At 44.8% G+C, this 72,089-nt stretch overlaps 1 protein-coding gene across 1 annotated transcript; it reads left to right on the plus strand.

Moving 5' to 3' along the window:
• The first annotated feature begins 15,673 nt into the window (after nucleotides 1–15,673).
• Nucleotides 15,674–48,437, plus strand: ADTRP (androgen dependent TFPI regulating protein). Its single transcript, XM_059723531.1, has 5 exons — nucleotides 15,674–15,700; nucleotides 16,514–16,639; nucleotides 18,150–18,251; nucleotides 41,824–41,939; nucleotides 48,245–48,437. The coding sequence occupies exons 1-5, from the start codon at nucleotides 15,674–15,676 to the stop codon at nucleotides 48,435–48,437; spliced, it is 564 nt and encodes a 187-aa protein (XP_059579514.1).
• Nucleotides 48,438–72,089: the final 23,652 nt, after the last annotated feature.

Raw genomic sequence — 72,089 nt, forward strand, 5'->3', positions numbered from 1 at the left:
ACTGCAAACCAAAAGGAAGGATCAATGTACGGATGTCAAAGATATGGCCTGTGGGCCACATTCGGCCAACAGTGCTGCCCATGGGTCTCAGACTTGACCCACACAACACATGCGGTGTATGCCGCACATAGTGCCTACTCTGGGTGATCTAGGATGTGCACTGCACATGGTACCCACTCTGGCCAGTTCAAAATGCAGGTTAATTCAGCTTATGGGGCCAGTTTGTGGGTCTCATCCAGGCTGTGGGTCTGGCCCCACATCATTCATCTGGCTGATGGGGTCAGATCAGTCCGACACCCCATCAGTTAGGCTGCTATCTAGGCCTATTGGTGGCCATTGTTTAATTCCCTGTTCAGTACTCAACTACCGATGTGACCTTGGGCAAGCCATTTAGGAATTGAGGCACAATGCAACTATCTGTAAAATGGAGATAACACTGCTTCCTTAACCCACATGGATACTGGGAAGATAACTACTTTAAAAAGTGCAAAGCGTTTAGCTACTACAGCAATGTGGGCCCTAAGTACCATAGACGCATAAAACGTGTGATCCTGCCCTCCTTGATCCTGCCCTCACTCACTCCATTTGTACAATGGAGCCACTCTTGATCAATATCATTATAAACAAGAGCAGAATTGGTACTGGTCCTGAACCCACCTTTGGGAAATCCTGGATCCACCCCTGGTTATAGTTGCTGGTTGTGGAACCCCTTGCTAGTGACTCCAGCCTGGATCCCTGCCTCCTGGTCTCACTCCCCCTTAGCATCTTGTTCTATCCAGGATGACTGTCTATGTCCTGGTCCCTTGCAGATCACAGCATCCTGACCCCTCTGCTTCTGATTCCCACAATTACATGGGCCCTTTGCTTTCCTTATCTTATCTGTTCCTGGTCCTTTGGGTTGTGACCCTCTAGGGTCAAGCCCTGACCCCCTATGTCCTGGTCACAGCCTTGACAGCCATCAATTCTTACAACTTCATAAGAAGTCCCAGGATACTTGGTGTTCCAGCTCCTGGAGACATGTGGTTATCAGCAAATTTCAGGTTTATTTAAACATTAATTTACCAAGTTAATAAGTCGGTTAAGTTTCTGGCCAAAACTAGTAAAGTTTCTAGACTAGTAGAAAACAGGATACCATAAGAGGAGATAAAACAAGAACAAAGCACTCACGGTTAAGTCTCACTGGCAATTTGGGGTTTTTTTGTTATGTTTAACTTCATGTGCAGACTCAATCTCCTTCATCTCTAAAAATGTTTATCCCAATTTCTATCACTCCGAAACTTGCATAGTCAATTGCAGCAGAACAAAGCATGTATGAAACAGCACTCTTCCTATTTGGGTATGTCTAAGCTGCGAGCGTACCATGCCAGGTTTGAGCTTCCGCACCCAGCAGTAGTGGCAGAAGACTCTACAGAAGACATCTAGATTGGCTCATCTTTTTTCTTTGTTATTTGCCTTCATCTAAACTTCATCTTTTCACTAGACAAAAAAATGTATATTTTGCTTTTTGCACATAGTAAAACAAACAGATGGTCTCAGTCTATGGGACAGGTGTCCACATCACAAAATTGTCACCATATTTGACACCCTTGTTGGAAGTCTTAGCCATACAAGCCAAGATCCTCTCACAGAGAAGAAAAAAATATACTGTTCAAATTTGCACGTATTTACATGTATTTGCATAAATTCAAGCAGCAGAAGCATATGCCATTCCATTTTAAAGTTAAGTTGTAACAAATTCCTGTGTGGAAAAATGCATTTTATGGCACATGGAGTGTTTGGTCCTATATTGCAGCCGTCCCATAAATAAATCAATAATAAATGTCTTTCCATGCCATATTTTAATTCTTATTCTTGTTCTCTTTCACAGTGACAAGCTTGAAAAAGACGCAATAGAGGGAGGAGTTTCTAATAGTTTTGCCCTGAGAGCCAAAAAAAAGTCAGGCAAAGGGAAACACAGAAAGGCAGGCAAATAAAACATTATCAATTGGGCTTCTAAAGAGTACTGCAAGTAACAAAGAGCATCCAAAAACAACAAGTTCTAGTCCTTTTTCCTGCAAAAGAGTCCTGTCCTCTGACATCAGGGCGCCCTAAGAAAGCTTCTTAGAAAATGTTAGTAGAATGTAATGTGAAGCATGGCTTTTTCTGAGAGAGAGAAATAGCTGATCTGAATTGATTGCAAGACTGTCTGGGGACTCTGGATATGGATAGCCTAAATTAGGAGAGAAGTCAGGGCAACAGATGACTTGGAAGCATTTTGGTGCCAGGCTATTTCTTAAAGAGACAAATTGCTCTCTGATTTCATATGAAGTCATGCTATGCTGAGCCTTCAGGCCCACATCAGAATAAATAGCAGATTGTAGAAGGATCCCTAGAGACCAACAGACAAAGCCAAAAAGGAGTGTTCACTTAGTAGAGCCTGCTCAGTAGAGAATCAACCCTATTCCAAAGGGACTGCCTCTACAAATCAGAAGATATTCGATCTCTGTTGAGCTTGCCAATGGTGGTGGTAGCTAGGATGCATGTTAGCAGAAGGTCACCACCCCAATGCCTTGCCTGTAGTACAAGCATTCAGATAGGTAATTACAGGTGACCGGGCCAAAGAAAGAGTGACCAAACCATAGATTCATAGATTGTTAGGTGCTGGAAGGGACCTTGCAGATCATCGGGTCCAACCCCCCAGCTCTAGGCAGGAAGACAACTGGGGTCAAGTGACCCCAGCAAGGTGACTGTCCAGTCTCCTCTTGAAAAAAAAAAGTAAGTTAAAAAAAAATGTACAAGGAACTTGCTAAAAGTCTTAAACCTTTGCACTACAAAAGCTAAATTAGCAGGCTGAGTATCTGTTGGGCAAGCAAATACTTGTAGGACAAGCAACTGATTTTTAACTTACCTTTGTGCACATTCTCTCTCTCTCAAACACACGCACAATTTACTTGAATCCAAGATGAGGTTCCCCTTCAGCCAAACATGGGGGGGGAGCCTTGACTTGAATTTAAGTACTGGCATACACGCACACAGATTCACTTAAAGGCTCCGTATGTTTTTTCTAGTAGCAGTTACAGTTGCTCAGAAATAGCAGGAGGTTGAGAGAAAAGCAATTTTCATGAGAATTTTTTTTCAAACAAAATTTTAATTGGATATTTTAATCCACTCCCCCATTTTCTGTGTCATCTTTTCCTTCCCTCTTTACCTCAGTGTTTCCAATGCTGTAATGTCAGACAACAAGAGTCATTATCTGAAGGTGAATGTGATTAAATAAAGCAGCATCTAACAAGAATCTCAATTAAGACATTGCTCATGTTATGTTACCTACAGCCTTTGCCCCTTCCCATCACAAACATTTTAAATGGCTTGAACTTTGTCAGGCCTGTTGTGACCATCTAGCTATAGTTTCAAGTAATGTGAACTGACTAAACTTCGTTAAGGAACACTTTTTTCTACTGAATTGTCAGGGCCTAGGGTTCTTTGCTTTGAAAAAATACTGTAACATTCACATACCAATTCATCAGTTTTCATCCCACTTGTAGCATATTAACAAATCTGTTTCTCTCCCCCTTAAAATCCATTATGATCCCATTCTTCTTTGTGCAAAGATCTCCAAAACAGGTTTATAGTCATGGCAAAAGCAATATGTAGGAGGAAGACAATCTTTTTTTGCACTTTTACAAAGAGTTCAAACAAGGCACGACGTTCAGCTGTATAAAGTCTGTAACAGCTTCCTCATTGTTTGCAAACCCACCAAAAATGTATGTAACTGCAACTAATCTTCAATAATCTTGAGCAAGACATTTAAGAAAGGGAATAAGCCTATTTCCTGCTCTCCCCCAGCTTATAAAGAGACACAAAAAAAAAAAAGAAACAGAAGCAAAGGCCACCCAGTGTTGCAATAGTCGCCTCATGGGAATAAAGTGCACTAACTTTCCTCTGGTTGCAACTCTACTTCATTCCTATGCATGGCTACTGAACAGCAAAAGAAAAATTGTTTTTAGGGTCTGAATCTCACTTGTTCTCAGCTGAACCATGAAAACATCTACTCTTGCTTTGTACCACTGCTTTGCTTTGCTTTGGTATATGTTTTTAAGCTATTCAATCTTGCTCATAAAAGCAGAAGACCGGCCATCTGAAGTGTTCCTTTATGGTGCGCAATGGAAATATTTGACAGTTCTCAATCTGGTAAGCACGTAGTGTACAGTGGTACCAATATGTCTATTTGTCTGTCTGCCATCTGTGCCTAAAGACATATACAGTTGGTGTATTTGCTGCTGTTATACTGCTTTCTTTAATGGTTTATATCCCAAAGGAACCTAATAGGTATCCATGTTCGTGCTATAAGATTATTTGCAAGCTTATGCATAAAGATTATGCGATCAATTGCAACATTTCTAAGCTTTATGTACTGTTGGAATTGCCTCATCATTGAGACAGAGAGAGAAGTTAGTTGTAAGAAAGCTAAAACAAAGTGTATATATTAAGGATGTAGAATTTTGGTGCATGTTATCCAGGGGGATGGGATGGTTACCGATTAAACCCAAGAAATCCCCAAATATGCCCAATTTCAGCAGCATCCTAGCAGAACTTCTTGTAGTCCTTCACCATATGTGAATAGAATTATCAAAAAGGGGAGTGGTAGTAAAAGTCCACCTGCTCTAGTCTTGAAGCTCATCGGACTACTGAGGTGACAGCCCTGCGTTTTCTCTAGCCAAAGGCACATAGAAGAGCAATGTGTTTGGCATCATGTCTGGTTGCCTTTGACTCCCCAGCCCAAATGAGCAGGTACCCATTTACAACTAGGTCAGATTGTATCTACTACAAAATAAAGAAACATTATGCAAAATCCAGTGAGAAAACTAGGTTTCAGAGAATGTACTTAATTAAAATATAGTTTAGGAATTAAAAAAAAATCTAGGGATATGCACCATATCATTGCATGTTTTTTAAGTCCTACCAGTTGTTTTCTAGGTTTCCTAGAATTCCACTGTGAAATACTGACAATAATATACTTCAGTATCGCACAGTAATACTAACATCGCACACCTTACTACTCAAAATGAAACATAGAAGACTTGCTGTTTAGAGAACAATGCTAGTTCTCAGTACGAGGAGTTAGGCTGTGAGAGGTCTCCAGGAGAAGATGAGGAGACTTATGAAGGAGATTCAAACAGAGCTATTGGTTTGGTAGCACAGTCACTGCCAGCATGCTGGCTCGCTTTAAGGAAAGCAGGAAATGCATCCTCAGTCCTTTCATCATGCCAGTGTTGTAGTAAACGGCATACAGAATTTGCATAGCAGTGGTCCTGGTCCTGCCTATGCTATGCCTTTTTTTAAGAAGTTGGGCCACTGTACGATACTGCATAATGGAGTTCTGTGGCACGTTGTGAAAACAGTCCTTAAACTGCAGGCCCTTCAGGGCAAGGATTGCCTCTTCTATGCCTGTACAACATTGAATTCAGTGGGCCCTGGCCCTAACTGGAATCTTTGGGGACTACCATAATAGAAATAAGTACTGCTACCAGTACCTTGAAGAAGATTAAAGTTGGACCCACCCCATGCTCTTGTAAAATTCTATCCAAGTTTGATTAGAGCCACACAGTCGTGCCATGGGATGACCCTCCCATACTTGCAGAGTGTGGGGCAGAATTTGGGAGAGCTCCGGGATATGCATTGTATGCATCTGGCTGTTTTTATGTATTTTATTCAAAAACAGTTAATGAAAGCAAACTCGACAGAGCTTGGACACAACTGACAACACCATAAATCGCCAAGGACCAAATTCTGTACCATTTTAAAACAAAAAAGGCTTAAGAGAGAGTGGGAATTATAGTCCCTGAAGGTCAAAAAATAAAGTTCAAAGATTGCCCAAGCCCAAGCTCAATCAAAGAATTTTTCATTGGAAAACACTAATTTGATGGAAACACATTGCAGGAGAATGTTTGGATTTCTTTGGACTGTTCAGCAGAAACCAGGCTAATTATCTAGCCAGCTTGCCTACCTCTCCGTTTTCCAGCAGCTATCTGGCTCATTGACTGTTCAGCTGACTGGCCTAGAATTATTTAAAATTCCCTTTTTGTGTTTTTCAAAGCTATAGTTTTTTGAAAATCCAGTCTATGGGAAATTTCATATTTTCAATGTCCTTTGCCAATTCAGAATTAAGGATTTTAAGATGTGAATTTTTCACATGACAGCAATTCCAGTTCACTTGCAGCTCTATCTGGAAGTATGCATTTGTTCTCCTTTTAGCAAGTACTCCACTTTTATTCTTCCTGTGTGACCCACACAAGAAGCACTCCCACTCTCATGTTAGCTCTCATCCACCTAGTTCCTGTTATTTGCAGCCAGAACCTCCTCAAGGAGGTAGAGTTTAATGGGAGAAAAGTAAAAGCCACAAGCATGCTTAGGACCACAGGTTTTCATTGATCAATTACTGAATGCATAGATCAAATAGATCAAGCATATTTTGTATATAAATCTGTAAATTCTGCTAAATACCTTGTCAAAAAGACACAAAAAAGGAAGGAAAGGATTTCTGTGCAGTACAAAAATATACAGAGGCCAGAATCAGTTAATAAAAAGTAGGGCTGAATGGACCTCCCAAGGTCATCTACTTCAACCCCCTGCTCAAAACAGGACCAGCCCTAAGTAAACTATAGGCTCCATCTAACCTGAAAGTTTCCAAGAAGAGAGATTCCATTTATTGCACATAATATTAGGTAAAAGTTGGTTTCCATATAAAGGTAGGTTATTCCATTAAGAACATCATTGAACATCTGAAAATACATTTGCATCCCTCCCATTTGTTTAGTACACTTTAATATTTTATTATTGAAATTACTTTGACCATCCTAAATATTCCAAATTATATTTGTCTAAAGTCAATCCAATACATATTGCACATTTTTCAAAATGTTGTGGTTTGAATATATACAAATGTACTAAAATTTTGATCATTCCACTTAACAGTCTGAGATATTAGATTTATACCTTAAAGAAAAAGTTGTCTTTTTTATGATTCTCAATCTGGGAAGTAAGTATATTCAGTTGGCCAAATGCTGCCTTTGAAAATGAACTGTAGGCAGAGATAAATAGAAATAAATACTCCCAGTCAAAAGATGCAATTTGTCTTTGCCACTGATGCTTTATTTTTCATCCGGTCTATCTGGCCAAACGAGTTAAAAAATACAAAACAGGTCTTCCCTGCTGGTTTATAAGCATATCTAAAACACTTATTATGGCATTAAATATGGCTAGAGAAAGCAGTAGGGTTTGTCTAGAAGACTCAGTCAATGGTTCCTCCTTCTCCCAGGGCTAATCATTAGGTTTCAGAATATGTCCAGTCTTAATTCCATTCTTGAAAGAATACTTTGTGGGATCCTTTAGATCTACAATTAGTGGATTGATATTCTATGAGTAGTTGTGGTATATTCAATGAGCAGCTGTAGTACATTTGCAAGTACCAGGACAGTGCTGCTCAGGGAAGTCATAGGGACATTTGAAATTATATAGCATTTTCTATTATATATACATTTACCTTTAGTAGGGGTGAGTGACAGCTGCAACTTTGGGTATGTTGACCAATTTATGAATGTCCCAGTTTCTGAAGGCTCGCATCTGGAATTGCAAGTCAAGGTACATGTGTGATTACGTTAGAAGCAGCAGGGAAGACTCAGTAATTAGCCTAGGTGCATTCCATTTTCCAGTTTAAAGTAGGGTTTATATACCATTTTACCCCAGAAAATATGAGGAGATTGTACCCAATGGAAACTCCTTTTGCCAGGTCTTTGTATAGCCATGCCCCAGAGGTGCTTCTCTTTTGCAGTCCCCAGGGTATCTGTGGTAGCAGGATGCCACTCCTGTACTCTACCCAAGGGGTGAAATTCAACCCAGTATGCCAATAAAGTTCTGCTTAACCCTTCAAAATAAAGTTAAACTGATTTAAGTAAGGGTGGACCTTGTGAGGGCCTTTAATGCAAAGGCAAGAATCATCCAAGATGAGCAACACTACTAGAATTCTCAATGTGGTAGCTGTTGGCTTTCTAAAACCTACAATGGCTCTCCCAACTTGTAAACAGAGCATACGCATTTATTCCTAGCATAACTCTATTTCTCTTCAGCCACTTCCAATACAAAATGTTATTTCAATGATGTCATTAAGGACCTTAACTGGTCATTTCTTCATTTCTGACTTAAAAGAAAAATAAATGTGTAACTACAGCAGGCGGGCCAAGTTCAATTTTAAAGAACATGAATACAAAGACAATTAATTCAATAGAGGTACTTTGGCTTCACACCAAGTACTAAATTAAATATAAGGGTCAAGAGCCAAGGGCAAAGTTTTGTATGTCTCAAATATGGGATCCTTAGATGAAGTTCATGGAGGGGTGGGGGGGACAGGAGACGACTAGACAGACATATGGATATGCTTATGTACACACACACACACATATTCTTTCCATATGGAAGATATTATTGTTATCTCCTGTGAATGACAGGGAAAATTACTAGACTGAGAATTTGGATGTTTTGGGACCATCTGCTTCTTTTCCATCCAAATGTTTGTTTTAATTGATTTTGAAAAAGGGGGGGGGAACACAAAGTATATCCCTGTCTCATGATTAATGCAGAGCTCATCATAGAAGAGATAATAATAGTCTCATCCTCTGGGAACTATGGCCCTCTTACATGGGGAACGCCTATAAGATGCTTTATTAGTGATTAGTCATCATGCATCACCAGTCTTCCACCAGCCTCATCCGACCATTTCACATTCTTTTTAAAGTAAAGAGAAAATACTTGATTGCTTGCTGTAGCTGACTGTGTAGACTGTAACTACCATAGGCTAAAAGGGCAAAAGCTCTTGTTCAATGCTCATTCTTTTTTAGAGCCTTGACAAATGGCCCCAAACCAGCAAGCAAATGCTTAACTGAGCATGGGGAACAAGCAGGAGGAACTCACACTCCTGCTTGCAAACAAAGACTTCAACCTGGTTGGGTTAACAGAAGTCTGGTGGGACCCTACCCACAATTGGGCAGTAGGCATTGAGGGCCATAGGCTGTACAGATGAGATAGAGTGGGGAAAAATGTGGGAGGCAGACATTGCTCTCTTTGCTAGGGAGCAATACACATCTTCAGTAATTAAGATGGGATTGGAAAAGGGGCAAATTGAGGTACTGTGGGTCAGAATACAAGGGGATCGGGGTGAAAGGGACTTGGTAATGGGGGCCTATTACAGACTGCCAGGAAGATGAGCTAGATCTGGAATTCTCAAAGCAGCTCTCAGAGGCAGTACACTCAAGGGACATAGTTGTCATAGGTGACCTAAACTACCCTGACATCTGCTCTGAGGAGCAATCAGCTAGATCTGCCCATTCATGTAGGTTCCTAACCAGCATACAGGACTTTCATCTAATACAGGAGGTATACGGTCCCACTAGGGGAAATGCCTTACTGGACTTAGTGCTTGCTACAGTGGATGACCTGGTGGGTGATCTGCAGATACAGGGTGACCTAGGGAAAAGTGACCACCAACTGTTAGAATTAACTATCTGGCAAAAGATGGGAAAAAAATAACTAGTAGGGCAGAAGTGCTAGACTTCAGAAAGGCCAACTTCAATGAGCTCAGGAAATTAGTAAGCGAGGCACTAAAGGGCAAAAGCATTGGTGAGATGGGAGTCCAGAAAGGGTAGGCATTCCTCAAGGGAATGATCCTTCAGGCACAAAAAAGGGATCATCCCAGTGCACATAAAGGGAGGCAAAAGAGCCAAGAAACCCTCTTGGCTGAACAGGGAAATCCAGGAGAGCCTAGGGGGCAAAAGGGAGGCATACATAGATTCCTAGATCGTTAGGGGCTGGACGAGACCTAGTAGATTATCGGGTCTAGGTCCCCTGCACTAGGCAGGAAAAGACAACTGGGGTCAAGTGACCCCAGCGAGGTGCCTGTCCAGTCTCCTTTTGAAGATTTCCAGGATAGGTGAGTGTACCACCACTGGACGGGGTTTATTCCTCAGTCTGGACACCCTGACTTTGAAGGAGTTTTTCCTGGAATTGAGCCTGAAATGGCCTTCCAGGAGTTTGTATCCATTGCCCCTGGTCTTCCCCAGGCTTGCCCTGGTGAACAGCTGTTCACCAAGTTCTTGATGTATTCCCCTGATGTAGCGGTAAGTCGCTACCAAGTCCCCTCTCAGCCTTCTCTTCTGTAGGCTGAAGAGGCCCAAGTCCCTCAGCCTCTCCTCGTATGGCTTGTCCTGCAAGTCCCTGATCATACGGGCGACTTCTCTGAACCCTCTCAAGTTTTGCCATGTCCTTGTTGAAGTGCGGCGTCCAGAACTGGATGCAGTACGCCAGCTGTGGTCTAACCAGTGCAGAGTACAGTGAGAGTATCACTTCCTTAGTTTTGCATGAGATGTAACAATTAATGCATGTCAGCATGTTGTTTGCCCTGCTGGCCACAGCATCGCACTGCCAGCTCATGTTCACGCGATGGTTGATCACTACTTCTAGGTCCCTTTCGACCATGGTGCAAGTCAAATTATTGCCACTGAGCCTGTAGGTATGTTGGGGATTGTTTGCCTCCAGATGGAGCACCTTACACTTCTGAGTGTTGAACTTCATCTGGCTCTGATCCGCCCAACTCTCCAGCCTGTTCAGGTCTGCCTGTATCTGCAACCCATCTTCTGGCATGACACACTCCCCCATAACTTGGTGTCATCTGCAAACTTGGCCAGTGAGCTTTTCATGCCCACATCCAAATCATTGATAAAGATGTTGAAAAGCACCGGTCCAAGCACGGACCACTGACAGACACCACTGGCCACTTCTTACCAGGACGACACAGATCCATTCATGAGAACTCTCTGGGTCCTACCATGTGGCCAGTTTTCAACCCACTGAACTGTTGGGCAGTTAAGCCCACAGTCTTCCAATTTTTCCATAAGGATATTGTGCGATACTAGATCAAAAGCCTTTTGGAGATCTAGGTATATAATGTCGACTGTCTCTCCTGTGTCCAGGTGGCGAGAGACCTGTTCGTAGAAGGAGATGAGATTGGTAAAACAAGACCTACCCACGACAAAGCCATGCTGGCTGTTGTTCAGAATCTTACCCTCAATGAGCGTATCGCACATAGATTCTTTAATGAGTTTTTCCAGGATTTGCCCTGGGATGGAGGTTAGGCTGATTGGCCTACAGTTGCCTGGATCCTCCCTCTTCCCCTTCTTGAGGATGGGCACAATGTTGGCCCTCTTCCAATCCTCAGGGATCTCCCCTGTGTGCCACGATTTCTGAAAGAGTTTTGCCAGGGGTCCCACAATGACTCCAGCCAGCTCCTTCAGTACTCTTGGATGGAGTCCATCTGGTCCCGCTGACTTAGAAATGTCTAGCTTTTTTAGATGGTTTTGCACCAGCTCAGCATCTACAGTGGGAAGGCTGTTAGTCCCAGCATGCCCCCTATAAACCTTATCTTGCTTGTTTTTCCCTTTGGTCTGGTGAAATACTGAAGCAAAGTGGGCATTCAGGAGTTCATTTTTTTCCTGAGAGTCCATTACCAGCTGTCCCGAAGTGTTAAGCAGGGGCCCCACGCTTCCATTTGTTTTCCTTCTGCTCCCTACATACCTAAAGATGGGTATACCTAAACCTTCTTATTGTCCTTGACTCCCTTGGCTAACTTAAACTCAGTCACCGCCTTCAACCATTGACCACGTATGTGATCGATTATCACATACAGACTGTGGAAGCAGGGGGTAGCCACCAAGGAGAAGAATACCTGCTTGGCTCACACTTGTAGGGAATCAGTTAGAAAGGCCAAAGCAGAAATGGAACTTAGGCTGGCAAAAAAATTAAAGACAACAAAAAGTCCTTTAGGTACATAGGGAGCAAAAAGAAGGCACATGGTAACATAGGACCCCTACAGTACAGACTAGGGCAACTGGAAACAGATAGGAGGGACAAAGCTAAGCTCCTAAATGAGTTCTTCACATCTGTGTTCCTGAACACAGATAAAGATGTATCTCCCAAAGGAGCTATAGACAGGCACAAGAGGGACTCCAGCCCACCAACAGTTAGCGCTGACCTAGTGAAGGGGCATTTGGAGGGGCTGGATGTGTTTAAGTCAGCAGGCCCGGATGATCTTCATCCAAGGATGCTGAAGGAATTGGCCAGTGTCATAGCAGGACCACTGGCGTGATTGTTTGAGCACTCATGGTTCTCAAGACGGGTCCCAGAGGACTGGAAAAAGGCCAGTGTGGTCCCTATTATCAAGAGGGGGAGAAAGGATGATCTGGGTAACTATAGGCTGGTTAACCTCACCTCTATCCTTGGGAAAACCTTTGAAAAAATTATTAAGGAACACATTTGTGGGAGTCCAGCAGGAAAAGTAATGCTGAAGGGCAACCAGCAAGGATTCATAGCAGGTAGATCCTGCCCGACTAACCTTGTTTCTTTTTATGACTGGGTCACAAAATGCTTAGATGCACGAGTTGAAGTAGATGTCATCTACTTGGATTTTAAAAAGGCCTTTGATACAGTGTTGCATCCCAGTCTTACAAATAAATTAAGCAGTTGTGAAGTAGATTATTACACGGTTAGGTGGGTAGAGAATTGTCTTATGGGATGCACACAGAGGGTGGTAATGGACAGGTCATTTTTGACCTGGAAAAATGTGGGCAGTGGAGTTCCCCAAGGTTCGGTCCTTGGGCCAGTGCTGTTCAATATCTCAATCAGTGACTAGGATGAGGGTGTGAAAAGCACTCTGTCCAAATTTGCAGATGACACCAAATTACGGGACAAAGTAAACATACTAGAGGGCAGGGAGTGGATTCAGGTGGATTTGGAAAGTGGGCAGAACAGAATAGGATGCAGTTTAACAAAGATAAGTGCAAAGTGCTGCATCTAGGGAGAAAGAATCACCAACACACCTACAGACCGGGAGATGACTTTCTAAGCAGCAAAGCAGCAGAGAGGGATCCTGGACTCATAGCTGACTCCAAAATGAACATGAGTCGTCAGTGTAACAAAGTGATAAGTAAAGCCAACCACACTCTTTCATGCATTAGAAGGGGCATCACAAACAGGTCTAAGGAGGTGATACTTCCCTTATATGCGGCATTGATAAGACTGCAGCAGGAGTACTGCATTCAGTTCTGCGCGCTGCACTTCAACAGGGATGTGGATAACCTTGAGAGGGTCCAGAGGAGGGCTACTTGTATGGTTAAGGGCCTGCAGGTAAGATCCTACATGGAGAGATTGAGGGACCTGAGTCTCTTCAGCCTCTGCAAAACAAGGTTGAGAGGGGATCTTGTGGCCATCTACAAATTCATTGGGGGTGGGGAGGGGAGCAAGGAATAGGAGATACTCTGTTTACCAGGGTGCCCCTTGGGATTATTTGGAACAATAGCCATAAACTGACAGGAGCAGATTTAAATTAGATAGAAAAATTTCTTTACGGTGAGGGTTGTCAAAATATGGAATGGGCTTCCAAGGGAAGTGGTGCTCTCCCCTACCTTAGAGATCTTTAAAAGGAGACTAGATAAGCACTTAGCTAGGGTCACCTGACCCCAGCACTCTTTCCGGTCCAGGGTGGGGGGTAGATCACTCAGATCCAGAGGTCCCTAAAAATCTATTAAATCTATGAACTATGGGCATGTGCATAATCCATTGAAATAAAGCCCAGGGTTAAGTGCTTCACTGGATTTACTTAAGTTAAGGTTTGCTAACCAGGGGTACATGTACCCCCAGGGGTACTTGGGATGGCCCTAGGGGGTACGCACAGGCAGGCAGGGACAAAGCACTGCCACCCACCACCCCATGCTGCTGCCTCCCAGGAGCAGGGCCTGGGGGTGGGGGAAGGAGGATGCCAGGGCAGCGATGCCTTTCTGCAGGCCACACAGGTACCCCCCAGCCAGTCAGATGTGGGGTGGGTAGCTCACATGTGGCAGCCACCGCCGCCACCCACCACCCCATGCTGCCACCACTCTGCATCCAGCCATGCCCACCCCAGCCCATGCTCCTCATCCAGCTGCCAGGGGTACACTTATTTATAAAATGTTGAAAACCCCTGACTTAAGTGCTTTATTGCTCTACTGCACCACCTTGCAGCATTGAATTTTGAGACACAGCTCCTTTCCCAACCCAAGTACTTGAAAAATCACTAATGTAAAAAGGGAACTGGGAAGTGGGGTTCATTGCCTCCTCCTGTTTTGTTTTGGTTTTTTGGGGGTTTTTTTTTGGGGAGGGGGGGGGTTGTTGGGGTTTTTTTGTGCCTTAAGGCTAAGGTAAAAGGCAACTACAAAAAGAGATGTTTTAATGATTTTTCAGGGACATAAGCCCCGTGGAATAAGAGTGCACTCAAGGGATGTCTACACTGGTGTGGTGCCACTGCCAAGAAAGCACCAAAAAGAAGCCCCTGCTAACCTGCATCTGCTCCACATATTCCCAAGCTGAACCTGAGAGGGGGAGGGTGCTTCCGGCACTCTTTAGATCCTAACACACAAAAACCCCCAAGAGCAACCTCTGGGGGCACCCACAGAAGACACTTCTATTAGACACCTAACAGGTCTTTGGATTCTGTCTCAGTGGCCTAAACGGGGTCTTGGGCAGCCTTCACCCCTCCATACTCTTGCCTAGGCATATACATTGAAGGTCTCAGTGTGAAAGTCACTGTACAAGTGTATTTATCAGGCACCTGACCAGACCTCTTATGCATAGACCATGATCCAGAGGATCAACAGTTTCCGATTAAGTGAAATAGCTTCTGGCTCTTATTTAAAGTGGCCAACTTCTATAATGCAGACCTTAAAATCTATGGGGAAAGACTTAACACATTGAAATAATTTTTTGAGCGCCTTGAACTTGAAGACTGCCTTTTGTGTAATGGTAGGGCTGTTAATTTTTAATGAAATGGTATCGATAACCCTCTTGCCCTCTCTGGGAAGCAGGATAACTTTGTAATTGAGCAAATGTGCCAGGTGTCAGCTGACTTGGGTTCCATTTCTATATCTGCCATATACTTTGTGTGACCCTGAATAAAGCATTTTAAGGAAACTGAGTCACACATAAGCTGTAAAATAAGAACAACAATTATTCCCTACCTCCTAGGAGGGTTGCAAGGATGTATTCAATAACATCTAACATGTTTTCATGCCATCAGGTACAAAGGTATTGAGAGTCTAATATATCTATTCTTCATCTCTTATTTTCAGTCTCTAGAGCTTTCTCAAAAGCAAAAGTGAAAGTGCCTGAGCTGATGTCCTATCCTCCTTTCTTTCTCAGTTTTTTTGATAATGTAGCATTTTCTAACACTAAAGTACTATCCTAATTCTGTCCCCTCCCAAACACCAACCCCCAAGATTTCCTGGGAACAATCTGAAGTAACTAGTCTAACCTTAGCCATCTCTCACACACAACTCAAAATAAATAGCTATTTCAGACAGATCATGGCAAAAGAAGTCATTCTGAAAGTTATACAATATCTTTCCATTTCAACTGTGCCAGCCGGTTCAGCATTTGCAAAACACTAAATTTCCCAGCATCACGTGGGGACAAACTCAACTTAAAAACCTCCCATGGCTGGCATACTGGTACCTTAAGAGAGTTGCATTCTGATTGAATAGTGAATACAAGCTAGAAGACAAAGGGCAGAAAGCTTCTGACAGGCTCAATCTGTATTCTCTGGCATATCCAAATTAGTATGGTGAACCAGGCAACACTAGCAGAGGTGACTGAATGATGAGAAAAGTTATTTTAGAAATGCAATTATTTGATGACCTGTGTAAGAGTATTCACAAATGCTGTTGTTTTTAATCAACTATATGATTTGAGAACATTCTGCAAATAACTGATTAGATGAATTATGTATTCCAAAAAGAAAAAAAAAAGTAATTAATTACATTATTTGCCACAAGCAATTCACCATTGAGTCCTCACACAAAGAAGGGTTCTACCAAGTCAGCAAACACTTGCTCCTTCATCCTCTTGAATTCCACAGAAACAGGTTCAAAGCAGAACAGTTCTTTTTATAGTGGCCTCGCTGCCTTAACAGCCTTTTTATTCAGGGTGCTTTGAACTGGCTACAGCCCTGAGATGAATTCTAACAAGTGCCCTCACCCAGGATGTACCAGGTTGTCTAACCCCTGTGAGAAGCCTTACAGTGTGGCTATGCAGGAAACAAATCTGGCTATTTTCAATGTTGCCTCCTTCCATCACTCCACTGTGATGTTGAGGTTAATAATCAAGAGCCAAAAGGCCCATCTTCCAACGTGTCCTTCTTCCACTCCCAGTCTGAATCCTATCACACTTTCCTCCACAGTCCATTAAATGAGACATTGTTAAAATTCTCCCCTGAACTACTTTATTTAATCAATTTCAGTTAGCAAGGAAGATTTAGCCAAAAGCTATTTCCCTCATGCTGACTTGTAGTTCACCAACAAAACAGCTCCCTGAAGAGCAAGAATTGAGTTCATTGAAGAACATGCTAATTAAAACTGGATGAAGATTCCCTCATTAGCTGTAATTAATTTAGGTTTTTCAGGCTATTTTCTATGGGGTCTCCTTCCTGGCTGATGTGCTGAAACTAATTAAGAAACTGCGAACTGTTAAGTACGTAATTTCCTGCAGAGACCTTCTCTTCAGTGTTGGGGCTTTCCCTGTGGCCACAGTAAGTAACTAATGTATATAATCATAATTGTGCGCACACACACATGCACACGAACCAGATAAATGAATCCATTTAAACAGGACTCATGCTAATGGTTGAATACTGACAATATTCAGACATGTCAGTCCACAAGTCCCTTCCACAACTTGGACAATGTCAAAACAGATCCACCACATTCAGAGTCAGGCACGGGCATTGTATTACTCTTATTTCCTACAGACCCGTTGACATTTTCTACGGAAGCATTCTTTTCTAAAGGGCAGTGCAGGCCTTAAAAGCATGGGAAGGGCCTTAAAAGACATCAAGTCTTCACATTCCCTTCCCCAGTTGGCAAATTAACATCCAGTCAGTTATGTCTACCAAAAGATTCTGCATGTTATAGGCCGGATCGTAATCAATGACATGCTCACAGGAGTAAGTACTACATAGCATGAGTGACGGGTGCAGAACCTGACCCTATCACAGCTGAGCTCAGAGACCATTCCTGTGACTCTGACACTGGAACATTGCTGAGCTTCTCAGTTACTAGCCAGTCTCTTGAGTACTGGCACCTTACCACGCTGCTGTCACATCTTCCATACACCTTTCTGGGTTTGTTGGCACAAAGGGGCTGCACACAAGTATACATGTAGGTTATAAATAAACACGTGCTCAAAATTGACGACCACTTCCCCAACCTTTTGTGCCCATGGTTCCACAATATGGACAGCTTGTATTCAAACCTAAACCCAAGCCAAGAAAGCACAAATGAGCTTTCAGGTATTATTAGCTGATATTGCAGTTTGTTTCCTCAGTAAATCCTCCTATTGTAAATCCTACCATATTGATGAGATGGGATGCCAAAGATGCAGCTTCCTTGTGTAGCAGCAGCTTAGGAATGAATCTTTTGGACTTTAAAGACAGAGCAAGATTTAAATAATCAACCCATCTTGCTCGTATCTGCTTTTACTTTGTATTGAGCAGAGTATGTTGCTTAGCTTAATAGCCTAGAGACTTGAGATCAGACAAAACTCCATGGGCAAAATATTATAGTTACGTATTCCTGAGAAATTCCAGTGTTAGCAAGTTATACCTTAAAGGAAAGGTTTCTTATATAGATGCCAAAGCAGACTGTGTTCTGGCAAGTCTTGTTGCTTACAGTTTTGTAGGAGTTATGCCAGGGGTGGCCAACCTAAATCACATATGCCACAAATGGCATGGGCAGCCTCTGTGTGTGGCACATAGCTGACCAGACAGGGGACAGGCAGCATCACGGCAGATAAGGCAGTGGGCAGAAAGAGCAGCAGCAGATCATGCAGGGAGCAGAAAACAGAACAGCAGATCAGACAGAGGAAGGGGAGCAGAATGGCACTCATGGAGGGTACAGGGCTTAATTCATGGCACACCTGCCAAAAAGGTTGGCCCCTACTAATCTATTCTAACTGACAGTCTCACATTTTTTACATATGAGCTATTTTTCCATTTCTTCTGAAAAACAAGCAAAACAAAAAAAAGTGTTCTTTTGTTCCAGTTTGTGTTTGTATCCTTCTGGACGTTGTATATTTACAACAGGGAGCTGGTTTACCCCAAGAGCCTCGATGGGATCATACCAATGTGGTTAAATCATGCAGTGGTGAGTGCAAAACCTGACTATCGCATAGAACAGACAGACTTTGCAATGAATGTTCCACTGCTGCATTATTTGTCTTTCCAAAAGGGTTTCACAACTTTCTTTTTGTGTGCATGTGCATGTGTGTCGCTATTTAAAATCCACGTTGAGTTATATGGATGCATTAGCTAATCTTGGCTAAAGATGCCTGTTAGCCCGGAGGGAATGTCAGTGAATCATTACTTGTCAAACCTCTTAGGTCAATGAAAAGGTGTAAGCATAAAAACAAAAAACAAAAACAAACACACACACACACACACACACACTTTTCTCCATTACTGCAATTCAAGACAGAAATTGTTCTGTAAACAAAATGTTATGAAATACAAAATGGTGGAGAATACAGCTGGTGCCTGGTAATTTTTAAAAGAGGTGAAAAAAACCAAAGAATATCTGACAGCTCAACAGCTAATAAGCTAATGTGTGCATGGCATTGAATAACTGAATTGAAATGACTGTTTACAGATTTCTATAAATATATTCCAGATTTCTCCTTCAATTGCCCTAGCTGTTTTCATGATGTGTTGAATAATCACATACTTCTCATCAGTCAAGTGTAAGGATGCTGACAGTAACATGGAAACCGTGGGTGGGTAGTAAGGTCATGGTAGCCTCCTGGGGCTGAGGAGGAAGGGGGAGGAAGGGGAGAGGTTCAATGCTAGATGGAAATCAGAGGAGCCAAAAAGTATGAAATAATCATACAGAAGTCTCAGCCTTGTTTCTCTCAAGACTTCAGTTTCTTAACATTTTTCCAGCTCAATATTTTGTAACACACTGCAGTGCTTTTGAAGCTACAGGGGGGGAAAAAAATCACAGACTTTCTAACTGAGAACACTTGTTACGTTTTTTAAGCAGCTGCTTTATGCACATGTATCTTTACAGAAACACGTACATCTGCAGGACACACATATAAACCATGTACACACTAGTGAGCTCCGTGTCGTAAACATGATAGATCCCAGTCAGTGTGTACTTCTGACTGTATCACCTGCTCTCCGACCACTAATCCATCCCGGGGGGGGCTGTTTCTAACATTCCAAACCTCTGAGCAGATGCAAACAATCATCATTAAAGAAAGTCAACCTCATCTACAGGTGGAAAAAAAAGGATTCCTTTTCTCCACAACATTGCATTGGTCTCAAGTTCAAGATTCTGGATCAGCAACAGGTCTAGTTTAATATTTACATCAGTGCTACAGGCTATTTTGCGGGGGGAATCCCAGTGCACTGCTGAAAATCTGCCAGTGGAACTCCCTTGTTTATGGCCTTGACAGAATGAGACACTAGTACAATAAACGGGGGAAAAAAAACTTTTGCAGAAATGTCTAAGATTTACTCATTAACATTTCTTCTGTCTTCTTGCCATAAACTAACTTTAATTTAAAAAAAAAGAAAAAAAGTAACTCTCCCCACTCCCACCCCCATAAACATTGCTGACTACTTTTAAAGTGGAAAATAGGATGGTTCCAAAATTTCCTAACCTTTTTTCCTGGTGAAGAATGCTATGCATATGAAAGCTTCTCTGACTTTATCCCAACTATCCAGTTGGTCCAATAAAAGATAATCACCTGCAGAAATCATTGCTGCTCGCAAAACTTTTTCCAGAATTATTTTGAAATGAGACCTGTTTCAATTGGCCCTTTCCTGCAAACAGTTGCTGGGTTTGCTGAATCAGCATTTTGCAAGGAAAGCATACTGTCAACCAACAACATTATGAACAGCCACTTCAGAAGATGCTCATATTTCAGGAAGCATTTTCCACTTACATCACTGTGACTGACCAACTTCTCAGCAACAGACTATAACAGTAGTCTGTATATATCAGATGCATTTTGTTTTGTAGTGTCCTGGGACATTTGTAAGACTAAGGTCATACCTTCAGCCCAGCGTGAATGGCCATGCTCAGCTTTTAGCATTGCATAAATGATTAACACTGCTATTATATCCTTCAGTGTGTGGGGTGAGTGGGTGGGGGAAGGTTTCCTTCCAGTAAATGTAGGATGTAAAATGTCTGCTACTGGTGAAATAAGAGCCAAAAGCAAAACAAAGCAGTGTCACTGAAGGAAAACATTTAATCATTCTACATGCTGTCAGCATGTATATAACATTTTTAGGCTTTAAATACTGACAAAAACATTTCTTTCTTCTGATCTGAGATACCCAGTGTCATTGCTAGGGGAGTCAGGTGACAGCACTTTAAAGCCACATGCAGACATTCCTGGGACCCGATCTACAATCTCACACTTGCTTTAAGTAGCTTTATTGTAGACCAGGTCCCACTTCTGCACATGTTAACTAGTGCCAGGAGCCATTCTAGAAACACAATCCAAGCAAGTCAGGATGGGGGGAGAGGTGGGTGGGACTAGCAGCAGGGGCTAGTGGGTTGGGGTGGTTTGTCCTGGGGTGGAGGGGGGAGGGAGGAGTCAGAGGACTAAAGATGAGGGTAAGGCGGGAATAAGAAAAGTGCAGTCCCGGTGCTGGTCTCCAAAATGGTGCACACATGTTTGGTGGGCCACATGCAGATATTCCCAGGACCTGATCTACAATCATGCATCTTACCATAAGCCACTTAATTATAGATTGTGTCTCTCTTGTGCACATGTTTGTTGGTGCTGGGAGCTGCACGGGGAATGCAGTGCAACTCAGTTATGATGGGGTGGGGTGGGGTGGGAGAGGTTAAGTCTGAGAGGGGTATCTGTTCAGGAGTGGCAGGCCAGGGGCTTAAAAATAGCCTGGTCAGGGTGAGGGCAGGGGATAGGAAAAGTGGAGCCCTGGGGCTGGGGCGAGCAGATGGGCTTTCCCAGTCCCAGGGCTGCACTCAGAATCTGTACAAATGTTCGGTAGACTTGGCTAAACTGTGCCCGATCTAACTTATTGCACCTCTCAAGCAAACTAGGATAAGGCTGACCATTCCCCCCACCCCCCTTCATCCCCCAATCTAACCTCCTCAAATGCATTTAGAGATTGCCGCTTAAATCGACCTAAGTATAAGGTCTGCACACGGCTGAACCTTACAGTCATGTAAGTATAACATCTGCACCTACCCTAAAAGTCAATTGCCAGGAAAAGATTTGCAGCGTTCCTCCCTATTTGAATAACATTATTCTTCACAGTTCTCGGGTTAGAGAAGTTTCATATCAACTGTAATGTGATAATATCTGACTGGCCATGGCAGAAAGCTGTTGGTTTTGTCCGCTGGTGGGGGTTATGGGCACATTGGTGACATTTACAGTAGTCTTAATTATGTAAATTAGGGACCGTCTGGGTCTAACTGTACACAAGGAAGTCAAATTGTTAGCTAACTGAACAGTTTGTCTGGAAGAAACGCATACAAGATGCCTTGGGAATATGAAGTTTCTTGAGTTGGCAACTTAGCTTTAAATCTTTGCTGTGCCAATCAAGGTGCCCCCTGCCATTTCTTCTAGTTCCTCAGGGGGTTGTCATTTTGTGTAACCAGCAACAGAATGTCTGACTGAAGCCTTCAGCTGTTTTTCCTGTAAACTTAGTCTCTGGATGGGACTATTACCAAAGAAGAGGGGACAGTTATGATTTTCTTTTTTTCTTTTTTAGTAATCAGACACCAAGACACTGTTTTGATACTCAAACAGCTCCTTTCAGCTAGACAGGCACTACAGGAATTATGCTTTTGCCAGGGATTTCAAAGCCTCACAAAGGAAAGGGCCTGCAGACCAAGCGGTCAAGGGCCTGCAGACCAAGCCCTACGAGGAGAGACTAGAGAAACTGGACCTTTTCAGCCTCCGCAAGAGAAGGTTGAGAGGCGACCTTGTGGCTGCCTATAAGTTCATCACGGGGGCACAGAAGGGAATTGGTGAGGATTTATTCACCAAGGCGCCCCCGGGGGTTACAAGAAACAATGGCCACAAGCTAGCAGAGAGCAGATTTAAACTAGACATTAGGAAGAACTTCTTCACAGTTCGAGTGGCCAAGGTCTGGAACGGGCTCCCAAGGGAGGTGGTGCTCTCCCCTACCCTGGGGGTCTTCAAGAGGAGGTTAGACAGGTATCTAGCTGGGGTCATTTAGACCCAGCACTCTTTCCTGCTTATTCAGGGGGTCAGACTTGATGATCTATTGAGGTCCCTTCCGACCCTAACATCTATGAATATATGAATCTATGAAATTTTAGTTGTAAGAATAAAAATTTGGATTTAGGATCCCTGATTAGCATTTAGAGGTAGGTAGTCTCAGACACCAGGATGCTTTCTACTCTTGGCTCTTCAGAGTTTTGTGGAAGTCAGTTTGTGCCTCAACTTCCCCATCTGCTCAATGCAGATAATTATGTTTGCTTACCTCTACAACAAGCTTACACATCTATGGATGTAGACCACTGCCTAAGTCATAATCCTAGTCAAAACTGCTTTAACGTTACTAAACCAGAGTTTTTGGGTGGACGAATAAATGTCATTTTGGCTAAACCTTCAACCTGAAATTGTTTATTTCTTCCTTGGTCATCTACTTTCAAAGTATATCTTAACACTTTCCAAAAGGCCATTATCAGCTGCATAGAGTTTAGACTGGACCATAGATATGCATTATTTATTTAACTGGCAATTGAGCAGAACATTGCATTTCTAAGGGGCTGACAGCACCGACTGTTACACAAAACAAACAAGATAATGGTGGGTCATAAGTAGCGTGACCATATGCCCCAGTTTGGCAGGGACAGTCCTAGATTTTGTAAGATGGTCCCAGCCAGTTGGTGAAAACTGAAACAAAAGTCCTGGAATTGCAGGGGTGCAGGGCACAATCTGGCGGGGAGGCAGAGTGGCATGGTGCACCAGGCAGGCTCCACTGCCCTGCTGAACTGTGCCCTGTGCCCCTGCCCACCTGCCTCTGACTTGGGGGATGGGGGTAAGCAGAGTCCTGGATTTCTTTAAAATTATATGGTCACCCTAGTCATAAGAGATCACCAAAAAAAAATTAATGTGTAAGAGAAGAAATGAAATATGTAGCCATGCATTTAGCTGCATTCATGACAACTCCTTGGGAAAACAGTTTTTCTCTTCCTTCTAGGTTGCAAAAGTATGGTCTTTTCCAAGTTTAGTAGGTGCATTTTACTTCTGTAAATGACAGGTAGTTTTCAGTTTAATCGTCTCGTCTCCTAGCTTTAGGATATATAGATTTGATGGTAGTACTGATAAGCTTTTACAACTAGCCGAACTACATTGTGCCTGGCACTTTAGGAATCCATAGTAAGAGACAGTTTGTCTTGAAGGATTCACAAACTAAACCTTTAGGCTAAGTACAGACATTCAAAAAACCTGAGCCTGAATTGATTCAATCTTTGCAGGTTAATCTAACCTGCATAGATTGAACCAATTTGCAAGCGAATAGACATTCACTTTTAATTCCAGAAGTGCAGGCACATGCCTGCAGTGACCCAGGCCAGAAGCCAGGAGATGCTAGAGCAAGCCCTACCTTCCCTTCCACAATGGCTGAGGGAAGCTGAGCTGGGGAGGTGGGGGCATGGCCAGGCCCCAGCAGGACACCTAACTGGGGAGAAGTTTAAACCCCAACGCTGGCCTTCAGAGACCCCAGCCCTGCTGTGCTTGGAGTGGGAGGGGATAAGCAGCCCTTGCTAGGCTTTTCAGACAGGGGGGAGCATGGCCAGACCCCAGCCAACAGCTGGCACTGAGCAGCAAGAGCAGAGGCACAGCCAGATCCGCCCCCACCAGTCCATGGTGGGGGAGTGGGGAAGAAGGAGAGCTCTGCCTGATGCAGCAGTTCCCTGATTGCCCAGCCCAGCCTGGGCATGGGAAGCCAGGAACACAGCTTTTCCACACAGTGGGGTGAAGTGCTTTGACCCTCCAGCCCTGAGCCCAAGGCAGTGCTGCACAGAGCACCCCTCCCCATCCCTGTGGTGGGGGAGGAGGGGTGAGCCCTCCATGACAGCCTGGCCCAGCCTCTGAGGCAGCACCACACAAGCAACATGCAGGCCCAGCCTGGGTGTGGGGATCTGGGAGCAAACCAGGCCGGCCTGGGCTGTGGGGACAGGGTGTTTCCCAGCTGGCTGCAACTCCATGGCAGCCCGGCCCAGTGCACATGGTCAGTGGCTGGCTGGGCAGCAGTGCAAAGACAATATCACTGCAGCTGCAGGTGGGTACCTTGGCAGCTGGACTGGCCGCATGGGATGTACCCACAGCTGCCCGTGCTGGCTTGGAGGCATCAGTGGGCCCGGAGCCTGGCAGCCGCCCACCATGGGGGCTCGTGTGCCCACAGCCACCACTGATGCACCCGTGCATGGTGCTTGTGATGAGCAAGCACCCTGCAGAGGGCACAGCAGAGGCATCTGCAGGAATACAAGCCACCACAGTGGTTGGCTGCCAGGCTCTGGGTCCGCCGGTGCTTCTGAACCAGCCCAGGCAGCCACGGGCATGCCCCATGTTGCCAGTCCGACTGCCAAGGCACCCACCTGCAGCTGCAGCAGTGTCACCTCTACCTGCGTGTGCTGTGCTGTGCTGTGCTGTCACAGAGCCACAGCTGGCTGGGAAGGGCCTCACTCCCATGGGCCAGCCCAGCCTAGTTTGCTCCCAGCTCTCTGCACCCAGACTAGACTAGGCTAGGCTGTCAGGGAGCCACAGAATCAGCACCACACAGAGTCCAGCCTGGCCTAGGTGCAGAGAGCCAGGAGCAAACTGGGATGGCTGGGCCTTGGGGGCAGAGCCCTTCCCAGCCAGCTGCAGCTCCATGATAGCCTGGCCCAGCCTGGGCATGGGGAGCAATCCAGGCACACAGCTCCCACAGCCCCAGCTGGCTGGGAAGGGCCCTGGCCCCCACACCCAGCCCCTGCTGGCCCCTCCACACATGCCCTCAGTAGTGCCTATGGGCCGACCCAGCTTCGCTCCTCTGCCCCAGCCTCAGTCCCAGGTGAGGCAGGTGGATGGTGAGACCATGCCAGTTGGCGCCTGGCCATGCACCCACCCCTGCTGCTGTAGTGGCGCGGAAGGGGAGGGGATGACCTGGGACTCAGGCCTGGCAGCCCCAGCCTGCAGTTCCCCAGCAGAAGAGGGGAGGGAGTAAGGAATAAACCCCTGCCTGCCCGCTTTGCATTAGGGGGCCATGGCAGCTGGTGTCTGGCCATGCCCCCACTCTGGCTAGAGAGCAGAGGGGCAAGGCCACCCCTGCTCTCTCAAGGAGAGAGCACAGCCCAGCCCTGCCCAGAGCTGAAAAGCATGCTGGGATGCTGGGGGACTCCGATTTAATGTAAACCAGGAAGGGATCTGGGACAGAAACTCCATAAACCAGTTTGACCTAAATCAGTTAAGTCTGATACTACATCCAATCAGGTTTATCTCAAACCAGTTTCAGCCACTTTGAAACTGGTTTATGTGTACTGATCTACTGTTCTTTTACAGGTTTAAACCAATTTATAATCACTTAAACCAGTATGCTTTTCATCCCTGGGCTGGGCTGTGCTGTCTGTTTCAGGCAGCACAGCTGGCCCCACCCCTCTGCTCACCAGCCAAACCAAGAGCGGGATGTGGCCGGACATCGGCAGGCATGGCTCCCTAAGGCAAAGGGAGCTGGTAGGGAGCTTATTCCCCCCTCCCTTCCTCCCCTCTCCCACCAGGGGACCGCAGTTGGGGTCTGCCTGGACAGGGTGTAGTGGCCCCTATCAGCCCCCCCCCCCCCTTGCAAGCTGAAGCAGATGGGGAGAGGAAGGGGGACTTAATCACCCCCTCCATCCTCTGCCCCACCAGCACAGGTCCATGGCCAGGGCAGAGCAGCCTGTCAGCCATTCTCCCTGCCCTGCCTCCCCACCTCCGTGACAGGGGAGGGAGTATGGCTAGAGCTGGCTGGCATGGCCCCGTCATCTGCCTGCCTTGCCAGAGGCTGGGGCTGAGCCAGGTGACACTGCTGAATGGAGGTGGAGGGGCCAGCTGTGGCTGGACTGCAGGGGCCGGGCCCTTCCCAGCGGGCTGCAGCTCAGGCAGGGGCTGCATGGCCAGATTGCTCCCAGCTCCCCGTGCCCAGGGCAGGTGGGGCTGCCATGAGGTTGCAGTCAGCTGTGCAGGGCCCTACCCAGTGGCTGCAGCTCTGTAACAGCCCAGCCCAGCAGCATGGGCATGGGCATGGGCATGGGCATGGGCTGGCCAGGTAGTGGGCTGCCCAGGCGGCTCAGAAGCATTGGCGGGTCCCAAGCCTGGCAGCCAACTGCAGCCCCTGCCACTGCACCTTCTGCCCTGTGCAGCATCCAGCAGCTTCAGCCACATCAAAGGCTGCCAGCTGACCTGGGACAGGCGGGTTGTTCTGCCCCCCTCACCTCCAGCTGCCACAACTGGAGGTGAGGGACCATACCACTTTGGGTGGGCAGGAGGACTTTCAGTCCAGTGGCTTCTGCCTAGTGCACAGAGTGCTATGGGTGGATAGCAGGGCCATGTCAGTCAGCTCTGGCCGGGTCCCCTGCTGCCAGAGCAGGAGGGAAAGCTGGGCAGACCCCAGCTGGTGTCCCATTCCTGCCTAGAGATGGGAGAGTTTAATTCCCCCCGTGACACCCTTTGCTCAAGGCACTGCCCTAGCTGGTGTTTGGTCTCAGGGACAAGCCTAGCAAAGGCTGCTTCCCTCTCCTCCTCCAGGCACACCCTGGCTGGGGTCCCTAAAGGCCAGGGTGGGGGTTTAAACCCCTCTGCAATCATACTTAGACCCTGCCAGGTCCTGGCCATGCCCCGGTCAGCTTCCCTCCAGCCTTGCTGCTACTGCCAAAGGCAAGCGAGGGCTGCTCTACTGCCCCTCGGCTTCTAGCCTGAGCCACTTCAGGCATGTGCCTGCATCTCCTGAATGTCTATTCACTTGCAGATTGGTTCAATCTCTGCAGGTTAAATGAACCTGCAAAGATTGAATCAATTCAGGCTCTGGCTTTTTCAATGTCTGTCCCTAGCTCTAGGGCAGCGTTTCTCAACTGGTGTGCCGCAGCACGCTGGTGTGCCATCAGGCACGTCCAGGTGTGCCGCAACATTTTGGGCTGGAGCCACACCCCTTGCCTGGCTGGAGCCCCACCTCCCACCTGCTGCTGTTGGCTTCCGCCCAAAATGCCATCCAGCTGGCCACGCACGCCACCCCTCCCCGTTGGCTTCCGGCTGGCCGCACCCCACACCCCCGTCGGTGTCCGGCTGGATGTGCACCACCACCCCCGGCTCTCCCGCCCCGTGTCCAGTGTGCTGCAGTGCTTTTTTATTTAGGTAAGTGTACCGTGGGGCAAAAAAGGTTGGGAAACGCTGCTCTAGGGCATACACAGAGGCATTTTCAACTACACCTCAAATCATCTCAAAGCATTTTCCCTGTGCTTGTATCAAATACTTAATAGCTCTTTAAATCTGCAAAGAGAAAAGCAGTTCCATTTGCTCCCATTTCACACAGCCTAGGTTCTAAACCTTCTGGCAGCTATAGATACTTATACGCTTTCCCTTATATTCATTTTTTGGCAAAGAAGCAAAATCAGTGTGAGGGTTATGATGCATTAAAATAAGCACCATGCACATTTAGTGCTAGAATGCTTCGTTTTTTTCCCCCGGCACTGCATATGTTTTTCTGGCATTTCCGTTTCTGCTGGCAGAGCCTCATTTCCTCAAAGAGAATACATGCATTTCATTGATGATTGGTCAGGCATTGAATCCTCCCTGACTTCTGTTATTCCAGAATACACAGGTGCAACCTCCCTAGCCCACCCCCTGAATGAACAGCTGGAAATGAAATTCCACGTTGTAAGACTGCCTCATTTCAGCCTCATGTCAGCTTTCACCTGCAATACAAGCTTCAATCCTCTTATCTAAGTTCAGAGCAAAACAAAAGCAAAAATCCCTACTACTATTTTGGCTCCAGTCACCATGCAAAAATCTTTTCACAATAAGCAATAAGTTGTTCAATAAAGTCTTGGTTATGAGAAATGCACAAAGCCAAAAGCATGTGCCACCTTAGAGCAACTCATCTTAGACACCAGCATGCATTTGCTCACGCAATTTCTGTGATGATACGTTGCATTCATGGTAATCATGCTCAAAAAGTATACATGCATTTTAGGAAATATGGAACCACTTGGCTTCTCTTTCAAGTTGGACATCCCAGGACCTGAAAAACAAAGTTACTTTTGTGACATGCCAGCCATGGAATTGTAGAAAAATAAGGCTAGAAGGGACCTAAGGAGGTCATCTAGCCCCACCCATCCTCAAGGCAGCATCAGCCCTGTCTAGTGATCTCATCCAAATGAAAAGGCTAAGACTTTTTTCTTTTTACACACACAAGTTTAAACCAAATGGTAACTCTTCAATCTTATTCATGCCTGCTTAATTAAGAGAACGCACTGCATCACTAGCTCTAAAAATAAGACTGTTTTTTAAATGCGGTTTTGTTTTTTTGGAAATGCACTGCTACTCCAGAATATTAAGAAAAAGAATAAGTAATGCTGAGAACTGAACTGTTTATAAAACAAAGTCTTTTAACTAATGCACTTTGCTATTTAAAAAGAAATTTAAAACCATAAAAAGAAAATGAACTATGAAGTTTAATACCAAAAACAGAAAAGAAGGGAAAGCGGGAGTAGTATATAGCTTATAGAGTAAAATTGCAAAGGAGAAATTTGAGGGAAGACAACAACACAGCAGAATAAATCAAATGAGGTAACTTGTTCCTACAAGAAGCCAGGAACAGAGAGAACACAAGGATGGAGGAAAAAGTGGGAGGGATAGTAAAACTATGCAACAGTGATGATGCTTGGAAACTATGTAGCATCCTTATGCCAGGCTATCCAGAGGTGCAATTTTTTTTTTAATTAAAGCCGCATGCACATTTACACACAGTCCAGGATTTGGTTGCAGTAACTAGAGACAGCCACCCTATTATTTACGCAGCTTGGGGTCCTAATCAAGTAGGGTACAGAAACACATGTTTAATCTGCAGCACAGGTCTAATCCCAGTGACATCAGTAGGGCTGTTCAAGCATGTGCTTAACTTCAAATACTGAACACTTTGCTGGAGAGTTGTCTGAATTCTCACCTACCATCAATCATCACCATAGGCAAATTTTACTTCTGCCTAGGGACAATTTGCGAAAACAAAACCAACATAAAAAAATATTAGATAAAATAGACAACTTATTTGAAAACACATAATATATTTACCAAGCAATGCACATTCTTAGTATGTAGAAAGATATGCAGAAAGGATATTTTATCCTTGTTCAGCTTGTACTCACTAAATGCATCCCCAATAATGACAGAAGCCATGGGGAAAGAGACAAACCCTTAAGTATACTAAGAAAATGTCACAGCTTAACTATTTTGACCAGGAGATGAATTGGCACACCAGTATTTCAGATTTCATACTCTGAAAACTGGTTCATTTCAGGATAAGCAGATTTGCTTTGACTATTATTTATGTTTGATTCCATTACTTTTATTGCAGTTTAAGGCTCACTTCAGTTTGTCATGGGTGAACATAAAAGGCAAACCCATGATAGTTTAAACAGTTGAGTCACAGTACAAGTGAAAAAGAGGTAAAATTTATCAACGTAATGCCCTTATCTGTGTTTCCAAATACTTTTTTCCTCTGACAAAACATCTTAGACAACTTGATGAAGCACAGCATTTAGTTTTTGACACTTTTAGCTTTCAAGATACTGTACAAATACAGAAGTTTTCCTTCTCTCAAAAATGTTTCTGCCCTAACAAAACTGGTAAGCTAACCAGCTGAGCAAGCAAAGTTATTTAGATATATGGATAAATAAAGCAAAATACAATACAATACAATAAAATAAAATAAAAAGCAAAAAAACAAAAACAATTTCTTAGCCAGGGATGAATGAATGAAGGAGCTTATTCAACTCATTAAGATACATTACTATATACTGCTACTGTTTTAGCCCAATTATTTTTTTTAAACCTTAGAATTAAGTAATTTTCCTCCTTCTGTGATAATTTTTTTTGTGGGTTTCACTGTTTACAAGTGTAACTGAAACTGTTAATTGAAATAAAGAATGAGTCATTGTTTCCCCCCCGTTTTGCCAACATTCTGATTTGTGTCAATCCAGACTTAATTATTAGATTTTCTTTTATTCCAGAAGCATAACAGGTTATATAAAATTTGACCCCAGACAAAGATTACATGGATTTTAAGAAATTAAACAATTAAGTGATTAAAAATGCACAATTAAAACTGGGCTCAACTGTCTTTAATGAATCATAGAGTTTGGGGACTCTTGACTATTAGAAACCGCTAGCATGAGAAAAGACTTTTATCCCCCAAAAAGTGAAAAGTCTTTAAAGGCATTTCAGGTAGTCTTATCAACCATGGTATATGGTCCATCACTAATGACATCACTAAAGTCAGGTTTCTATCTGCCATCCTAGTTAATTCATTTGGAAAGTTAATTGAGTGCCATTGACAAAGGGCACAGTTTTCAATAGGCGGCCAACCATGCATTCCACTGATGTTTGCTGTACAAATACGGAGCATGGGAAACTCATTTACTCTTGTAAACATATTCCATAGGACTGCCGTTGTAAATTGCTGTTAATGGAGGAAACAAACCGCATGTAGTGCTAATAAATAAACATATGCAATTACTTGCAAACTTTAGGAAAACAAAATTGTGATGAAGACTCCCTCTTTTTGACTCGATTGGTTTTTGGATTGTAAGTGGATCAGCGATGCATATGCTCACTGTGGAAAGGACATGTACAGTGACCACTCTGGATCAGGAGCAAAAGATCAGGTCCACTAAATCACACACCTACACACAGAGTCAAAATGTAAACCTGCGAGAGGAACACTTGCCCGTTCTATTGGTCCTGTATAGAAATGTTCCACGAATATATATGAGGCGTTACCTACAGTTACAACAATTGTATTTCTAAGATAAAAAAGGGGGTAACTTTTGTGGTAATGTGTTTTTTGAATCATGAATTATTCTGAAAACAGAGTGCCCTTTTATTAATACTTGTGCGAATGTCACCTAGGGCCCTTGTACCTGTATTCGGCATTTAGTAGCTAAAAATATTCCTGGTTTAATTTTTCTTTCTTAGATAAGATGGCTAAATAAGTAACGTGGATGTGATTTACCATGTAAGGGCTTATTACACCATGACTAGTAAAAAAGCGCTAGAGGGCATGTCAGAACAATTTTACCTTCATGTCCTTTCAGTCCTACCTTACTGCCAGGCGGCGTTTTAGGACAAGAAACGCCCGGCCGCAGCACTTTTGCCACTCTCTTTGCCTGGGTGCAAGTTGCATGGGGTACTCAGGGGGATGAGATGCGAAATCTCTCTGTGCAAAGCTAACCCCCAAGCACAGAGCACTTGGGCACTTTTTTTGGCGCCAAACCTTTCTGTGCAAAGCCCCGCAGGGCTTCCCAAGTGTACACAAGCATCTCCCAAGGTTGGGTGAAGAGGGGGCACCCTTTGGGCAGCATGCTGTTTCCACAGGGTGCTGGATACCCTTCGGGCTACCCTCAAGTGTGTTCAGAGCGTTGCCTCTCCCCTGGCTCCAGGGTCCCAAAGGGCATCATCCCTTGCCCTAGCCCAGTACCCCTCGCTTTCCCTGGATGCAAGGTGCACGGGGCACTTGGGCACTTTTTTCTGGCCCCAAACCTTCCCGTGCAAAGCTCCTCATGTTTTGGCACAACATTTTCACACGTTTACCAGGCCAGTGCGAGGCTGTCTGGTTGGTTTTTTTTTTACACCAGAGCAAGGTGGCGGGGGGGGGGAGGGGGAGGGGGTTCTGGCCCCTTGAGTGTCTAGAAATTCATGGAGCAGTAACTAACTTGGGTGCGCACACTGTAGACTTTTGAGGTGAATGAGAGATGGCTACACACCAGAGGCACAAGGACGCAGCCCTGCGGGACACTTGCTCCTGGGTGGCACGGCACCTTTTCCACAAGAGTGCAGCCTGCTGCTTGCTGCTCGTGTCGGGTGCAGTATTGCCTTTCAGTGCAGGATGAGGCAGCTTTTTGCGACACTTGAAAGAGGACACCCCGACCTCTTTCACAACCAAACAGGACGTTTACACACATAGGTAAGTGAGAACAAACACTTGGCTGTGCCCGCAGGGAGGGTGGCTTGCATTGTTTACTTTATCTTTCATGTAAATGGGGTTTAATTGCCATGAATGAAGTTGCTAGGTATCCAACAGCATCCTGTAGTAGCAGGGAAATTTTTGAGGGGTGTGTGGGGGAAACCTCTTCACTACCCTTTCTTGCCCTCAATTGCCTTTCTCCACCTCCCCTGCCCCTACACTCACGTACAGGAGGGGTACCCACATTTCAGGGCTGGAATGACTGCATGGTGGTTTTACAATACAAATTCTTCTGCTCTTAACTTCTCCCTCCCTCCTATTTCTAGTTCCTGAATGCTATGCTTTATATTATGCTACTACCGTCAGGCAAAGCAGGCAGAAGAGAAGAAGACAAGCCAAAGGAGAAGAAGACAAGACAAAAAGGATGGCAATGTCACTGCCAGGTGCCTATTCAATACTCTTAATATTTAGACTCAAAACAAACAAAAACAGCCTATGGGAATTCACCACTAGCCTCTCTCTTCCTCCCTGTAGACAAGTCCTCGTATTGTGTGAATACATGAGCAACTAAGCTTGCATTTTAAATAATCCCTTCATAATTTAAAAATTAATATTTCTGTTTCATATATGACTGCCAATATTTACCAATGAATACCATTTTTGTCCCTTTTCTGCCCTGCTTCCAGCCTTCCCTCCTTCTTCCTGCTGATGCTACATGCCCTGGTCTGCAGTGGATTGTGCAAGATTTAAAAATGCTAAAAACTTACAAATGGTCAAGCTATTCCAAGCAGCTACCTACTGAAATACGCTTCGTTAGCTCATTTCAAGGAACATGTATGTAATGTTCCTTTTTCTTTGTCTTCTCATGTAGCCCAGGTAATTAACCCAAGTAATTATGCTTTCCCTGTGGCTAGGGGCTCCCTCTCACCACTCCTGGTTGGAGCTAGCTGATGTGCCCTCTCCTCTCACTACTGCTACAGTGCAGTTTTTCCAACAACTTGGAACACAACTTGCACAGTCCCTCCAAGCCTCCTATCCATTGGACTACCAGGTACAGTAAACTCTCTGGTAACTGGCACCTTACACACCGACATGCTCTGTTAAGCTATTATCATTATTTTAAAAAAGGTCCCCTGCCCAGATTGTCACTCTAGGCCCCTGCCTGACTTGGCGCTATTCTACCAGGAAGGTCAACTTGTGGGCTACATGTGCTACCTCCTTCCCTCCCTCTTACTTATGCTTCACCACTTGTAGACCCAAGGCATCCCAGCTTGCGCACACTCTCTCTCTCTCTCTTTATTTACAACAGCAACAGTACTGAAACTGAAATATTACTGAACTGAAATATCTAGCCTTCTCCCCCAGGTGCTTTCTAGGGCTGTGCGAAATTTCACCCCGTTTTTCATTTCAAAGCTGTTTCAATGCGTTTCAAGCTCGAAACAGTGATATTGAAATGAAACAAAAGCCTTTGAAACAGTTTCGAAATGAAACAAGGGCACTTGAAATGTTTTGAAAGTTTCAAAACATTTTGAGCTTTGAAACCAGGTTTACTTGGCTTCAGCACTGGTCCCAGCCAGCAGCAGCAGCCTCCTGTCATCCAGCAGGCAGATCGGGGCCTGCCCATACCCCCGGGAGGGCTGCAGGGCTGTGCCACACTCCTCCGGATGACAGGAGGCTGCTGCTGCCAGCTGGGACCAGCACTGGGCACAGCCCACACCCAAGGCAGGTCCCCACACGAGCTGATTTGCCCTGGGCCCGCCTATCGCTGGTCCCAGGCAGCAGCACCAGTCGTGTGTGATCTGGGAGGCAGATCAGGGGCCCGCACACCCGGGAGCAGATCGGCACAGCCCCTGCAGCCCTCCTCGGGGTGCCATCAGGCCCTATCTGCCTGCCGGATGACAGGAGGCTGGTGTTGTCAGCTGGGGCCAGTGGCAGTGCCTATCTTCCTGGCACTGGGTGCAGGCTGCGCCCAGTGCTGTCCCAGGCAGCATCAGCAGCCTCCTGTCATCCAGCAGGCAGATCCGGGGCTCGCCTGCGCTCCCAGGAGGGCTGCAGAGGCTGTGCAGGCCCCTGATCTGCCTGCCGGATGACAGGAGGCTGGTGCTGCTAGCTGGGGCCAGCAGCAACATTGATCTTCCCAGTGCTGGGTGGGTGAAACGTCAAAACAGCATCGAAACAGCCAAACACTTTTGACGAAACAAAATGGAACGGTGCTTTCGAAACAAAACAAAACTCAAATCAAAACACCATTCCGTCGAAACATCAAATCGGACGTCGAAGTGGAACGATGCTGTTTTGCACTGCCCTAGTGCTTTCCCCATGGCAAGGGGCTCCCTCTCAGCACTCCTGGTTGGTGTTGGCTTGTGTGCCCTCTCCTCTCACTACTGCTACAGTGCTGTTTTTCCAACAACTCCCTCCCTCTTGCCTATGCTTCACCACTTAGACCAATGGCATCCCAGCTTGCGCGTGTGCACGCATACACACACACACATGCTGTCTTGCACTGCAATAAACACTTTCCTCAAGTCTGAAACCTGGTAACTCTCTACCAGGAAAGGGCCTCACTCCCTCTTCCTCCAGCTGCAGACACCCACACGCACACACGCGCACACAGCACCCTGCTTTGTGCTGGCAAAAAATGGGTACTAAAAATGCTCAGTTCTTTCACTGCAGAGAGCAGCTTTCTTTTTGGTTTTTTTAGTAGAATGTAAAAAAAAAAAAAAAAGGGTTTTCCATAAAAATCAAGACCAAGATTACATGCAGGTTTGAACAGTGTTGATTGAAAGTAAACTTTGTGCTATGTTATTCTTTTTAAATGCACACCTTGGGAAGTGGGGTGCATGCTGTGGTGCTGGGACAAATATTTTGGGAGTACAGACTTAAGAAGATGGTTGGGTCAGAGATAGTAGGCTGTCAGTGGTAATTCTTGAAGTGGCAGTCCTGTTAAAATGATTTAAGAATGACTCACTGTTCTTTACAAATGTTTAAGAACTGATGAGAGCTTGCTTGTTGTTTGTGGACAGGTGCTCCTTCATCTTCGTCTTCAAGAGCAGCTGCTAACGCTCAACATCAACGTAATTATTGAAAAAAACCCAAGAAGCTAAGGAAAGTATTCTTCATCTACTGACAGACTCGTCTGAAAGCACGGCTACGTCCAGTGCAGAAATAACATCCGAATTGAAAGATGTGTGCAATGTGTTAAAGCGTAGTGAGCAAGCCAATTTGGAGGTTATGAAATGCACTAGTGTTGCACATGGGACAGTGTTTTAAGGAATTACATCAGAAGGTTGATCTCATTTTGAAGAGGGATCGAAGGTTCAGATAGGAGTTTGTAACAGAGTTTCATGAATACCGATGTACTAGGAGCTGCACTGAGAGTAGCCCACCCCAAAAATCTCTCCAATCTCTTGCAAAGGAGAGATGTTTCTCGTGTAGCTGCAAGAGGAGAGCCCCAAGGCACTTCAGGGCTGATGAGGAGGAGGAGGAGGAGGAGGAGGAGTGGGATGCTGATGTGACCCAGGGAGGGTGCAGGAGGGGGGCATCTTATGGGGGAGCAGGTTCTTGTGACTAGAGTTTTCTATGACCCCCCCAGAATTGGTGTGCTTCTCCCTCCCTCATGTACTGCCAACTCAGTATTTGCAAAGCAGATTGCACTTCAATGTACCGGGGGGCTGCATGGGGTCTGTGAGACCCAGGTTATGTTCACAATCTTTATCTCTCTACCTACTTTAGGAATTTTTTAAAAATCTCTGATAGAAATAAAGTATCTCAAAAAGACTTCAAAATACAGAACACTCTTCAATTTTCCATACAAGACGCTGGGTGAAAATCTTTTATGTCACTGGGTGGAGTGATACAGGGAGACACCCAATAATATGAATCCCAAAGCTGGTGACAGCCAGCTTGGGGCCAGCATGACCAAGGCTAGTGTTTTGTGGCTGAGGGCACTTATCAATTCGATCACCAGCCATTAGGCCTTTACAAAGTCATTAGGGAAAACATGCTACATAATGTAGCATAAATTAGGTACGGGGCACAGCAGGAAGACAGACAGTTGCAAGATGCCTTTGCGCTGCCCACTGTGCCAACCTTCTCATGAGGCATGGGCAGCATCTTGGGGTACTTCCCTACACACTCCATTGTAGTGCACACTACTGTGTACATGCTGCAGTACAACCACCTTCCCAGCACGAAACCAGTAGGAATGCCAGTGGGAACACTGCAGACATCTGTGCTTTGGGGATAAAGAAGAGTCCAGGACAGTGGTAAGTTGGCAGATGGTGGGGTAGCTTGCAAAAGGACAGTGATTTGGAGTTGAATTTTTAGAACAGGGTAAATGCTCAATGTCATATTCCCTGACAGCTCTTCGAAGGCCTGACAGCAGAGATACAGCAACGCAGACAGAGGAGGATTGGTATCAACAAGGATACAGATTCATTATTTAGGTACGTATGTAATGGAAAGAATTGTTAAATACAGTTCTGTCCTTTGATAAGAAAGTCCAAGTACTTGGATTCTCATATTTAGCAACACATCGTACAATACAAATTTCAAATTTTTTTGGCAGGAGTGAAACCTGGCAGAGGAGCATGACGACGGAGGAAGAAGAAAATTAATCTTTCTTTCTAAAAGTTAAATTATGTGATTAAATTAAAGTACTTGTTTGTTAATATTTTAGTTAAATTAGGTTATTAAATTTTTTTTAATACAATCCAGCCTTGCTGGAATTGAGGAAAATGCAAAGAGGGGTAGAAGAGGAGCAAGAAAATAGGGGAATGCAGGAGCAGAGGTGCCCCCAACTCTGGGCAGGAGCAAACAGGGGGAAAAAAGTATGGGGTCTGGGTGGAAAGAGGCTGAGGCTGACTTGGCCAGCCAGCTCACTGTGATAAGCAGCAGGCAGTACAGCAGATGTGGGGGTGCCCCCCCAACTCCTGGCAGGAGCAAGCAGGAGGAAAAAAAAGTTTGGGGTCTGGGTGGAAAGAGACTGAGGCTGGTAAGGATAGCCAGAAGCAAGGTGCGTGTGAAAAGGCAGAACATATTTTCTTGGAAATCTCATTTTTCATCAATCTAATATAAGCAGTAAAATAAGCAGTACAGATTTTCAGAATTAGCACCCGGCATCCAGAAAAAAAATCAGTGCAGGAGAAATTAGATGAATTTCCATGGATTTTTGTGGATTTACAAGTGAACCCAAGCGGCAGCTGGTGGTGCAATAGCTGCAAAGATGGAAAAAAAAATCATGTTTTTGGGCTTAAGTCAGATCCACGTTACAAATTTAAAACTATAAAAATAACCTCATGGAAGATATTTAGGAGCTAAAAATAAAGCATGTTAGAGGTGTTTTAAAGTACCACAAAGAAAAACCTAAAAGGATAAAATCATCTGATAACGTGGACACACAGACACGATTTAGCTAGCTTAATGGCGATTTTTGTAACGTGGTAATAGGAAAGTGTAACATGGTAACAGGAGAGGTGTGACGTGGGCAAGTGCCCTTATAGAGTAGGGCAGCAAACTGTTTTTCCCCCACCATGAAAACATTCAAGTTTTCAACTTTTTTTCCTCAGAACTAGAAAAAAGTTCCAAGTTAGTCAAGTCAGCATTTTCTCATTAAAAAAAAAAATCATTACATCCAAAAATTCCCAACCAGTTCTAGTCTCTACTGCCAGCTTCTTACTCATCAATACAATGGATCCATACATCAGAGTGGAGATTTTTTCCCTTGAAAACTTGGCCTTCTGAATGAATATATTATAAAACACTGAATCACTGCATTACTTGGGTTAATCACAGCAACAACATATATCTGGTAAGGCTCTTGACAGATCATCATCCAATCTCTCCAGCTTGAGGCACCATAATATGTACCTAGACCATCCCTGTTCAGTGTTTGGAAGCTCTTAAGAAAAGGTTAGACAGGAACAGGAAGGTTTTGGACTTTCCAAGTAGTATGTTCCAGTAAGTGACCTCAGCTAACCATAACTAGAGAGTTTTTCCTGTCTAACCTAAATCTCACTTGCAGCAAGCCGATTACTTCTGCTCTTCATGCCCACCATGGGTAAAACGAGTTATCTTTGTCTTCTTCACAAGACAGTCTTCTAATGTGTGAAAAACTGTTGTGTCCCTCCAGTCCTCTTTTTCCAGGCTAAACAAACTCAATTCTTTTAACCTTGCCTTCAAGTTCTATTGTCTAAACTTCTTTTATAATTGTTTCCTAGCTTATGTTTTCTCTTGACTTGTTGTTCTCCTCCCAACTTCCTGCCTTTTGTCTGTATCTACTTGAAATGCAATGTGCAACGATGGACCCCACCTCACCTAAATGGCCCACTGGGGTAGCATGGTTGAAGGCACATCAGTTTCTATAAGGTAGCCAACGGCACATTAAAGAGAAAAGTGTCCAGTTGCCTTTGGCTTCCCAGCACAAGTGCCCATTTATATCCGAATTGACTAAAGGCCTTTTATTAGGAGTTTGGGGTAAGGCTGAAAACTCATACTTCAGAAAGTGACCTTAGCCACTCCACCACCTTCCACAACCATCTTAGAAAGTACCTATCCACTTAGCATCTAATGAAGTCAACTGTGGATGAGGAAATTATATGCATCGTTAATTCAGTTAGTCTATAAGGTGCACCTTGCCTTTCACCTAACTTCAGACTAACATGGCTAAGAATCTTAATTATTTTTAAACAAATTTGTGTCATCTGGCCATTAAATAACACACACAATAGGAAAGCAAAATCTTGAAATAGATGCAACTAATTCAGCAGCAAGATTCTTAAACTTTGCTGTTTTACAGATGAAGCAGAAACTACAGTCAAAATATATTTTTTTTTCTAAAATGCACATTTTTAATCGGTCTGGTAAATAAGTTAATGTATACTTAGCACAGCCAAGAGAGGGAGGTATATGCAGCCAGGAAGAAAAAGACAGATTTGAAGGTATGTGCTTCAGTGAGATGGACGCTCCCCTGGAAGCTAGCAGGCCTGATGCCCTCTTCCCAGTGGGGTAGAAACTTCTCTGCTGTTCTCCATCCAATGAATATTAGAGTGGAAGGTGAAGTAGCTCAGCTTTAAGTTGGGGGCGACTGGATAACACTTATCCTGCTGCCTGGTAGTTACAGCATTGTCCTGGAAAGTCAAAGAGAGAGAGATTCAACACCCCCCAGGATGAGGGGGGATATAACACTGTTAGCTGTGCTGATTGAGAGAAGACTTTCCTTATACTCCTAAGGAATTCAGTCATAGATTTCACAGTGGTTAACGCTAACATTTCTCTATTATAGCCTATACTGAAGCACATGACTATCCTAATCCTTACATGTTACATTGCACCATATACAGTTCTATTGTAACACCTTCCTCAAGCACTGTTTACCACATATTAGTAAGAACATTACAATGATTTTTGCTGCATGGCTATGTAGCACTGTGGGGTAAGGCCAACTCTCAGGAACTCAATATTGCGCTGTTAGACAGGAGGGTGTGGCACAATTGCACATATACAAAGACACAAATCAATTAGATGCATACATACACACACACACACACACTACCAGCTCAGGCACATATGCATCCAAACCAGCCTAGGCACATGCATACCTATCACCAACTCAAGCACATACACTATACACCCCAAAAGTTAGTCACAAATCACTAATTCGTATATCATGCACACAATGCCATATATACACACACACTCACTCACCAGTTCACACACATACAACCCACCTACACATATACACAGGTAAGTTCCTAACTTGGATGGTACAGTGTGTGTGTGTGTGTGCGCGCTTAGGGTACCTGGGATACTTGGGGAAAGGTTCAGGTGAGAAAGAGAGTTAAAGTGTAGGGAATGAATGTTGCCAGAACCAGGACTAGAACCAGTGGACTACAGAGAAGCTGGCTGAGGAACTGAGGCTTGGGTTTACTTAAGGTAGACTGGGGCTGGAAACTGAGACAGACAGCTGAGATATTGTGGGGGAAGGGCAGATAAGTGGTGGCAAGGAGGAGACAGCCAGGAAAGAAATTGAGGCAGAAACCTGGTTGCTCAGGGGAAAAAGAAAAGGCAGTGGGGATAAGACAGTGGCAAAGAAACAGGGGGGTTGGAGGCAGAGAGGAGCTCAGGACAGGTGTTGGAGGTGGCAGTGAGCCAAAAGCAGGAGAGGGAGATATGAGACCGAAGTTAGAGGGGCAAGGAACAGAGATTGGAGCAGGGTCAGATCATAGTAAAGCAGAACCCAACTTAGGGGTCCAAATAACAGTTTTATTACACAGACAATACACTACACAGCCCCATGAAGTTATTGGTTCACACACATGCACACACACACACAAGCACTCACAATGGCAGCAGGAGAAAGAGACTCAGGAGAAGAGTTGGAGTCCAGGTAGGGAAGAGACGCAGAGTCCAAGACCTTGGTTGAAGAATGGGTGGGTGATAGCTACCTATCCAGGCTGGAAAGAAGTCCTTGTCCAGTAGGTGATGTCCAGAGGGGGGTCACTGGCAGGGCCTCTGGATGGATAGGTGGTGTGGCATGGTGCTGGTCCAGATGGAGAGGGCGTCCTACTGGATCTGTCTTCACTGTCCCTTTTTATAGGGGCAGACCCTGTGTGACTCTAGTGACAGGAGGCACGCCCAGGCAAGGGTCAGCCCTTGGCATACTGAGCATATGTGCTCCATGCAGGGATGTGCAGTTTTGGGTGTCTGTAATGGTGGGGTACAGTGGTCGAGTTGCTGGTTCTGCAGGGTCTTTTGTCTTTCAAATGCTGGGTTCTTGTCTCTGTTCCTGGGTGAGGTCCATGGTTCCTGGATGAATCAATGCGAGGTGATGACCCAGTCATTACAGGCCATTCAGTAGAGGACTGCTACCATTGTACTTCAGTCATTCCCAATCACTGTCATTCATCCGGGAACCAATTTACATGGGAGGGGTACATGAATCATACAGTTGTGACACAGGGGATGCCCGGGCAGAGCACACAAGATGGAGACTTGACATACAAAATGGAAACTTGACATTACTTTGGTTCACTTACAAACACAGGCCTAAACCATACAATATCCATATGAAACAATAAAAATCAATATGAAAATGATAACAATACAATATACAACAATAAGAATCAATACAAACCTAATAATAATACAATATAAAACAGTGGATATCCAAAACCAAAAACTTGCTACCAAAATAAAAATGTTAAAGCTTATCCTAAGTCTGAGCTCACTTATGCTTGTCTATAGGGAATAGAAAGGGAGAGAAAGAAAAGCCAGAAAGAATTGGGGAAGGGAAGGGGGAATGCATATCTATGGTGTATATATATGTATTAAAAAAGAAAAACTGGGGGTTTTGCTACAGCTATTTCCACACTGCATGATGTACCATGTACTTTTTACATTATATAATGTTAAAAAACAAGTTTGTTTGCTTGCGTATACTCATTTCCATGTTCTGTGTAGTACTACACACATACCGCACTGTTGCCACTGGGTGATTTATTTCCTTTTCTTCTCAGCACACTGCTATAGTTGTGTTAGCTCTGCTGGAGATGATTGTTACACCTCACCATTACCCTCCAAAGAAGAAAGGACTGACTCTATTAGGATTTGTCTCCATCGCCTACATCAGTTGGTAAGAATCATATAGTATAAACCTAGAGATTTTCTTTAAGTGCCCTTTTCTGATAAAAAGACATACAAAAAACTAGAACAGGCAGGCGAGGTTCTTTGGGTGAATTTGATATCTTTTATTAGACCAACTTAAATAGTTGGAAAACAATTTTAAGCAAGCTTTCCAGTTTAAAAACCCTTCGTCAGGCTGAGGAAGTTTAAGCAGTTGCTGCATGCTCTTCCTGGATGGAATGAAACATAAAGAAGCCAGGGGCTGGGCTGGTATGCATACAAGACAGGCAGTCACTGAAGATATAGATCAGGAGTCGGCAACCCCTGGCACGCATGCCCAGCGTGGCATGCAAGGCCATTTTGCTTGGCACGCCACATCACAGCTGTTTGGAGCCTCCCAGCTGCAGCCAGCCCCAGCTCTAGGGAGCTGCTGCCAGCAACAGAGCCCAGGCTGCTCCCACCAGGGCTTGCAGCGTTCCAGCTGCCTGCTGGGAGCAGCCCGGGATCCTAGCTGGCATCAGCTCCCTGGAGCCAGGGCGACTGCAGCCGGGAGACTCTGAACAGCTGCACCGGGCTCCTGGATCCGCTCCACACCAGTGCGTGCACCTACGCATCTGAGCAGGCGGTGGGGGAGGTGCAGTGGGGGAGGCAGCACAGCCCCGGTTTCTCCCCCACTCCTGGCATGGAGGTGATGAGCTTGGTGCAGCTGCAGCAAGCAGAATGCAAACAGCTCTGCTGGGCTGCACAGCTCCAGCATCAGCTCTATGCTGTGGGCGACTGCACGGACACCTCAGTGTGGGCTGTGCTGCCCTGCTGTCCGTCCTGAGGCGCACACTTTGGGTGGGGGACAAGGGGCAGTAGGGCTTGGGGGCAGGGGCTTTGGGTGTGGGGCACGGGGTGGCAGGGCTGGGGGGCAGGGGCTCTGGGTGGGGGGGCACAAGCAGGGCATCCTGCCATGTACCCCTTGCCCTCATTTTGTTTTTCTGCTATGCCGGCACTCCAGCACCTTCTGAGGTAGGCGTTGTGGTGTTTTTCAGCACTCTGGCCAAAAAACGTTGCCTACCCCCAATGTAGATTGAGGAGTCAATGGGTGAGAGACAGGCTGGGTGGGGGGGAGAGGAGGGGGATGAATAGTGGAGAAGTACCTGAGGAGTCAGATGTCAGGCAGGTTATAATGTGTCATAAATCCAATGTCTGTATTTAGTCCATGATTTTAAGTATCCAGGAGGTTGATGAAGTGGAGTTCATAGGCTCATCTCTGGGAAGTGTTTTGTAAGTTTCCTTTGAGGATCAGGACTGAGAGATTGGAGAGAGAGTGGTTTTCTTGTGAGAAATGTGGCCCCATTTTTTTAATTGTGTTTCTGATAAGCAAAGTTATGTGTTTATGTGGTATGTATTTATATGGTATAATCACAGTATACCATTTTATAGAAAAAACAGTGTGGGGGAGAAGGGAGAGAAGTTATACTTTGAATAGTCAGATGACAGCCCCAAAAAAAGCAATCATGAGAGTAGTCTCTACCCAGGTACAGAGGAGACAAACATGGCTCCTGAAATCACACACATTATCCTCTGCTAATCCAGGATCTCACAGAAAAGGCCAGTTGTACTGAATTACCACAAGCCAGGGGATGGTTTGCAATGCCTTTACGTGGGCATCATTCTCAGCTTGCTTCCAACAGTCAGAGTTTATTAACCTAGTACAATTCTTTTAACCCAGTCCTCTGCCGACATTTTGGTGAAGATATGCCTCATTCGTACAAACAACAGCTTTCCTAGAAGTAGGGCAAGCATCATGATAATGTGAGAATACTGACTAAGCTCACTTAAGATACCATTAATTAAAGGTCATGGTGTCATCTGCTGTTTACCTTCCAGCGTGCAATATCACCCACTACAAATACTCAAAGAAACAGCAGGCAAAATCTGCACAGTGCTCATAGCTGAAGGCATTTCCAGCCTGAGTCTCTCTCCAGCCTGGGAGTTCCCACTGGAGAGACGCTCCTGATAATAAGCCAGTCAGGCCAACGAAGGCCAAACCTGGTCACATCTTGCACTGGCAGTTGCTCCCAAAGCCTCCTTTGAGTTGCTATTTTCTTCGTGGAATACATAACTCATTGTAGCCCTTGGTATCCTCATTGTTGGGCTCCCAAACAGAAGAGCGTCTGCTGATGGTCCTTAACATACAAAGGACACGTCATGGTTGTCACAGCTCCTTGCTACTGAAGCAAAGTTTTTAAAATAAAAAATTGCTATTTATGTTAAAAATCTGCATCCAATCCATATATGTGCCCATTCTTTACTACAGCTGCCTGCACCGATGGCACAGCAGTCCTATCTTACTGCCTTGTGCTCCAGAAGTGACATCTGATGGTTCCTCTTTCCTCCATATCTACAAGTTCAGTTGATCCATTTGCAATCTGGGCCAGTGAATTGGGAGAAACCACTAAAAACTGTTTCAGAACAGCTTTAGGACCTTTCCACTCCATATACTTTTTCCTTAAGGACCTGCTACTGATTTCATAACAGAAATCAGATTTCTGCTATATTCACAGTGGAAGATTGTTTCCAAACATGGGAGACTGCCACTTGCAGTAAAGAACTTGAATGCTTGAAGGGACAGATTTTGCTACTCCAAGTGATACTTAATTGTAATGTATGATACAAGTAGTCCTGTAGAAATCAAATCAAGGGTGTAAAGACTCTGGCCAATCTTCCTTTTCTCTGGGTTTTCAGAACTCATGTTATCACATTCTAAAACTTCAAGAAAAGAAAACAGATTGCCCTTTTTTCTTTCAAAGGTAAAAGTCAATCTAACATAAACCATGGCAAGAGATGCCCCAATCAGAAAGGTACATGTGCCTTTGGAGAACGGGGCCATGAAGGAGTGGAAATCCTACCACCTCTCTCAGCCCCACGAATATGAGCTAAGTACTGCATCTTGAGATAAAAATAAAACCCAAACTACATTTTGGACCTCTAAACCACTACTCCATCACTTTCCAGTAATGCTTCCACACTCCAGCTCTCTCACAATCTAAAACATTTCAGTTTTATCAGGCAATAGATTCTTGGGCTCCATTTCAGCATACAACTTTTCTGTTGTGAATTAACCAGAATCTCAAGTAGGGAATTTGCATCAAGATGTTTTTTTCCCCTTTCTGGATCTTGCATATCTCTTTGAATACCACCTCTGGGACTACTTTTCTTCCTTCGATGACTGTATAGCTTCCATTAACATTAATGAAAATGACACACACATAATGAGAAGACTGCATAAAACCTGAGCAGTCTTCCTCCTTAGATATTGTTGGGCTTCTGATGTGAACAATTCTGCTTCTGAATCCTATATTGATTTGATTAACTTTGCTATACCTGCAACATCATGCAATACTTCCTATACTTGCCCCAAAGCATCCAGAGGACTTCAAACTTATCCTGAATTTTAAATTTTTTCTTTAGTCTAGTTACTGTATTCATTATCACAAAACTATTTAAGGTTTGGGGTTCTTTCACCTAATTTGAGTCATATTTTCAAAATAATGAGATACTGATTATTACACATGAGATAAACAGATAATCACACATGCCCAAGGGGCAAGTTGCAAATGGAAACCTGTAGGATGGGTTTAAATATTGATAGTGATGTTGACTTACAGAGGTCCAGTTGAAATTTGGTCCTCTCTAGCCATAGTCCAAATCTTCACTGGAACCAAAATTTTCAAACTTGGGTGCCTATTGGAAGGTATCTAAATAAGTATTTAGATGCCTAAACAAGAAGCCTGACTAAACTAACCGCAGGATCTATCAAGCTAAAAGAGAACCTAAAGGCTTAGTGCCTCTGAAAAAGCTCTTGTTGAAGTTCATGAACACGAACTCAAGTACCTAACTGAAGGGCCCAACTTTAAAAAATTTGATTCATACAATTTGGTTCCTCATTACAGAGAACAAAGACTAGAATCACTTTGTTTTATTTCATTCAACTTGTATAGCTTATTCAAACATAGGTATAGGCTGCACATAATTAAAAAATAAAACCACATCTTCAATTTCCCCAACTGAAATTCCAGTTGCTCTCTAGGGCTAGGGACAGACATTACACATAAACCGGTTTAAGCGATCAGAAACTGAGTTAAACCTGTAACAGAACAGATGCTCAGTGCACACAAACCAATCTGAAAATGGCCAAAACCGGTTTGAGTTAAACCTGGTTGAATGTAGTATCAGACTTAACTGATTCGGGTCAAACCAGTTTATGCAATGTGTCTGTCCCAGACTCCTTGCTGGTTTAAGTTAAATCAGAGCCCCCCAACATCCCGGCATGCTCTCTGGACTGGGTGGGACTCTCTGCTCCAGAATGCTCTGGCAGAGACTTGCAGGCACAGCAGGGTCTGCTGGCTTCCCCGTGCCCCCTTCCTCCTGCCCCCTCACCACTCGCTGCTTAAGCAGGGATCCCTTCCTCCTCTCTGCCATAGCACAGACCATAGCCAGCATGTGGTATGCTAGCTAATGCTGTGTAAGGCTCCAGTGGAGACTGCAGACACAGCAAGGTCTGCCTGGCTTCTCCCTGCCCTGCCCTGCCCCCCGCTGCTCAAGCAGGAAATCCCACCCCCTCCTCCATCTCCTACAGCAGGGACCCCAGCCCCATGAACCCTAGGCATGCATTATACTAGCTAATGCCAAGAGGTGTCTGTATGTGTCTCTCTCTCCGATTTCACTGGGGCAGGCAGACAGAACAGTGACTGCTTAGGGCTGTTTGCAGCCAATCAACAGGTTAGCTAGTAAGCTGTTTAAGAAGTTTGAAGTCATGAAGAGAGGCTATTGTTTTGCTAATTGGGTGACAAAGACTCTTATCACTATCAGCCCCCAGCTGGCTTGCTTGCCTATCAGTTTGCTACAGACAGCATGACAAAGCAGGGAGGGAGATTGAAAAGCTCTGTATCATCAACAGATGTATGCACCACAACCCCCACTTGCCTTAGAGTGCTAGCCCAGAGCTGAGGGCTGGCAACAATCCGGCCCCTTGAGCAGCTAACGGGGAAAAGCCTGGGACCCTGGAGGCAGACCTCCCTAATGAGAGAGTCCTGCCAGGGCCTGCCACACCCGCCTCAGCTCAGCTCCCTGCAGAAGTGAAGGGAGGGCTGCTCTAGCATCCCCTGGCTTCTAGCTGGAGCCTCTGCAGGCATTTGCTTGAACTTCCTCAGTCCAGAGAGAATGTCTACTCGGTTTCAAACCAGTTCAACCTAGCCAGGTTAGACTAACCTGCAAAGATTAAATCAAGTCAGGGTCAGACTTTTTTAATGTCTGCCCCTAGCCTAGTACTTAATATTTCATGTTAGCATTACTGGGGCCTTTTTATACTGTTTTTGTCGTTTTTGGTTTTTTTAAACTTGCTTAGTCATTTCTCACACTGGCTGTGTTTTCTGATCAAGGAACCTATAATGTATCTGTAAAATTAGATTTTATTCTCAACATTTCCACACTCAGTCCAGTAAAAATTATTAATATCAGTTTCTCTCAATAATGTTCATCGGAGGGCTAAAAGATCTTTCTTCATGTATACAACTACAGGCCTCCTCTTTTTTATGCCCTGTCTATTCCTTCTCTTGATACCATTGATCTGTTACCCTTCAAAGTCAGAAGGCACCTTTCTGTTTTTTTCTGTAGTCCATGGGGAGGAGAGTTGTCTGTTTGGGAGTCAGGGGAGCGAGAAAGGGGAGAGGGTTGGGGAGCTAAAAAGATAGCCTAGTCTCAGTTGGGGGGTAGAAAGATTGCAGCCCTGGGGCTAGAGTGAGCAGCTGGGGTTCCCCAGGCCTGGAGCTGCACTCCAAATGTGTGCTGATGTTTAGTAGATCAGGTTAACCTGTTTCCAGTCTAAATTCACTTCCTCAGGTTATCAGGCCAGCCATTTTTTGCCTAACTTAACCTCCCCAAATATTTGCATAGATGGGCACTTAGGCAGACCTAGTGCTAGTTAGGTCAATCTAAAATGTCATGTCTGCACATTCCCTCAAGCTACCTCAATGTAATAATCTTTGCTGTGGTCAGTTCATGAGAGACATTGCATGTACACAAACACATGTAAAAAAAAAAATAAAGTATCTAATTCAAAAGCAGTCAGAGTGTACTTCCCAGAACAAGAGTTCAACTTTCCAAATGCCTTCTGGAAATACTGCATTAACAGCTGAATGTTAGCCGATTGGTTTTTCTTTAGAACATGGTAGCTTTGATGACATAGTCCTTCCTGTGTAGGAAATGTTTAAAAACTCTTCTTCTAACTGAATGATCCTAAGCCAAAATAATCTCTCTGTCTAGGGTCCTGTGGATTTACCGGGCAACTAAACAGTGGGTATATCCTCTCTTCGGTTTGTTCAGCCCAGTGTTCCTAGCAGCCTTTTTCGCTGGTAGCATCATCTTCATACTATGTATCTACACCTTTGGAGAGCTCCTGAACCATGTGATTTGGGGTCAGTTCACTTTTTTCTTTCTACTTGTAATCAAAGGGTAAAAAACACTTTAGAGAGTGAACATTGATTAAGTAACAGAATAGTTATTCGTGTACCTGCTTACAGAAAAGTCCATCCACCAAATGGGTATTTTAATTTCCCAGGTCCTACATAAATCACACACACAGAAAGGATAGGGCAGTTTTCCAAAATACAGCTGGGATCCAATAAGGATAAAACAATGCCAGACAAAACCAGAGTATCCCTGACTTAAATCTTTTATACTTACGTGCAGAGTTGATTAAGCTATGGAATATCACTGTATACCAAGGGCTTAGAGAGGAGAGAAGGCAGGCATTAATGTAGCTGAATGCAAGCAGCCATTTGTCACTGAGTACAACAAATAGCGCATATGGGGGTTCTACCCAATCATTCATATATCCTCCTCCTGTAGCCACAGGCTAGTGACAAAGGAAGTAACTTAAATCTCCACACTCCCCACCCCACATCCCCATATACACATACTTGGAAAACTGTCCAACAGAAAGAATATTTGGGGCAGCTATGCTGAACAAAAAAACCAAATAGTAGGGATCACTTATTTCTTTGGTTTCACATCTCTCTCTCCTTCCAATATCTATCTGAGAGCAACTATGTTCCTGTCTGGAAAAAATGTACTCATTTCATCCAGGACAAAAGTTTCTGATATATTCCAGGTTGGAACTTTGTCAGTTTTTATGCATAAAACTGCATTCTTTGAGAAAATTGTAGCCTAACCCTAGAACAAATTTGAGGAGATCGCAGGCCAGATTTTTTAAACTGGAGGGCCTACAGTTGGGCTCTCAGTAAGCACACTTAACGGTTACTTAAGAAACAGACTCAATTTCACAGTTGCTAACTATATTCCACTGAAGAGGTCCAGGTGATCTATCACTCTGAAAACTGCTTTCAATACCCAAATTAAAACATTTTGTCCATTGTATTTTCTTGCATGAATCCATCAGTAGATGACTGGCTCTGGTAGCATAACAGTAATTTAAACACAGAAAATATTAAGGGTCAGGTTCTTTAGTCATTCATACCTGCTTCTTCCCACTGCTTTATTACAAATTGTGCCATTGAAACTGAACAAAGACTTTGTCCCCATAAATGTGATTAACAGTCACACTATCCCCACTGCAAGGACATAAATGGACCTACACTGCACAGGAAACTGCAAAGCAGAGTACATGTTAAATGTGTGCAATGTGTGTATAAAGAATCGCACTTCCAATCCACAGTCAGTCACGTTAACAGTGAACTGTGTCACCATTTATTTTCCCCAGGATCTCTTCTCCTGCAAGATGTAGAAGAGTTCCTCTGTCTTGCTCAAAGTCAGCCCTTTGCTTCCCCTATTTAGCGCAATCATTTGCTGGCCAGAAAAACAATCCCAAAGACAGGCTTATTAATAGAATATGAAAAAATAAGCCTTAGTTCTTAAATGGACATTTCTCCATGATTTCATGATGGAAATAGCCAGAAGGAACTAGAGAGGATCAAAATAAGCAGCATCAGTGGAATAAACATCATTTGATTTCCAAGGTGTTCACTTACTGAAGCAAAAATGCCAATTGGTGATCAAATTTGTACAAAGCCCTGCATTTTGCAGCACTGACTAAATATATTCAGCTAAAAAGGAGAAATCAGTCACATGAGAATGTGTTGCTTAAAGTTAAGCCCAAATCAGGCCACTACTGCCCCCAGGCATTGGCAAATTCAGTTTCCCAATCTAATTCCAATCTATTCCTACTTTGACCTTTGAGATGCTCAGCAGCACATTCACATATAGAGGTGTACCTACTCCAGATGCATATGACCAGATCCTCAGCCAGTATATGCTCCAGGTAATGCTCCAGTATATGCTCCAGGTAATGCTTCAGATGTCACTAGAGCTCCATAGATTTATGCCAGTTTAGGATCTAGCCCACATTATGCAGTCTTTTTTTTCAAAGAACCTTTAAAACCACTGTCTTGCTCCTGTTGATAACTAAAAATCCTATTTTGTCACAAGAATATAGGGTTTTAGTCTTGGGTTAAAATCTCCACTGTTTGTGTCATTTCATTCTTCCCATCTCTTGTGATTTCAAATGTATATGGAAGTTTATGCCTTCCAAAGTCTACAATATTATCTAGCTTTGATGTGCTCCATTAAATAGAGGTTGGTTGCTCCTTCAGAGTGAGCTATGCTACAGTACAGTGGTAGGCAACCCTGGTACAGATGCCAGAGCATGGCATGAGAAGACATTTTGCTTGGCACGTAGCTTGGGATGGACGGCAGAGAAGAGGCTGGGGCTGTGTTGCCATAGCAAGGATCGGGCTCCTCACAGATCCGCCACTGTCCACCTCTGGCACACCAACATCTTACAAGTCAAGCTTGCAAGTGTTTTTGCCACTCTGCCCCAAACTATTTCCAAAATGCCAACCCCTGTTATAGTGACTGAGGGAAGCCACGTCTATTGTGCAATATAGTTTGCAAGAATCAACTCCTCCTCAGCTATTGCTTAATTCACACTGGGACAAAACTCCCATTAAAAACTCTGGGAATTTGACCAGTGGGAAAACATGCATTTGGCCCTAAATCTGTTTGCTGAGCTTTAATGGTGTTTTAGGATCTTCCTGCAAAGGTAGGTGCTATCTGAAATGTGCTGTCCCTGGCTCCCACCTCTAACATATATATCCAATTTTGGGCTCAATAGCAATTGACACCCCCCCCCTCCCCGCTAACTACTTATCCCCTCCCCCATCTTAGGTTACATTTTCTTTACCATCTCTCCTTCCCATCCCCTCCCCTCCTCAGACCATTAAATCTCATGTCTTTGCTTCATCTCTCTCCTTTAAAAGCTAAACTCCTTAGCCATTATCTTAATTGGTTATACTGACCTAATCTTTTGTGAAACTCGGTAACTCAGTATGTATCAGTAATGACTCTCACCTGTACAGAAATTGAGTTAAGTGGTTTGACTAGGCAGCACAAACAAAAAAAGGAAATTATCACATTAGCCCAAGTTGCTTATTGTTCCTTTTTTAAATATGATTTATTAAATTTATTACATTCATAAGCAGCAATACCCAATGTAGCCATGATTGGAGCTTAGTAGAAAGTGGAATTCTGTCCTTTATGGAAAGTTTTGACATTTTGTTTATAAACCAGAAGCATTTTTATTTTCAGAGTTTAAAAAAAAAAAGTTTTTGAGAAAAAACTGAAGTGCACAAGCCCCCCATTATTTGTGAGAATGTTCATGTTGTTAAAAACCTGATTTCTGGCTAAAAACATTTCAGTGGAAAATGTTAACTACAACTATGAAACTATCTGGTGTTAACATACCCATACCACAGATCACAGAAGCACCTATTGCACATCCATAACAATTTTGCCTCCACTGTACCTATGTATACATCTCCACAACTGCAAAGAAGTCAAATCACCTGCAACCTTCAAATCACCACCATTCTTAAAATAAAAAGCTCCTGCCACACAAAAAAACCCCAAAACACCACACACCACAAGAAATATTTCCCTCTTTTCATAAAGATACAATTTTCTCAAAATGATCCCAAAGTTCAAGACTGATGATGTTCTGTCCTGAACAAGTAGTAAGTAAGGTTAGAGATCTTGTACCAACTCCATTGAAAATAGGATGCAGAATCATTTTGGGGAGTTAGGAATCCAGGCTGTCTAATAATATAACATGTTTTGTTTTGTTTTGTTTTTTAACCTCAAGACAGTCAAGATACCTCAGATCTTAAAATATACTTTATTATTTATAGATAAACTGTGTTATATAGTGTTCGAGGTTTTAAAACTGCATCATTTTTCTACCTTCCACTCACACAACTGGACTCATGGTAACTAAGGCAACCCAGCTTTTACAAGCCAAGAGACAGAAAATAATTGAAATAATGTGTACAGAAACATGTGGAGAATAATGTTTTTAAGAAAACCTCAAAATGTTTTGAAAATACTTGCTGTTGTTGTGTAACATGAACACCCCAAAGTGAGTAACTGAAAGCAAGGGATCAAACCCTCTACTGGCATCGCTTTACAGCAGCAGAACATCTGTGCCACAGGTTTGTGCGCCATAGAGTGAACCGTGCAACTGGTTCTTTAGCATCTGATCATTGAAAAGCTCACACAAGGACTACAGCTCTGGAAATGCATGTCCATAAGTCAGCCTGGAAGTGGAATAGGACATGATAGGTATCCCCAGGGATTTGCTGTAGGTGACATATACAAGGTTAAAAGGAATCGTTTGGATTAGAGTGCTTGAGTCTAAACCTCCCCATGATAAAGAAGCAAGAGTACCAAGACAATCCTCTCTCTCATGCAGACAACTGGAGATGCAAGCGAATTATTCCACGCCCCCCAGTAAACCTGCAAACCCCTTTCTAGTTTCTTTGCTTTCCTACTTGGAACCAAGCATGAGCAAGAACTAACTGGGATGCCCATTGCTTTACTTACTAGCTATCATGATGACACCTTGCAAGTGAAGAAGGGCTGCTAACAGAGAAACCAGGCCAAACATTTCAGAGCCTTACACCCACATTTACAGAAAAGAAAGTTCAAGCAGCTTAGCTCTGCCCAGAAACAAATAGGCAACAAGGAATCTAGAAAACAAATACAGGCATGAAGAACCAAGCACTCACTGGTGGCAAGAAAAGAGACAGCCAGTCAGTCAACAGCTGCTACTTATAGAAATGGCTTCTGAAGAACTGCAGCTAGCAGCTGCTTTTGTAGAATTTAAAGGCCCAGCAATGAGCTAGAGAACTTGCTGGGAAAGGGGATATAGAGCCAGAAGAGTAAACGTAGATATATTTTCTCAGAGGTGCACTCTGTGCCATACAAGGCCCTCTTCAAAGTCCTCATGTGGTGGGTCTCAAGTTGTCCTTTCACCGTGTTGCATCCATTTGATTCTCAGCTTACCGTACTGAAGCAAGTTGCATGGCTAGCTGACAACCCTGTTAGCATTTATGGCCTGCTCTAGGCTCCAGAGACCTTCCTCCAGAGTACCACTGCATCTCCTGTATCAGCATCCTCACGCTTAAAAGTGGCATCAGGGACTCCTGAACTAAAGCTTGTTTGATGAGCTTTAGGTCAAATATTCCCACGGCCATTTTTAAGTGCGAGGACACTGATACACAAGACGCAGGAGGCTGCTGGAGCGCGGCAATAGCTACGCTCCAGCAGACTTGATTGAATCTGCTCCAACATGCTGGAATTCCAGCGCGTCGGAGCAGCCTCTGCACTCATGTATAGGTGCCCTTAATGTGCTTCTGATGTGCTGGGTTTTTTTACGTGTACTATAGTGTACATAGATTTATAAAATATTTAAGTCACTAACATTTGCATGGGTGCTGTTTCTGTATCTTTCCGCTTGTAAAGGAAGACACACCCGTGATTCTATGTAGCAAGCTTTTAGGAAAGCCAACTTCAGTGGTAAGGCATAACTGAGTGAAGTTAAAAGTTGTATTATAACCTAAGGCTGAAACCATGATGTTTGTGCTGCATTCTCCTGAACTGCTACTGAATTGAGAATAGAGTACCTACAATGACTGGCTGTAATGCTGTGAACCTTCCTGTAGATAGGCAGGTTAAAAACTCTGCCTTTATACTAGAATAGAAGTCAGCACAAAAGTCAACATTCACATGAATTACAAAATACCTGTGCTTTTTGAAGCTCTCTGAATAACTAACACAATGAAGTTGATTTCTATGCTTCTTTACAATTGTCCAGATTTTTCTTCATCAGTTCCCACTTTTATGGTGCCAAGCTGTTTTTTAAAATAAAGACCGATTCTTCTTTCTAGAAGTTACCCTCACTTGTGTTACCATAAATTTAAACTTAAACTGTAAGGGTATTTTTACACATGCTCCAGGGTGGGGGAGGCACTTTTATTAGAGTAGCTCCGAGAGCCGTTCTAATTAAAGCACCCACACCATCACATGCGTTCAGCATCCCATGCTTCAAAATGGTGGTGGGGGCACTTGAACTAAGGTTCATTTGACAAGCTTTAGTTCAAGCACCCCCATTGCCATTTTGAAGCACGAGAATGCTGAACAGACATGATACAGAAGCTGTTAGGTGCATTAATTAATGTGCAATAATTAGCATGCATCGGAACAGATATCCGGCACATGTTTAGGTGCCCTAAATAACCAAAGTTGCCACATTTCCTTTAATAATCTTGTAACCTCCATAAATTTCCAGAATCTGCAGTGTCTATATTTCTTATGTCAAACATAATTACATAATAATCAGTGATTCCATACCTATACACTTCAGATTTGTCCATTGAAGCACAGGTAACCTTGGGGTAGACATGTCTGGACCTTCTAATCTCAAAAGATGGAGATGACTCTATAGCTAAAGAGAATTTTCCTTATGTGTCAGTAACGAAAGGGCTTACTGTATCTTTATCTGTTGTCCACTATGGAATGACATTATCATAAACACTTGGAGCAGTAAGTCTGTCAGCGGAGACCAAAGACACACCAGCCAGTATGTTGTCACTGGCATTAAAATTCCTCCTGTTTTTCCTGTGCTTGCGATACCTGCTTACACTGACTGATAAAACATGATTCTTCCTCTAAGAAATCTAATTACTGAGAAAGCAGCTTATTGTACATCAGGTTCGTTCTTGTGTTCTGTATAATCTGGATAAACTCTACCGAAGGAATTGCCAAACAAAGCAGTAAAACCCAGTTTATTGCTAAATGAGGAGCTTCGAGCTGAGGTGTATCTGGGTGGCTCTGCACCCAGGGAAGCTATGCAATGCCTGGGGTAGTGCTGTTTATCATGGTACCAATCAACATTAGAGCTATTTTTTCAGAGCTCTCCTCATAAAGGTGGCCCTGAGGTTGCTGCCCTGAGTCACTGCCCTCAGTTACACTACATTGAAGGATGCTTTTGGGGGAGAAAGGGGAGGTTAATGCAGTGGACCACTGGAAGCACTCAATTAGCAGGGAAAGATTATCAACAGCACAGGTATGGGCAGGGAAAGTAGATCACAGAGGGGGTGAAGAAGGGTGCTTCAAAAGGTTTTGTCAGTCCATACAATCATTTTAAAAGTTAAATGCTTACTTGAGCCTTTCATGGTTAGCCCAGTTACTACATATCTGACTACAGCTAAGGAGAAAAAATGTTAACACCCACTACCTTTGCTTCTTTAAGATTTTATTGTATTTTTTTGTATGTTTGTTTCTCTCCATTTTGCAAGACACGTCTTGTGGAATAAGACTGATTGTCCCAGGGACGAAATAAGTATATGTCATTAATCTTTCACATGGATGTGGAGAGTTTGATTTAATGACATGCCGGGTGACACAGCCTTAATGAGGCATAGAGATTTTTCTCCTTTTTCCTCACTATAACATGATATGTTTGCTGCTTCCCCATCTGCAAAGATTCATTGACTTTTGACAAGAGTTTTAGTAGGCTGCCAAAACTTGCCAAGATCAACAGTAGGCATTTGGGGGTAGACATACAGATATATACCTAGAAGGCAGAGTGAATTGGTAACAGGTAAATGGCAATTGTCGGGCTGGGATATAAAGAATGGAAAGGCCAGGGGATGTCTGATGGCCTTGCAAGTGAAGTTTATTTTTAAACAATTCAGAACGCTGTATTATCAAATCCAGCTAATTAAGGGTCAGATCCTTTTCCCATTAATAAAATACCTCTCATTGGTAAAACACCTCAAGATCTGGTCCCCCATGGTTTTCAAACTCTCTTCAATAGCTAATCACCCAACACTTGCTGAACATACCTCACACAAGGTCCAAAGTCTGCAACTGGCTCACTCCTGGTTCCAAGCATATTCAACCTCAGCTCTGCTTAGCTCCTCAAGTGTTGGTTCAGTTTTATCTCTACACCAATATACTTTACACACCAGGGGGACCTTGTACACATTACAAGTCCTAAAGAGGACTACTGTTTTTTTTTGCCTTTGCTTAGCAATTTCTTCTGCTCTGCCTCTGAACAGGAGATTCAGCAGTAATACTGGAATACAAGAGGAAGGGCAAATGAATCTTCCTTTGCCAAGCAAGTGGTCTCTCCATGAATTCTGAAGTCGTGAAGAAAAGATAAAGAAGCAATACTACGATAAACCCCTTCTCCAATGTATTGTGTCTTCTGGTGAACCCAGATGGTCATCAGGTCCATGGGAACTGATGGGAAATATGGAACGTTACCATTTTACATTACAGTCAGGAAAAACAGCAACTGCCACAAAGTAGGAAATGCATGCATGTGTTCACAGCTTTCTTATCTCTTATACAGTATATATGAGGATGTTTCTGTGCTTGTTTGAGCTTTTAACTGGTCAATAAATTACCCCATGAACTTACAGTGGTACTGACAAACCCATCTTTTAATGCTCTGTGAAAGTGGGCACTATTTAGCCAGTACTTGTTTGGATTGCCCAAAGTTTTCATAAAGCCCAAATGAAAAAATAATAGAGTGGAATAAATTTAACTGCCACGACTTCTAAACTAGAATGATAACAATCCCCACTAATGAGGCTAGCAATTAAGAACGCCTGCTCAGAAAGTTTGATGTGAAGCTAACTAACAACTTTCTAACCAGAACCATTCTGTAATATAAACGTGCATAAAATTTCCCCACCATTTTAAGAAGAATTCTGAACTCATTTTTTTTCTTTCTTTCTCTTTTCTTTGGTTTCAAGGTAATACTGAAGCAAACGTAACCTAATTATACCAACGGCAAGATTGCTTGGAGAAAAAGTTTATGTTAATTTAAAACACTGTTTAAGATAAAGCTGCTTGCCACATAATTCTATTACATTCACATATTTACTAATCTTGCTTTATACATTTGATTTCTGTTTCATAGTTTCAAAATCTTATTAACATCTAGAGCACCAGAGATGTACTTTGTAAATCCAAATAAAGAAACAAACCTGAAGTGAAACTGTAATTTAACCACCAGTATGTCTTTGCAATGTTAGTGATGCATTTAAATGACAATGTTAAATCAGTTGCCCGTACCTTAGTGTGCGACTCTTATTTAATTGCCAAACCAATATCTCAGCACTATTGTACATTCATTCCACTAGGGTGCTGTTTTCATCTTTTTAGTGCTGCTGTAGTTTAGTAAAACATAAAAAGGAAACACATATGGATTGCTAGCTGTCTGTGAGTAATAAAAAATAATTTCTATCCACAAGTTTTATCTTTTCACATGTTAAACACCTGCTAAAATTTTAGCTCAGGCTATTACCTTGCTAGAACTAGACTGCAAACCACATTAGCTCACTTTAAAGTCTAGCAAGGGGTGCATGTAAGAGGGCACCTCCTCCTCCTCTGTTGAAATGAGGAGAGAATGGTAGGGAGATTTAGGTGGAGAAAGTTGATCAGCTGAACAAATGAAGGGAGAGGCAGGAAGAAAGGAATGTGGAGCAAATTAAGAAAAGGAAGAGGAGATAGTGCCAGAATCTATACTATATACTTATATTTTTAATGGCCAGCCCCTCAAACTCACCCTGGTCTCTGACAGCCTAGCCTTGTTCTTTGTCTCATGCATCATTCTTCATGGCAGATCAAAACCTCACCTGTAGTTGTAAACCAGATTGTCTTCAGATTATTGCATTAGTGGCTACTCTGCAAAGCTACAAAAGGTTGGGGACAATTCTATAAACTCTAAACCATGCACTGAGACTTAGAAGAAAAGTAGAGCATTTTCTATTATACTTTACATGGCTTAGAGAATAGGAGGGGATTAAATGTGAGCAGGGTGGTCTGCATTTGCAAAGTTTAAGATGACATCTGAAAAATCTGTCCCCAAAATTCAGAATGGTTAGATCCTGGGCTTTGGTTCAGGTCTTTCTGCCTTATGCAATCATAGTTATATAAGAAAAAAAAGATAAATCAGATTTAGCTGTGGTAAACAGACATTGATTTCTATTCCTTTGATTTTAATACAGTGATCCTGACTTAACCCAAAGAAGCATCTAGCCACATATGTATTTTTTCACACAAACTTTTAAAGCAGTACAGCCAAGATTAGGTTTCTTTTCTAGTCTCTCTCTCTCCCTTTCTTTTTTTATTTTGAGTAGGCATGCAAAGCTAGTCTGAACTGTTTATTTATAGCTGTAGATTTTCATGGCTGTATAAATTAGAAGTTATTACTGAATGAGACGCCCGCCCACTCACACAGCACAGCTGTACATGAATCCTTTCACACTGTTTGACTGTATACAGTATAGTATGGGGAGAAAATGACATGCTCTCAGTCAAATAATGGGACTGCTGCTTAACCTGCAGGCAAAAAACCAGCAATTAATTTTTTCCTCAGCACAATGTGCAGTGTACGACAGGTACAATTATCTAATATTATTTAGCCTTGCTAGTCTGTGTGGTACAGAGAGAAAATAGAGGTTTAAATGCACTACTGGAGAAAAAAAAATAACTATCCTTGGACTTCTTATTGTAAAGACTAAACCATGTTTTGTAACGTCAAACTGGTCATTATTTCAAGCAGGAAGGAAAGATGCACTCCATAGTCCCTCCCCAAATTTGACTGTGCTAGAATAAAAGGCTGAAAAGAAGTATTAGGAATGAGTTTCCTGAAAATGGTTCATCTTATCACACAGATTTATAACAGTTTGGATCTAAGAAGGACTCATGAACAAGTGCACTTTCAACCCAAGTTTTTTCCTAAGGAATCTCTTGATTTAGCTGCAATGCCTATGTTTGCCCCCCCACAATGGAGTTACAGAACCAGACTCTGAACCTCAGCTACATCTGCATAGGCCCAGTTAACAGTTTTTCCATTCCCTTGCTTGAACTTACTCATGATTTACATTGGTATATATGAGAAAAGGATCTGGCCCTCAGGCAGAGTATATAAGTACTCTGTTGAAGAGTCTGCCAAAATAGTCCCTCGAGGCTGAAGGAATTTGAGACCATAAATTTACTTGGAAGATTTACCGCTTTGGGTTTGATTATCATCAGGGACCCAGGTTTTCCTTTTCCATCGGAAAATGGAAAAACATGAAAATTTTCCCTTTTACTTGAGAAAAACATGAATTTTTCATCTTAATGGAGAAACATGCGGATTTTCCATGTTTGCAAAGAGCACTCTGCAGGCTGGCACAGTTCCAGCCTACAAGGGGCTGGGGGGGAGCAGGAGAAGGGCAGTCAGGCAAGGAGTGCCATGTGCATGTGCACGCTTACACATGCACATGGCCACCAGGTAGTCTGGTAAGCAGCTCCCACAAGTAATTCTGGCAGTGGAGGAGAGGGGAATTGAGGCCCCCATAGGGAGGGAGAGAAGAAGGGATGGAGGGAGGGAATTGGGCAGGGCTGGGAATGCTGCCTAGCTGGGCCAGCATGTGGGGCTTGGAGCCTGGGGCCAGAATGTGCAGCTGCAGGGCCATGGCAGGGAGTGGGATGGAGCTGTGGGCAGCTCATCTTGGGGGTGGAGAGGTGGGGCTGATTCCCTGCTGCTGCATGCACTCCTGGGGAAGGGAAGGAGGGGCATGTGCCCCCCAGATTTGTGTGCAGTCAGGGTAGGGGTGGGCTGCCCACTGTGGGCTCAGGCTCCCTGCCCTGCTGCCTTCCACCCAGGGCATGGTAGGGCAGCGTGGGGCTGGGTGAGGAAGCTCTTTGTCACTGGAAGTCCTGTGCCACCATGGCTAAGTGCCCCCTGTCTGCCCAGCTGCAGCAGGGGCAGTGGCATGGAGTTATGCCCCTTGTTGCTGCCAGGTGGGTAGGGGGCGCCTCACCATGGTGGTGAGGAGCTCCCAGCAGTGGCCTCAAGCTTCCCCACCCAGCCCCACTCTGCCCTGCCATGCTGGGTCCTGCCTGCTGGGCCCCACAGGCCCTGGGGGTGGAGGGAGGGCAGCAGAGTGGGGAGCTCAAGCCCACAGGAGGCAGCCCAAACCCTCCTCTTGACGGGCTCCATACTGGCCGTGCCACCCATGGGAGAGCAGGAGCCAGGCTTCACGCTCCACTCCACCACAGCAGCCCCCGTCTCTCACAGCTGGGGGGCCACAGGGCTGCAGACCTGGGTCCCTGGCCTGTAGCCCTGGCAGTTGGCGTTCCTCTTCGGCAGAGCAGGAGGAGTTGAGAGGCTGTGGGGGGGGGAGTGAGGGGCACCAGCAGGGTTGTAGGGCTGAGGGTGGCAAGTGAGGGGTCTGGACCTGTGTCCTGCTAAGTGAAGGGGGCAGGGGGAGCTCTGCTTTTTCCATGATAAAAATCTCAAAATCAAATAGCAAAATTTATAAGTACTGAGAATTCATTTTATTATAGTGATTGATGCACTGGTAGGCTTTCAAATAGCTTTAAAAGGAGTGCAGGTGTGCCTGGGGCACCAGGAGGATCATCAGCAGGAAACAGTGGCTTGGGCACCCCTCAGCCTGCACAAACAGCTCATTGCATACTGCCCAAAGCACATGCAGCAGCAGCATGCTGAAGGCAAAGGGGCAGCACAGCCAGGGCTGACTCAGGGCGTCTCCCCAGAGAGTCCCCCAGTGGGGAAGGCAGGGGTGCAGCCAGATCCTTGCTCCCATCCTTGTCTGGGAGCCCCACGTGCCCTGAGCCCGGGCACCATGGTCTAGGCATCAGCACTGCAAAGCAGTTGGCCTGCACAGAGAGGGAGGCGGGGGAGCAGGATCTGGAGCTGCAGCAGCAGGTGCTGCCAGAAGCCTGGCCTGTTCTGCCCTGGGAATGGGGTAGGGAAGGCAGGCTGCCTATGGCCAGCACCTGTGACCCACCAGCCCCAGGGGAGTGGTTGGGGGGGGGCTCGGCCAGTGGCCACCTGGGCCTGGGCCTGCCCAGCCTGACTTACCATGGGCCCTGGGCATGCGTGCATGGCCAGCCCCCGCCCCAGGTCTGTCGCCACCTGCCTGGGCCCAGCCCCACTGTTTGCCCCGGCTCCATGGGGGTGCGGAGCTGGATGTGTCTGGAGTAGCACCAGAACTGGATGCTGGCCCTGGACTTTGGCAGCCAGTGGGGGAACTCACTGCCCCAGAGGAGCACCAGCCACCATCACTCCTGGGTGAACCCCCTCCCCCCACCTGCTGTGGTCGCTGTGGCCCCTGGACCTGTAGGGGAATGGCAAGGGGATGGGGTGCTGGCCACCTATCCCCAAGCTCTGCCTCCTAGGTGCCATCCCACGGCACCCCATTCCAGGACACAAAAACAGAGCAACTTGTAAATAGTTTTGAAACTGGAAAGAGTATTTTTTATTGTTGGTGGATGAGGAAGATGGTGGAGGAGCCCTGTTTGTTGGGGAGGGAGCGGGGAGGGGGCTTTCTTGAAGGGGGAGGGGGCAGTGATAGGGGGCATGAACTGTGAGGGGAATAAAAATTTTTTGTTCAGACATGTGCCTGGGGGTCAGCAGGGGGTATGTGAGCAGGTGGTCCATGAGAGTCTCCCGCACCTGGTGCCCTGGACTCTGCTGGGAGGTGCGCACCTCACCTGGAGCCTTGCCGGGGCGGGGGACCACTGCTGCCACCGCAGCTTATGTGCCGACTGCCAGGCTGCCTCTGCTTGCCATGCTGCCTCTGCCCATGCCTTGCAGAACAGTTTTCCCTGGGCCTTGCAGATATTGTGCACTATGCAGGCTGCGACAATTACCCAGGGGAGGTTGTTCTTGGCCACTTTGAGGTGGGCAGCAAGGGAGCACCAGCGGCCCTTAAAGAGCTGAAGTTGCACTGGATGAGGGTGTGAGTCCAGCCCAGGCACTGATTAAAGTGGGTCTGGTGGGGGTCCAGGTGACTGGCATAGGGCCTCATCAGCCAGGGCAGGAGTCGATATTCAGGGTCCCTGATGAGCAAGGGTGGGATGGCCACAGCACCCAGCTGCAGGTCCTCCACTCCCAGCACAAAGTGCCCACTCTCCACCAGCATGGCCAGTCCAGAGTTTCTGAACTTTCAGGCATCAGTCACGGTGCCCGCCCAGCTGGTACTCACATGTGTGAAGGTCCCCTGGTGGTCCACGACCACATGCAGCACCACAGCGTGGAACCCCCTGCAGCTATAATAGGGCCAGTCCCTGTGGGGTGGGCAGGTCACCAGGATGTGGGTGCCATCCAAGGCTCCAATACACTGGGGGCACCCCAGGGCACTTAACTCCACCACCACCACCTAGAGACTTCAGACACAGAGGATGGTGTCTGCCAACACATCTTGGAGAGTGCCGCACACCTCCAGGGTGGCGTCTCTGGTGGTGGCTTTGCCCATGCTGAACAAGTGCTTCACATACCACAGGCTGGTGGGTGTGGCCATCTTGAGCAGCGCCAGGGCCGGGAAGGTGTCAGTGGGATGGGCCAGGCACTGGACAGTGTCCTGGTGCTCCCGGTGGGGCCAGAGCTAGTGGAGCAGGTCCATGAAGGTGGCCCAGATCATCCTAAAGGCATCCACCCACTGCTTATCATCCCAAGTGTGCTGCACCAGGTGGTGTCCAGAGGTGGCAGGGCTGGAGGCGCAGGAGGGCGGCGGCGGTCCCAGCCATGACATCCTGCAGCCCCTTGTCAGCATCATTGGTGGCAGCAGCTGGGTGGCAGTGGGGGCCCTGGGAGGGCGTGTAGTGGGTGGGCAGGCAGTCGCAGTGTGTGGGGGAGCTGCGTGGGGTGAGACATCCAGGGGCCAGCCATTGGTCAGTACAATGGGCCAGCAGGGTGACCAAGTTGCCTAACAGGATCAGGGGACCCTGTTCCTTACTGCCAGGGCCAGAGGCTGGGGTAGCCATAGCGCAGGGATGCAGATGGGATACAAACATAGCTGCCATGTGCTCCCACTGCATGTGTCACACTGCTCCTCTGTGCACAGAAACTGGCTGCCTGGAGAGCACATAGCGGGGCTGGGTTTTAAAGATGGCTGCCAAGTGCTGGCAGGTGGGGCTGGCTTCAAACATGACTGCTAGGTTCTAGCAACTGCGGCTAAAGGCCGGAGCTCCTACTCAGTGGCCACGGGCACCTAGCAGGGCTGGAGGGACCCAGCAGCAAGTTTTCTGCCAGGTCACTTCATGTGAAGACGCTTAGCCAAAATCACTTACTGAGCAGTAGCTTACTGCGCAGTATATTTTGTCGTGACTAAGTGCACGTGTATGCGTGCCCACTGATACTTAGAACCTGACTCTGCCACTTCTTCCATTTGGGTCAACACCTCCCTTCTGTACACTGCGTCACTAAAGTCAGTGGACAGCAATGCTGGTAATGGGATCGAGTGAGGTGGAACAACTCACAGACAGGGCCTTCATTACTATGGAACAGTTGTTGATAACATAGCTTTAGTATGCATGGGAAGTGCTGCATGTATTACAACTTAATTCACAAAAGATCAGATTTGTGATGCATGCATGCCTAGGTAAAACACCCTGAGTGAATGCTAATTGCCTTATTAATACACACAACAACGACATGAAAGCCCATGCTGAAAACAGGGCATGCAGAACCACATGCAAGAGGTGGATAATGGAATGAGATGCCTTTGAAAATTTAGTCTTTGTTTATGCATAAATCTAAAACCATAATATTAGTTATACCATGATTTACATAAATAGATGCTAAATGTAGGATAATTCCCCGTCTTCCCTTTTCTGCCATAAGAACACCTATAGTAAGCTAAAAAGCAAGGTTTATTCAGTAATATCTTTAATGGACCAACTATCTAGCTGGGAGAGATGTTAGACAAGCTTACTTTAAACTAAATCAGATATGCCTCAGTTTTATATATAAACCATCTTTGAAATGCAGTAAACTAAAAAAATGGATATAAACTTTACAGCCCATACATTCATTCCCCCCCCCCCCTTTATATATATGTTTTAATTTGATCATTGGGAAATTGGATGGTGACCTCTGGTGTCCATGGCAAGCTTTACATTTCCAAAGATAATACTTAAAGACTTGCAGTCACATAGATAAAGAGTTTGTTTTATATTCCTAAAGTTTGAGATCAAGTCCTCTTGGTTTTACTGCATTTTTATTTATTATGTGTGATGCATTAGCATCTAAGGGCCACAGTCTGAATTGGATCTGTATTGTGGTAGACTCCTTGCACATATATTATAGTATTACATACTTTATCATCACGGGCTCTGGTTTTCTGTTAAAAAATGGCAAATTCTCTGATAAAAATCACAAATTCTCTGATTATAAAAACCAAAATCAATGATTAAAATAAAATGCCACTATATATATATAGGGATCAATTGAACACAACGTTTTATTGACATATTTACAATTTTAAGCAATTTGGAAGCCTAGCAGTGAGTCGATCGCTATAATACAATACATTTTCAGTACCTATAAATTTCCTACTTGATTTTGGGTTTTTTATTATGGAAAAGTCAGAGCTCCACCTGCCCCCTTCGCTTACCAGGAGACAGGTCCAGACCCCTCACTCCCAAGCCACAGCCCCTCCTCAGCCCTGCTGGTGCCACTCACTCCCCACCCATAGCCTCACCACACCTCCCCAGCACAGGCTGGAGGGGGCCTCCAGCTGCCAGGGTTACAGGGGCAGGTACCCAGATCCACAGCCCTTGCCCCCTCAGCAATGCGCAAGCCCTGGCTGCCGCCTGCTGAAGGTGTTGCCTGCTGTGGCAGAGTGGAGCGTGGAGCCCAGCTCCCCCTCCCTCATGGTTGGCATGGCTGGAGTGGAGCCCATCAGGGGTAGGGGGTGGGATCAGGCTGCCTGCTGTGGGCTCAGGCTCCCTTCCCCACCCTGCCTTACCTCCAGGGCCTCCACAGCCCAGTGGGTGGCACCTGGCCCAGCAGAGCAGAGTGGGGCTGGGCAGGGAAGCTCACTGCTGCTGCTGGGAGTTCTGTGCTGCCATGGCAAGGCACCCCTTGCCAACCCTCCAGCAATGAGGGGCACAACTCCATGCTGCTGTCCCTACTGCTGCCAGGTGGGCAGCTGATCAGGGTGGTGCAGGGCTTGCAGTGACAAGGAGCTTCCCTACCCAGCTCTGCTCTGCTCTGCTCTGCTCTGCCATGCTGGGTCCCACCAGCTGGGCCACAGAGACCCTAGGGGGGAGAGGGGGAGGCAGCAGGGCAGGGAGCCCAAGACCATAGTGGGTAGTCTGCTCCTGCCCTGAGCACAGATCTGGGGGGCATGTGCCCCCTCCCCCCCAGTGGGAGTGCACGCAGCAGTGGGGAGCCAGCCTCACCCCTCCATCCCCTGGACGAGCTGCCCGCGGCTCCATCCTTCTCCCCACTGGAGCCCTTCAGCCGTGCATTCTAGCCCCAGAACCCAAGTCCCATGCACTGCTCCATCTGGACAGCAGCCCCAGCCCTGTACAACTCACTCCTTCCCTCCCTCCCTCCTTCTGGGGGCCCCAATCCCCTCCTCCCTCCCTCCCCAACTTAATTGTGGAAGCTGCTCTTCAGGGTGCTTGGCAGCCATGTGAATGTGTAAGCATGCCCATGCACATGGAGCCCCCTTACAGACTGGAACTGACTGCCCTTCTCCCGCTCTCCCCAGCCCCTTGCAGACTGGAACTCTGCCAGCCTGCAGAGCGCTCTTTGCAAAAGTAGAAAATCTGCGTGTTTCTTGGTTAAAGGGAAAATGCACTCTCCCCCTCCATTTTTCCTTGGGAAATGGACAACCTGAATCCCTGTTTATCATTAAATCCATTTGCCAACTATATTGGAAACAGTTGTTTTCCTAGAAGAAAGATAGCGTGCAGTATTAACTCCAACTTCGCAAATAATTTCAAATGTATAATATCATCTCAAGTTAAGCCTTTGAGCTTTACATCATTCTTATTTTTTAGCTAAGTATTAATTTACTGATGCAGGTTCTCAATACGTGTCTTTCTGACTGAACAGAAGAATGGGGAATCCAAAAAAAGGCTTAAGGAGTGTTGAAAAAAGACTCTGTAGGCTGGGATAAATTAATAACTTTTTTTAATGTTTCTACCTTACCAGCATATATTTCTAAAATTGTTTTTCCATGAAAGACCCTAAGAATGAAGGCAGCGAGGAGTAGATATTTCTTTCTAATGCCTTTGCTTTCACTTCATCCTAGTTCACCTATTCTCTCCAGAGGGCAGTAGTTATATATGTTAGTCTAAAGTCAGGCAAAAAGCAGGGCAGGGAGCACCTCAGTGCATTTATACACATGCTCCAGGAGGTGGGTGAGGGGGCACATTTTAATTATAACACGCTCTTGCAGCCTCTCCAATTAAAGCACCCGGAGTGTCATGTGTATCAGCGTCCCCGCACTGGAAAATGGCAGCAGGGGCACTTTAACTAAAGCTCATTCGACAAGCTTTAGTTAAAGTGCCCTCACCACCATTTTTCAGTGAGGGGACACTGATACACATGACACTGGAGTCTGCTGGAGCGTGGTAATTACCACACTGTAGCACACTTGATGATTCCAGTCTGCCCTGACACATTGTAATTACAGCGCGTTACAGCAGCCTCCATGTACATGTATAGGCACCCCTAGAGACTAATTCATTCGGAACCATATATTTACATAAGCAACAGCTTCTGACAAAGTAGGCTGTCACCTAAAAAAGCTTATGCATTTCTGAATTACTTAGTCAACAAGGTGCCACCCTGCCCTGCCTTCCTCCTATTATCTCTAGAGAAGTTAAATGAAATAAAATACTCTCAAGGCATTTTACAAATATTAAATCCTAGTTTCCTTTGGGTGGAAAATTTCACTCACTTCCTGACATCCTATGAAAAGCAATGCAGTCTCCACATAAGACAACACTATGTTTTTGTGCACCTTAGACAAACATAATGACTTGTGCTAGCTTTGTAGAGTGATCTGTTTTTACTGTCAACTAAGGAGAGGCTCTAAAAGGACAAGGAAACCACCACATTTGGGGGCCTATGTACTAGGGCTATGCAAAGCTTCACTGGCTGTTTCGTTTCAATGCTGTTTCAACTTGTTTCGAACTCGAAAAAGCTCTTCCCGCCACCGGGCTGTTCCCCAGGACTGTGAGCAGCTAGGAACTGAGCCCCGCTGAGGGAAGCGCCTCCCACCAGTGGGCTCAGTTCCCAGCAGCTCTCAGTACTGAGGAACTCAGCCGGGCTCAAGGAAGCACCTCCTTCAGCCGGGCTGAGTTTCCAGCCCCTCGCAGCACTTCCCCCAGCCGGGTTCAGTTCCCCAGCGCTGGGTCCCAGGCAGCAGAAGCAGCAACCCGTGATCCAGCAGGCAGATTGGGAGCCACCCACACCCCTGAAAGGGCTGCAGGGGCTCTGCCAGACTCCTCCTAGGGGTGCATGCCCCTGATCTGCCTGCCGGATCACAAGACGCTACTCCTGCTCCCCGGCTCCTGCTTGTCAGCAGCCTGAAGTGCATTTCCTAGAAACCCCTGGACTGATCTCCTTGAAACTTGGCAGGCTTCGTGCCTTCAGAAGGGGCTACCATCCCTGCAAGTTTCAACAGAATCAGGCAAAAAATGACAAAGTTATAGGCTGTTTCATGCTTCACCATTATAGCCTATGGGCGAAACATCGAAACAGCAAAACCGTTTCAATGAAACGGAAAGAAACAGTGCTTTCAAAATGAAACAAACTTGAAACGAAACACTGTTCTGTCAAAACGGATGTCGAAGCAGAATGCTGCTGTTTTGCACAGCCCTACTATGTACCTTAGTGAAATAAGCCACCTGCTTTTTGCTGTGAAATGCTAATTTTGTTATGCAATAGTAAATGACAGTGTCATGTCTGCAACCACCTAGAGATTATGCAATAGCCAAAAAACAAACTTTTGACATGCCTGTTACTGTGGCGATTTGAAGCTCTATGTGCAATAACATAACTAGAGCATGGTGAGCCAGGCACTAGCTCTTGCTCTGTTTTAGCTGAGCCCCATTCTGTGGAGTCTGCACCATGGCTGCAGCATCTGGGGTCTTGGAGCCTCTAGAGTCAGGTAAGATACAGTGCTGCTCACCCCTTGCTTTCTAGCATCTCTGCCTAGGGTGTAAACATTGCTAGTTATTTCTCTGTTCATTTGATACAAAACACCACAGCCCCATCCCCACACAGCTTGAACTAACATCCCATATGCTGGGGCAGCGGTTCTCAACTTTTGTAAATTCAGGGCGCCCCTCTATCATTTTTCTGAATTTAGCAGTGTGCCAGTTATGAACGACAGTAGAAATTTCAAAATATTCTGAAGCCTGCACATTTAAAAAAAAAGGAAGAAAAATCTTGAAATACTTAAAACAATTCTGTTCAGAAATTTTTAGGGCAGGATTTCACCTGGGAGCCCACTGAGGTCCCCAGCTCCTGATCTGGTCTTTGGTCCCATGGCATTCAGTCTCCTGGTTTCATGGCAGGGAGTCTTGGAGTACTGAAAGCCTTCAGAGCTCAACTCCCAGGATAAAGCAGTCCAGGAAGGGAAGAAGCCCACCTATGCAGGGTTATGGCTCAGATTAGCTACTGTCCCAGAGTGGCTGTTTTTCTGGTCTGCGCACACATGCTCTCTCTCTCTCACTCTCTCTCTTCTAATGCTAGGAGCCAACTACTGTTACCAAAACAGTTTTGAAGCCTAGCTCCTGCTCTTTTGCTCTTGTTCCATAGAAATCAAGGGAGACTTTTCCCTTCTCTGTAAGCAGAAGCAGACCTTGAATCTAGGAGCACTTTGAGCCTGACTTTGATGTCATGAAGTCCCATCTGTCCTTTTGAGTTATTGCCATATGAGATGCAAATTGGCAGGAAACATTTGGCTACTCGAATTCCATTATTTGAAAGAAGAACTTTCATTCTGAAGGTTAAAGAAACACTTCCTAAACATTAGGTTTTGTGGCAAGGCAACTAAATATAGAAGTGGAATCAGGCGGTCCAAGAGAAACCACAGCACCATCTGCTGGTTACCTTCTTGTATTGTCTTACCTGAGATTCTCAGTCTCAACAATTTGCTTTTGTGAAGCAGCTCCAAGAATCACGATGGTCGTCTCATGGAAGCATTATCATACTAGCAAACAGAAATATGGAGTGATGTCCTAGTTTGAGCTCGTGGAAGCTATAATTTTTGTGTTTGGTAGTTATGGAATTAAACACAGCATCAGGATCCAATTATGCAAGGTGCTAAATTTAATGCCTGATTTTCTCTGAGTCCTGATTGCCTTTTCCTGTAGACCAATACGGCTACAGCCTGGATACCTGACACACGGAAGTTACTGAATTTTAGCCAGTTTTTTAAAATGAAATCTTTATATTTTCCTAAGCAGGAAGCAACTGTGACCACCTGAAACCCGAGATCCTGTCCCTGCCTTTGTTTCAAGGTAATCTGAATCATCACAGATCCTCACAGGAGGTGAGAGGCTCCATACCAGCTATGAACTGACTGCCCAGAGAAGTTTTCCATCTATTGAATCCTCTGTGAAATCCTATGAAATATGAACTTTCATTTCTACCCAGGAGAAATTTTACAATCTATTCTCCAATGCCTGATGAAGGGTGTTTGTGCCCGAAACCTTGCAATTAAAGAATTTTTTTTTGCAAAAACCTTGTTGGTCTAATAAAAGATATCATCTCTACTATGAGTTCTGATTTCCTTTTCCTCTAGACTAGTATGGCTTCAACCTGGATACCTGACTTTATCTGAGCATCCTCAGCCCTCAGTGAAGTCAATTACAGAGCAGGATGCATGGACCCTGCTGGCAGACCCTCACAGCATCTGGCCCATAGCAGTTTGTAATTTGCTCTCTTAGCTGCAATTCGAAACCAACACAGGCCCAAAAGGGAACATGTTCAGTCTCATGGTGTCAGCTCAAGAGATCAATGATGTTCCTCCTTTTTATGTCAAAGTCATCTGGAGAGTAGATAAGAAGTTTGCATTTTATTAAAACATGTAACAAAATGATATAGAACACAAAAGAGCACAAAGTTAACAGCGTAGGTTATTTTTGTCCATGTTTTCAGACATTTGTAAAGAGATGCTGCCAAATAGTTTAGACTATATATCAGACCTACCACAAAATGAATCACAGCCTTTTGAGAACATACTCCGGACTCTAAACAGCTACATATCTAAAGCAAACTCTTTGTTGTCAGTGAGCATGCAAAAGTTATTGTCTGCATAGTATCTAAGTCAGGGGTTCTCAACCTTTTTAGACTCAAAGCACCCCTCATTAGACTCATAGCACCCCTCATTTGGCTCAAGGCACTACTCAGAAAATGCCAGCTCTTAGTTTTCACTTGTGTTTTTGGTTAGGGAGAGAAATTATACATAAACCGGTATAAGTGATCAGAAACCGGTTCAAATCTGTAACCCAACAAAAGTTCAGTTCATATAAACTGCTTTCAAAATGGCCAAAACTGGTTTAAGGTAAACCTGGATGGATGTAGTATCAGACTTTATTGATTTATGTTAAATCAGTTTATTAAACTTCTGTCCCTCTGGATTCAAGCTAACTCACAGCCCTCCAGCATCCCAGGATACTTTGCACCTCCCTCACAACCCCCCCCCACCCCTTGAAGGTTAGGCATGCTAGCCTTGCCCAAGCTGTCTGTTCCAGCTGAGTAGGGAGATGTGCTCTAGTGCCCCTGGCTTCTGACCTGGCGCACAACAGGCACATAGCTGCATTTCGGGAATCAAAAGTAAGTGTCTGTTCACTTGCTTATCAGTTCAACCTACACAGCTTAGATTAACCTGCAAAGATTGAATCAATTCAGCCTCAGGCTTTGACTGTCTATATTTAGTCCTAGACTACAGAAAGATAAGAGACTAATTCTTCTGTTTTAGAGAAGCCTACAACAGGTCAGAACAGTTTTAACACTGGACTCCTTTTTAAAATCTCTGGGTTTATCTTGTAAATCATGTTTGCACACACAAAAGTGATAGCACAGTGTTGCACTCTAAGGCACTCTTGAAAGGATCTCAAGGCATCCCAGGGTACCACGGCATCCTAGTTAAGGATCACTGATCTAGCCCAAAACAATGCTGTGTGCAACTGTATTCCCACAGCTGTCTACAACAGTACTTAAAAACCATGGTTGCCAGATCTATGTTTTTTACAGAGGTTGCTAATAAGCAAGTAAACCCACCAGAAAGGAGGGCAATTTTAAACAGTAGTTAGAAACACTGAGAGTAGAGCGGGAAAGAGAGAGAAAAAAGGCAGTGAGGCAAGAAAGAAAAAAAATATAACAAACCCATAGGAACAAAGCGTTTATATTAAAGATAATGTGTCCAAATTAATGACACTGCGTTGCTTACAAGGCAAGCAAACTCACTCTCCAATACTTGACTGCAGCCGCACTGCTGGTACTTTGGGGCTGTGGGCACCTGAAGGCACCTGTTGTTCACATGAACATGAAAACATGCTTGAGAACATCCTCTGTCACTTTATGGAGGAAAGGAACTGCAAAGGGAGTATATACATGGAGAGAGAAAGTCATTTGCTTTTTTAGCTGTATACATCTTTCCCTTTCCCACCTTTATTATGATTTTAGTATGCTGCTTCTCAGCAGTTTGAAAATAAGATGCAGTTTGAACCATTTGTTATAGTTTTTCTGAACAAAGTGATAGTTTCCATGGCCTTATCTGCCATGGCAGAAAAGAAACGGATATTCTTGAGTAACAAGCTCAAGGCAAAGTCCTGCTGAAGACGATGCAATCTATCATTTTCACATGAGATAGCACAGCAAGACCAAAAGCCTCATCTTTAACTCAACTTGCTAACTCGTGTGAAAGCTACAAACTGCTTTGCCTTCACTTGGACATTACCTAGCTCACGTAAAAAA

The sequence above is a fragment of the Alligator mississippiensis genome, chromosome 3 (genome assembly GCF_030867095.1).
Source record: "Alligator mississippiensis isolate rAllMis1 chromosome 3, rAllMis1, whole genome shotgun sequence".
Classification (NCBI taxonomy): Eukaryota; Metazoa; Chordata; order Crocodylia; family Alligatoridae; genus Alligator; species Alligator mississippiensis.

Excerpts from the sequence above, each read along its gene's own strand:
- ADTRP (XM_059723531.1), top strand. The coding sequence starts at position 15,674 with ATGGTGAACCAGGCAACACTAGCAGAG. Across the intron at positions 15,701-16,513 it reads ACCAGGCAACACTAGCAGAG|GCTATTTTCTATGGGGTCTC; the intron begins GTGACTGAATGA and ends TAGGTTTTTCAG. Across the intron at positions 41,940-48,244 it reads TCCATCGCCTACATCAGTTG|GGTCCTGTGGATTTACCGGG; the intron begins GTAAGAATCATA and ends CTCTCTGTCTAG.